Here is a 72,089-nt window from a genome sequence, read left to right as displayed (position 1 = left end):
ATCGGAGCTATATGCAAGGAGTTATGCAACTATGAACAGAGGCACTTGCTGGAAAAATTGAGGACTTGAGAAAAATTAGGGGGGCGAGAAAGTCAACGCGTACAGATCTGGATCGGGCCGAAGTTTGGAGCTCGAGCTTGGCCTCGATGGCGCTCGCCGGCGGGAGGCCGCGGTGAGGAGGAGGAGCGGCCGGAGAGGGGAAGGAGGAGGCGGCGAGGTGGGGCGCCGGGCGACGGCCGGAGGGGCGCGGTCGCCGGCGTCGGTGGTGGCACGCGGCGGCGGCGGGAGCCGCGGCGTCGGTGACGGGCGGCCGGCAGCGGCGTGGGGCAGCGCGCCGGCGGGCACGGCGGAGGGCTGCGGCAGGAGCCGGCGGGCGGCGGAGCTGCGGGCCGGGAGGGCCGGTGTTGGGCCCGCGGGCTCCGGCGGTGGCGGCGACGGGCTTGCCACGTGGCAGCTGCGGGTTGGCGGCGACTTGTCCGGCCGGAGCGGACGCGTCCGGCGCAGCGCGGAGGGATTTTAGGGTTACGTGAGACTGCGAATGTAATTTCGGGATGCCCACATATTTATAGGTAGAGGGAGCTAGGAGGCTCCAAATGAGGTGCGGTTTTCGCCCACACGATCGTGATCGAACGACCTAGAGCATGGAAGAGAGTTTGGTGGTTTTTGGGCTGGTTTTTGAGGGGTTTTTTGCTGTACACTCAAATGGACATTGCGGATGCCCGGTTAACCGTTGGAGTACCAAACGACCTCCAAATGGAACGAAACTTGACCGGTGGTCTCCGGGTGGTGTAATAAGGCCACTTGACAAGCCTCGGTCCATTCTGAGAAAGTTTGACACCCGCACACGAAAGAAAACAAGAGGGATGCGCCGGAGGAGATAGGAGCGCCGGATTGCAAAACGGACAACGGGGAAAATGCTCGGATGCAAGAGACGAACACGTATGCAAATGCAATGCACATGATGACATGATATGAAATGCATGACATGACAAAATAAAAAACGAAAAACAAAACCCGACCATGGAGGAAATAACATAGCGCATAGCCGAAAATGGCAAGAGTCGGAGTTACAAATATGGCAAGTTACAGTATAGGGGGCTTTTCTTTCTTTTGCTATAGCCTTTTCCTTTTTTTATAAATTAAAATAGAGAGAGGAAATGATTTATTTGAGCATCCAAAGGATTTAGGAAAAATATGGGACTTGGCCCATTAATTCCTCCACATTTTTAGGTGTTGCCACAAATAGTTTGGAGGCAAGAAGAATCGTCTAGGAATTTTGGAAATTGGGAATGGCATATTTAAATGCTGCTGAAACACTAATTAATTTCCAGAGGCAATTTGGGAACTCCAAAGATTTTGGTTTTAACATGAAAAATACTTAGAGAATATTTGTCTTATTGTGAACTATTTTGATTGCATGAAAGAAGAAGCAAATATTTGACATGCAATTTGAATTTGAATTTGAAGTAGATTTTGGACAAGTGGCATTTTGGCATGATGATCATGATGACATGACCTTTATTAGGGGGAGATTACTGTAGTGTGATGCTGGGGATGTTACGGAAGTCTTTAATGAACCTCCTATAAAAACTGGCATGACCAAGGAAACTTCTTATACCTTTGATGTCCTTAGGACACGTCATCTTTTCAATAGCTTCAACTTTAGCTTTATCAACTTCAATACCTCTTTCAGAAATTTTATGCCCCAGGACAATACCTTCATTAACCATAAAGTGACACTTCTCCCAATTCAAGACAAGATTAGTTTCTTCACATCTCTGCAAAACTCAATCAAGGTTGCCCAAGCAATCATCAAAAGAAGTTCCATAAACGGACAAATCATCCATGAAAACCTCAACAATCTTTTCACAAAAGTCAGAGAATATAGCAGTCATACATCTTTGAAAGGTAGCAGGTGCATTGCATAAACCAAAAGGCATACGTCTATAAGCAAAGGTACCGAAAGGGCAAGTAAAAGTGGTCTTATCCTGATCCTCTTTTGACACAAGTATTTGAGAGAAACCAGAATAACCATCTAGAAAGCAAAATTGTGTATGTTTAGATAATCTTTCTAGCATTTGATCAATAAAAGGTAAAGGGTAATGATCCTTTCTAGTAGCTTTATTTAATTTGCGGAAGTCAATTGCCATTCTATAACCTGTAACAATTCTTTGTGGAATCAATTCATCTTTATCATTAGGAACGACAGTAATACCTCCCTTCTTAGGGACACAATGGACATGACTTACCCACTGACTATCGGCAACGGGATAAATTATACCTGCCTCCAGAAGCTTTAGTATTTCTTTTCTTACCACTTCTTTCATCTTGGAGTTTAACCGTCGTTGGTGATCAACAACCGGTTTAGCATCTTTCTCCAATTTTATTTTGTGCTGGCATAGAGTGGGACTAATGCCCTTAAGATCATCCAGAGTATATCCAATAGCAGCACGGTGCTCCTTCAGAGTTTTCAATAATTTCTCTTCTTCTTGCTCTGAAAGGTTAGCACTAATAATAACAGTATATATCTTCTTTTCATCAAGATAAGCATATTTAAGAGTATCAGGTAATAATTTAAGCTCAAACATGGGATCACCCTTGGGTGGAGGAGGATCCCCTAGAATTTCAACAGGCAAATTGTGTTTCAAAATAGTTCCTTGTTTAAAGAATACTTCATCTATTTCCCTTCTTTCATTCATGAACATATCATTTTCATGGTCTTGCAAATATTGTTCTAAAGGATCATTAGGAGGCACAACAATAGAATCAAGACCAACAATTTCATCTTTACTAGGCAATTCTTTATCATGGGGTTGTCTATGGAATTTAGCAAAATTAAAATCATGAGACATATCCCCCAAACCAATAGTAACAACATCCTTTTTGCAATCTATCTTAGCATTAACAGTATTCAAGAAGGGTCTAGCAAATATAATGGGGAAAAAGTCATCTTGTGGGGAACCAAGAACAAGAAAATCAGTAGGATATTTAACTTTCCCACACAATACTTCAACATCTCTAACAATCCCAACTGGTGAAATAGTATCTCTATTGGCAAGCTTAATTGTAACATCAATACCTTCTAACTCAGCAGGTGCAATATCATGCATAATTTCTTCGTATAAAGAATGAGGTATTGCACTCGCACTAGCACCCATATCACATAAGCCATGATAGCAATGATCTCCTATTTTAACAGAAATAACAGGCATGCCTACAATAGGTATATGTTTATTTTTAGTATCGGGTCTAGCAATTCTAGCAGCTTCATCACAGAAGTAAATAACATGCCCATCAATATTATCAGCCAAGAGATCTTTAACCATAGCAATACTAGGTTCAACTTTAATTTGCTCAGGGGGTGTACGTGTCCTAGTATTACTCTTACGAACCACAGTTGAAGCTTTAGCATGATCCTTTATTCTAGCAGGGAAAGGTGGTTTCTCAATATAAGCGGCAGGAACAATAGGATCAACATTATAAGTGATAGTCTTTTCTTCAACTTTAATAGGTTCAGCTACTTTTACTTCAATGGGAGGATGATATTTAAACCACTTCTCCTTAGGGAGATCAACATGAGTAGCAAATGATTCACAGAAAGAAGCTACTATCTCAGAGTCATATCCATATTTGGTGCTAAATTCACGAAAAACATCGGTATCCATAAAAGATTTAACACAATCAAACTTAGGTGTTATACCTGACTCCTTACCTTCGTCGAGATCCCAATCTTCAGAGTTGCATTTAATTCTTTCCAATAGATCCCATTTGAATTCAATAGTCTTCATCATAAAAGAACCAGTACAAGAAGTATCGAGCATGGAGCGATTATTGAGAGAAAGCCGAGCATAATTTTTTTGAATAATAATTTCTATCGAGAGCTCATGATTGGGGCATGAATATGACATTGACTTAAGCCTCCCCCAATCTTGAGCGATGCTTTCTCCTTCGCGAGGCCAAAAATTATATATATAATTACGATCACGATGAACCTGATGCATAGGATAAAACTTCTGATGAAATTCCAGTTTCAATCGGTTGTAGTTCCATGATCCAATATCATCGCATAGCCTAAACCATGTCAATGCCTTTCCCTTCAAAGATAAAGGGAAGACCTTCTTCTTGATAACATCCTCGGGCATACCTGCACGCTTAAATAATCCACAAACTTCATCCACATATATTAGGGGCAAATCGGGATGCAATGTTCCATCTCTTGTAAAAGGATTAGCTAGCAGTTGCTCTATCATACCCGAAGGAATTTAAAAATAAACATTTTCAGTAGGTTCAGTAGGTTGAGGAGCAACTCTTTGCTCTACTGGTCGGGGTGAAGATACCCCGAACAAGCCCCTCAAAGGATTACTTTCCATAGTAACAAGTGGCAGTAAATTTCAGCACACTATATAAATTTTTCCTTACCAAATTCCACTTACCAAAGGCGCTTCACTCCCCGGCAACGGCACCAGAAAAGAGTCTTGATGACCCACAAGTATAGGGGATCTATCGTAGTACTTTCAATAAGTAAGAGTGTCGAACCCAACGAGGAGCAGAAGGAGATGATAAGCGGTTTTCAGTAAGGTATTCTCTGCAAGCACTGAAATTATCGGTAACAAATAGTTTTTGTGATAAGGTAATTCGTAACGGGTAACAAGTAATAAAAGTAAACAAGGTGCAGCAAGGTGGCCCAATCCTTTTTGTAGCAAAGGACAAGCCTGGACAAACTCTTATATAAAGGAAAGCGCTCCCGAGGACACATGGGAATTATCGTCAAGCTAGTTTTCATCACGCTCATATGATTCGCGTTCGTTACATTGACAATTTGATATGTGGGTGGACCGGTGCTTGGGTGCGGCCCTTCCTTGGACAAGCATCTTGCAAGCATCCGCAACAACAAAAGAAGTATTAAGGTAAACCTAACCATAGCATGAAACATGTGGATCCAAATCAGCCCCTTACGAAGCAACGCATAAACTAGGGTTTAAGCTTCTGTCACTCTAGCAACCCATCATCTACTTATTACTTCCTAATGCCTTCCTCTAGGCCCAAACAATGGTGAAGTGTCATGTAGTCGACATTCAAATAACACCACTAGAGGAAAGACAACACACATCTCATCAATATATCGAACGAATACCAAATTCACATGACTACTTATAGCAAGACTTCTCCCATGTCCTCAGGAACAAACGTAACTACTCTCAAATCATATTCATGTTCATAATTAGAGGGTCATTAATATGCATAAAGGATCTGAACATATGATCTTCCACCGAATAAACCAACTAGCATCAACTACAAGGAGTAATCAACACTACTAGCAACCCATAGGTACCAATCTGAGGTTTTGAGACAAAGATAGGATACAAGAGATGAACTAGGGTTTGAGAGGAGATGGTGCTGGTGAAGATGTTGATGGAGATTGGCCCCCTCCCGGTGAGAGGATCGATGGTGATGATTTCCCCCTCCCGGAGGGATGTTTCCCTGGCAGAACAGCTCCGCCGGAGCCCTAGATTGGTTCTGCCCAGGTTCCGCCTCGAGACGGCGGCGCTTCGTATCGAAAGCTTCCTTCTGATTTTTTCTAGGGCGAATGACTTCATATAGCAAAATATGGGTACCGGAGGCCTGCCAGGGGGCCCACGAGGCAGGGGCGCGCCCGAGGGCGTAGGGCGCGCCCCCACCCTCGTGGACAGGGTGTGGCCCCCCTCTGGTGCTTTCTTCGCCCAATATTTTTTATATATTCCAAAACCGACTTTCGTGGAGTTTCAGGACTTTTGGAGTTTTGCAGAGTAGGTCTCTAATATTTGCTCCTTTTCCAGCCCAGAAGTCCAGCTGCCGGCATTCCCCCTCTTCGTGTAAACCTTGTAAAATAAGAGAGAATAGGCATAAGTATTGTGACATAATGTGTAATAACAGCCCATAATGCAATAAATATCGATATAAAAGCATGATGCAAAATGGACGTATCAGACCTCTATGTAGAGCATCATTTCGGGGTTAACTCGGGCAGTTCTTAGTGTTGGATGAGTAGATCGAGGACAAAATCGCCCTCATCCCGAATTTTGTTTCGTTTAGGGCTTTCACTTGAGCTGCCACCCCCTTCATCTTCCCCATTTCCTCCCCATTTCAGGTAGGGTTTGTAGTTTAGATCGGATTAATTTGGTTCCCAGTTGTTGCTAGGGTTTCTAGTTGAGATTTTAGAGCTAGGGGGCCAAGATTTCTCAGTTGTGATGCCCTTGTGGGATCGTAGTGCCAAGTCATGTTGCATCCTGCAATGTGATTTAGATCAGGATTTTTACATGAAAGGCAGTGTAGTCAGATGGTTACTATTGTTTTATATTCTATATGGAACTATATTCAGACAAGATTTTCATCTTATGGTACCTTTGTTGCATTCATTTTTGAGCTATCATTTTGCTTCATTATACTTTGTAGATGTTGAGAAAGCTGGAACCCGAATGTCGGCCGCATCTGTAGTAGTAGTGGTTGTTGCATGCTCTAATGGTGGTTTAGAAACTATGTTTTTTTAGTTTATTTAGTAGGCCCTTGCCATTTCCCTGTCATCTTTTGTTTTTGACATACTAGTAGTGGACTAAATGTGGCAGATTTCATATTTTTCATAAGTGGAGTTTTCATTTTGTTTGTTTGTTTTGTAGCATTATATAGTATGCATTTTCTGTGGTGTACCCAAGACATTTATTATATTTTGAATTTTGCAGTTATCCACCAGACAAAGAAGCAATGGAGTATGATGGTGCATTCAGCCAACGTTTCGCAGCAAAATGCTTGCGTGATGTTGCCAACACAAAGGTTAATCCTAGAAAGAGGTGTGACATAAATGAAACTGGATTCAGTGATCTCATGAGCATCTCACCTTCACCGTATCGCATGATCTGATGGAGTGGATAGCTATGAGCATCGATATAGGCAGACATAAGCTCAGGTATTGCACCCACCTTTTCTCTTCTTTTTTAATCTCATGCATCATTTCTGCAACACATACTTTCTTTAGGTCACGTTGACAACACAATATTTTTTCTTTTGTTTCGGGTTGAGTCAGAATAAGGTTATTGTGTTTATGAGAGAGTGTTTATGTGAGACATGGTGAAGAAGGTTTTCAACATTTTGTTAGGCAATATACCAGTTGATATTTTCAAGAGACATGAGCATTGTGACCTCCGTAACATTTATCACAAGAATGGTAGGGCTCCAATTGCGCATAAGTGGATGTGCTTCATCAAGCAAGGAATGACGACAGCGAGACTACCAAGAGGTCATGGGTGTTGTTAGCACTTGCAACAGTTTTAACCCCAGGCACTAGCAACATGGTGCCCCTAGAGTGCCTCAAAAGTCTTGAAGAAATGGACAAGGTTGCTGAATTCGCTTGGATGAGCATGTTTTAAGTGTTGCGAGGAAAGAGGTCAAGAAGTGCCAGGAGAAGATAAAATCACAGTCTACTTCCTCATTCTGGGTTGGGGGCTGCTTTCGTATGCTACCGGTATATGCCTTTCTTTTTTGGGATTTTTCTATCTCTCGTGACTTTGTTTTTTGTGTTTTATTACCACAATTCTTAGTGTGTCTGATAAATTAATTTTTCTCTTTTTATCAGGTTATTTACATGGATCATTTGATCTTCCCTGAAGCTGCCATTGATGCGTCCATTTTGTATCATGTTTTCCTACTTTATTTGCTACTTGTGAGCTGCGTTGGGATTTCCCCGAAGAGGAGGGGATGATGCAGTACAGTAGAGATAAGTATTTGCCTCAGTTACGAAACCAGTGTTATCAATCCAATAGGAGAACCAAGCAACACTATGTAAATAGTAACTGCACACAAGATAACAAATCCTCACAGCCAACGCGAACAAGGGTTTGTCAATCCCTTGACGGTCAATCTCAAGATTAAATTACATGGTGATAGATAAATAGATCACACAAAATATAAAATAAATAAAATAAAGTAAAATTGCAGAAAGTATTTTTAGGATTTTTATATGATAAAAGATAGAACCGGGGGCCGTAGTATTCACTAGAGGCTTCTCTCGAGAAAATAACATACGATGGGTGAACAAATTACTGTTGGGTAATTGATAGAAAAGAAAATAATTAAGATGATATCCAAGGCAATGATCATGTATATAGGCATCACGTCCAAGATTAGTAGACCGAAATGATTCTGCATCTACTACTATTACTCCACTCATCGACCGCTATCCAGCATGCATCTAGTGTATTAAGTTCACAAGAAGCAGAGTAATGCCTTAAGCAAGATGACATGATGTAGACAAGATAAACTCACTCATGAATAAACCCCATCTTTTTACCCTTAATAGCAATGATACATACGTGTCATGTCTCATTCTGTCACTAGGATTGAGCACCGCAAGATCGAACCCATTACAAAGCACCTCTTCCCATGGCAAGATAAATCAATCTAGTTGGCTAAACCAAATCAATAGATCGGAGAAGAAATATGAAGCTATAACAATCATGCAAAAAGGAGTTCAGAGAAACTCAAATAATAGTCATGGATAGATCTGATCATAAACTCACAATTCATCGGATCCAAACAAACACACCGCAAAAAGGAATTACATTGGATAGAACTCCAAGAACATCAAGGAGAACATTGTATTGAAGAACATCGAGAGAGAAAAAGCCATCTAGCTACTAACTACGGCCCTGTACGTCTGTGGTAAACTACTCACGCATCATCGGAGGGGAGGCAAAGTTGATGTAGAGCCCCTCCGTGATTGATTCCCCCTCCGGCAGAGTGCCAAAAAGGGTCCCCAGATGGAATCTCTCGAGAATAGAGGCTTGAAGCGGCGAAAAAAGTATTTCATGGACTCCCTGGTAGGATTTCTTATTTTAGGGAATTTATAGAGGCGGAGTTAGGTCAAACGGAGGCTTATGGGCCCCACTATGTACCAGGGCGCGCCCTAGGCCCCTGGCGCGCCCTGGTGCCTAGTGGGCCACTGCTTCGTCTTCTCATCCCCCTCGAAGCTCCAGGGTCTCTTATTGCCTGGAAAAAAATCTCCAAAAATTTTCGTGGCATTTGGCCTTCGTTTGGTATTGATATTCTGCAAAGTAAAAAACAAGCAAAAAAAACAACTAGCACTAGGCACTGAGTTAGTAGGTTACTCCCAAAAAATGATATAAAATTGCTTGTAAATATATATAAAACATCCAAGACTGATACTACAATAGCATGGAACGATAAAAACATATAGATACATTGGAGACGCATCAAGCATACCCAAACTTAATTCTTGCTCATCCTCAAGTAGGTAAATGATAAAAACAAAAAATGTGATGTGGAATGTTGCCTATCATATTCATCATACAATCTTTTCTTTTATAGCTTGGACATTTGGACTTGAATGATTCAAAGCAATAGTCTATAATTTGACATGAAGACATCAATACTCAAGCATACTAACAAGCAACCATGTCTTTCAAAATATTAACGCGAAAGAAAGTTATTCCTAGCCCATTATGCTCAATCATTGATCCATTCATGAAACACACTCAAATATTAGCTACATCCAATGCACAAGTATGACAATAGTGTTCCCTAGTTGGTGCTTTATAAGAGAAGATGGAGACTCAAAATAAAAATAAAAATTGCGTAAAACTAAGTAGATAGGCCCTTCGCAGAGGGAAGCAGAGATTTGTAGAGGTGCCAGAGCTCATAGCTTAAATTGAGAGATAAAATTATTTTGAGAGGCATGCTTTTCCTGTCAACGAAAACGACCTAGAATTCCCAATATCTTCCACGCTAGATATATCATAGGTGGTTCCCAAACAGAAAATAAAGTTTATTTCCTTTCCACCATTCTTACACAATCCATGGCTAGCCGTATCCACGGGTGCCTTACATACCAACACTTTCTAAGGAATTTATTATTAACATCATATTAAAAAATCATTTCGGGACTGGGAATCCCTATTACCAGCCACACTCTTGTGCAGTGACAAGTGAATAAACACTCATCGTGAGAATAAAATACCTAGCATGGAAAATATTGGCCACTCCCTACCGCTTCATGATCGGTATGGGCACACAAAACAGAAATTTATTTTGAATATTAGATTTGGCACGTACAAATTTACTTGGAATGGTAAGGAAACACCACATATAGGTAGGTATGGTGGACTCATTTGGCACAACTTTAGTTTAAGGAGTTGGATGCACAAGCAGCATTCCCGCTTAGTACAAATGAAGGCTGGCAAATAGATTAAGAAGCGACTCACGGAAAAACAAAAAAGATCATAAACATGCATTGAACATAACTAACACTGAATAATGCACCACAAGTAGGCTGTAACTTCGTTGCATAACTATTGATTTTCGTCCTAGCATAGGGAACCACAAACTTTAACACCAATATTCTTACTAAAGCACAATTACTCACTAACATGACTCACATATTATTATCTCCATATCGCAAAACTATTGCAAGGAATCAAACTTATCATATCCAATGATCTTTCATGAAAGTTTTTATTATATCCCTCTTGGATATTTATCACTTTGGGACCAAATTCATATCTGGTGCAAATTGCCATTGCTATTATTGTTGGGTAACATAGTAATAATTCAAAATTTTCCTACGTGTCACCAAGATCAATCCAGGAGATGCTAGCAAAGAGAGAGAGGGAGTGCATCTTCATACCCTTGAAGATCGCTAAGCGGAAGCGTTACAAGAACGCGGTTGATGGAGTCGTACTTGCCACGATTCAAATCGCGGAAGATCCGATCCAAGCGCCGAACAGACGGCGCCTCCGCGTTCAACACACGTACAGCCCGGGGACATCTCCTCCTTCTTGATCTAGCAAGTGAAGAGGAGAAATTGAGGGAGAGCTCCGGCAGCACGACGACATGGTGGTGGGGCTTGCGGTTCTGCGGCAGGGCTTCGCCAAGCACTACGGAAGAGGAGGAGGAGTTGGGGGAAGGGCTGCGCCAGGGGAAGGGTGCGGCTGCCCTCCCACCCCCACTATTTATAGGGTGAAGGGTAGAGGGGGCCGGCCCCCTAGATGCATCTAGAGGGGGGGGGCAGCCAAAGGGGGAGACTTGGCCCCCAAGTAGGTGGGAGACACCCCCACCCCCTAGGGTTTCCAACCCTAGGCGCCTTGGGCCCTTGGGGGGGGCACCAGCCCACTAAGGGGCTGGTCCCCACCCATATTCAGCCCACTTGGTCCCCCAAGGTAGGTGGCCCCACCCAATGGACCCCGACACCTTTCGGTGGTCCCTGTACAATACCGATAACCCTCGAAACTTTCCGGCGACTGAAACTGGACTTCCCATATATAAATCTTCACCTCTGGACCATTCTGGAACTCCTCGTGACGTCCAAGATCTCATCTGGGACTCCGAACAACATTCGGTAACCACAAAAAAATTCCCATTACAACTCTAGCATCACCGAACCTGAAGTGTGTAGACCATGCAGACATGACCGAGACACCTCTCCGGCCAATAACCAATAGCGGCATCTGGATACCCATATTGGCTCCCACATATTCGATGATGATCTCATCATGATGTAGGGGATTCAATCAATCCCGTATACAATTCCCTTTGTCCATCGGTATGTTAGTTGCCCGAGATTCGATCGTCGTTATCCCATACTGTTGAGGATATAAACCTTAGAGTCACCCGCCAGAAAGGGCCGGGTTACTCATAAGGGTCATCACTTGAAGCCCGGCGCCAAGCTTAAAGACGGTGGGCCAAAGATGGGCTTAAGACCCGGAGACGGCTTAAGGCCCGTAGTGATATACTGCCGTATGGCGAGACTTGTAGTGTAAGACAAGAATAGTTGAGAGTCCGAGCCGGACACTTTTATGAGCCGGCCGGGACTCTAAGAGCTGCTGGGCGTCAACCTCTCTATATAAAGGGACGACCCGGCAGCGGTTTAAGGACAAGAAATATCTCATCGAGAGCCAGGCATAGCAGTTAAGCTCCCTGGTCATCGAAACCCTAATCAATACCACCTCAACTGGACGTAGGCTTTTACCTTCACCGTAAGGGGCCGAACCAGTATAAACCCTCGTGTTCCTTGTCCCGTTAACCCCTTCAAGCTTCCTAGCGGCGATGGCTCCACGACTAAGTCCTAGCTTGAGGACATCTGCCGTGACAATTCCACGACAGTTGGCGCCCACCGTGGGGCCAGCGCACGGTGGATTTGAGTTCTTGAAGGGCAGCTTCGAAGGGCTCAAGGGATACGCTGTGGGCCGGATGACCAAGAGTAGTCGCGGCAAGCTCTACATTGACAATGCAAGCTGGGGCCCCGACGCCCGCTCAATCGAGTATGGATACCGGGTCCCCTTCGACGGAATTCATGTTTTCATTGGCAAGATTGGTGAGCCGGGCCCGGGGCCGGATCTCTGCGCCGATCTCATCGAGACGGCTCAGCGCGCACGACCCGCTCGGGCCCTGCCTACCTTGAGGCATGTTTTTGTGGGATGTGTCCATGGAGGGCACTATGACAGACCTGGATCTGGTGATGAGACGGCCGCCGGCTCTGACGGCGAGTCGTCCACAGATGAGTCAAACTCGTTGTATCAACTTCAAGATGGTAGGCTCATGGGTTGTTCCGATGGTGACAGTATTCCGGACCCGTTTGAGCCGCCGAGCCGGGTCGGAATCTTCATGGCCGGTGCGCAGCTTGTTCAGAACCCTGCTGCTAGGGCAGGAAACCCGGTGCCCTCGCCGGCTCAGGTGCTGATGGATCTCATGGACAAGATGACGTCCCTGTTGACCGCCGCGGTTGACCCGGCGGATGAAGCTCTGCATGACGCGGAGGTGGCACAGTTAAAGTTAGATCTAGTGAAAGCCAAAGAGGATCTGGCAACAGAAGGGATCAGGATGGCGGCGGAGAGGGCGGCTCTCGATGCCCAAACTCAGTTGATTCAGGCACAGTCCTTCCGGCTCATGATGGATCAAAACGCGTCCAATGAGGTCATGAGAAGGAGGCATCAAAAAGCCCAATCTCGACTCCCTCCAGTTTACGATCCTCGAAACCTCTTCAACACGCCAGGTGCAGGGTCTAGTAACCCGCCAGGGATCATAGTGCCCGGGTCCGGAACCCCTGTTCAGCCACAAATGATGGGGCCTCCCCGGGTGAACCCGGCCCCGCCTCAGTATGTGCCAATACCACCGGGTCATTATGCTAACCCGCTGGAGAACATGGTCGCCGCAGCAGCACGACTGGCGGCCCTCCCAATTGACGGCGACTCTCCGACGGCTATTGAAACCCGCCGGGTCAGGGAACTCCTTCAGACAGCACTAGCGCAGCAAGAGGCATACTCTTACAGCCAGGACATGATCCACTCGACCCCTCGTCCAGGCCGGAGCCCGAGTTATAGCAGACACATGGTCTCAGCGACCGGCTCAAGTAACGTCCGACGCCATGACCAGCCCCCTGGCCATGGCCCGGTTCATAACCGAGCCTTTCACGCAGCAGATCAAGACAGAGTGCAGCAAGAGGCGGAGCAGGTGCCTCAGTTGACGGCTTACCATACTCCCCCGGCTTATCCGACGACTTCCATCGACGTGGGTATCCCTACCAGGACTGGAGGTGTACCTTGTTTAGTGCCAGCCCTCCGCAATGAGCGTCTACCCAAGGATTTCAAAGGCCCTAGGAAGGTGCCTAATTACACGGCTGACTTACAACCCGCAGCCTGGATCGAGAGTTACGAGATGGCCAGCGAACTGTTGGAAGTCAGTGAAGCGGCAATGGCAAGTACTTCACCATGATGTTAGATGGGACTGCCCGCACTTGGTTGAAAGGGCTATCACCGAATTCCATCGGGTCTTGGGCTGAGCTAAAAGCCTGGTTCATCCAAAGTTTCAAGGATACCTGTAGGCAGTCTATGTCAATTGTGGATTTGACTAACTGTAAGCAACAGGAGGGTGAGTCTACGACACATTGGGTTCGCCGGGTTAAGGAGATAATACATTCATCTGATAAGATGGATGCCGGCTCTGCAGTCTTAATGTTAGAACAGAATTGTCATTTCGTGCCCCTGAAGATGAAACTCGGGCGGCTTAAGCGCGACTGCAGTGATATGGGTACACTGATGGCGGCTCTCGTCAAGTACGCCGATTCTGATAGTACCAAGGACCCCGCTTCAGATGATGAAAGGACAGGGAAGGGAAAGAAGAACGGCAATGGCAAGGGTTCCCAGCATAACCCGGGGAACCAAGGAAGTGGCAAGCGCAAGGCCGACGGCAGCCTAGAGTTCGTAGCCAACGCCAGCTCACAGGGTACTAACCAGCGACGCAAGGGGAGGCCCCCTCCCCGAGCCGGCGGGTCAGGCCCGACGCTGGAGCAGCTGTTGAATGAGCCTTGTCCAAGGCATGGCTCTAGAGAGAAGCCAGCTACTCATCTATGGAAGGATTGTGCAATCATGAAGGCCTTCAAGAATTCCAATGCCTTTAAACGGCAACAATGGCCCGGGCGGTGGCTCAGGCGCCGACGGTTTTCATGGCCCGGGCGGCGGCTCAAATTCTAATCCTCAGAACGGTCAAGGGGGCTTTAATCAGCAGTCTGGCCAGGGTCATCAGCAGCAGCAGGGGGGTTACCAGACCAATCCAAAGCAGCTTAGCGGTGGACTGTATAATGTGTTTACCACCAGTCTGTGTAAGCGAGATCAGAAGCTTCATAAGAGGGTTGTGAATGCTGTTGAGCCGGCGGTTCCACGCTACTTGCGGTGGTCTGAGCAGCCTATAGTGTGGAGTAGGGAGGATCACCCTCCCCGGGTGGATAATCCGGGTCACTTGTCCTTGGTTGTGGCTCCTCAGGTGGGAGGATATAAGTTCAGTAAGGTGCTCATGGATGGAGGCAGCAGCATCAACATCCTCTATTATGAGACGTTCCGTCGTATGGGGTTGATTGATAAGAACCTCAGCCAGTCAAACACTATTTTCCATGGTGTGGTACCTGGTAAGTCGGCTTATCCAGTCGGCAAGATCAAGTTGGAAGTGGCCTTTGGAGATGAGCACAACTACAGGGTGGAAAAATTGACCTTTGAGGTGGTCAAGATAAGAAGTCCGTACCATGCCATATTTGGGCGGCCGGCTTACGCCAAGTTCATGGCACGACCGTGTTACGTGATTTACAGCTCAAGATGCCGGGTCATAATGGGACCATTACGGTTCACGGCAGCCAGAAGGTGGCCCTAGAGTGTGAGGAAGGCGATGCAGCTTATGCAGAATCTGTTTGCGCAACAGAGGAGTTGAAGTTTTACAAAGACAACGTTGACCCAACAGATATGTCCTCTCTGAAAAAGCCGACTACGGAGCATGAGCCAGCAATGAAATTTAAGTCGGCTGATGAGACTAAACTTGTTGATTTCGTTCCAGGAGATTCATCTCAGCAGTTTAGCATCAGTACCAATCTGGATCCAAAATAGGAAAGCGCGCTCATCGAGTTCATCCGTGAGAATAGGGACATTTTTGCATGGAAGCCGTCTGACATGCCAGGTGTACCTAGAGAACTCGCTGAGCACACTCTCAATGTTGATCCGAAATTTAAGCCGGTCAGGCAATTCCTTCGGCGGTTTAATGAAGAGAGGCGGAAAGCTATTGGTGAAGAGGTGGCCCGACTCTTGGCGGCCGGGTTTATTGTTGAAGTCTTTCACCCAGAATGGTTAGCTAACCCGGTGCTCGTACTCAAGAAGAACGGCACCTGGCGGATGTGTGTGGACTACACGGACTTGAACAAGGCGTGTCCGGCTGATCCTTTCGCCCTTCCCCGTATTGATCAAATCATTGATGCTACGGCGGGTTGTGAGCGCCTAAGTTTCTTGGATGCTTATTCTGGATATTATCAGATTAAAATGGCAGTTAAGGACCAGGAGAAGGCGGCGTTCATCACTCCCTTTGGAGCCTTCTGCTATGTGTCTATGCCCTTTGGACTCAAGAGTGCGCAGGCGACTTATCAGCGCTGCGTGCAGAACAGTCTTCATAACCAGATTGGGCGCAATGTTCATGCTTATGTGGATGATATTGTGGTTAAATCCAGGAAGGAGGAAACCTTGATAGATGATCTGAGGGAAACCTTTGATAATCTCCGGGTCTACAAGATGATGCTTAACCCGGCCAAATGTGTTTTTGGTGTTCCTGCAGGCAAGCTCTTGGGTTTCTTGGTTTCTAACAGAGGCATTGAAGCTAACCCAGAGAAGATCAAGGCCATCACCTCCCTGGCTAAGCCGGCGTGTATAAACGACATCCAGCGCCTGGCGGGTCGTATCGCTGCTTTAAGCCGTTTTATAAGCCGTTTGGGGGAGAAGGCCATGCCATTATATCAGTTGATGAAGAAAACTGATGACTTTGTCTGGAATGATGCAGCTGATACTCTTTTGAGGATTTGAAGAGGCAGCTGGCAGAGCCCCCAGTCCTTGCTGCTCCGGTTGACAAGGAGCCTTTATTGCTGTATGTGGCTGCTAACACACGAGCCGTCAGTGTGGCTGTGGTGGTGGAGCGCAAGGAAGAGGGTAAGGAGCATCCGGTTCAGCGGCCGGTTTATTATGTCAGCGAAGTGCTCATCGAGTCCAAACATCGGTATCCACATTGGGAGAAGCTTGTTTATGGTGTGTTCATGGCAAGCCGGAAGCTTAAGCATTATTTCCAGGGTCACCCCATCACTGTGGTCAGTTCTGCCCCCCTTGGAGATATCATTCAGAACAGGGAGGCCACAGGGAGAGTGGCTAAGTGGGCTATAGAGCTCGGACCTCATGGTCTGAAGTATGTGCCACGCACTGCTGTTAAATCTCAGGCTTTGGTGGATTTCATCAATGATTGGACAGAGCTACAAGTGCCCGAACAAAAGCCGGATAACACATATTGGACTATTCACTTTGATGGGTCCAGGCAGTTGGAGGGCTCGGGGGCTGGAGTCATATTGGCTTCCCCTAAGGGTGACAAGTTCCATTATGTGCTACAATTGATGTTTCCTTGTACCAACAATGCAGCTGAGTACGAGGCCTTGCTCCACGGTCTTCGGATGGCTAAGGAGATGAGCTTGAGCCGGGTAAGGTGCTTCGGCGACTCAGACTTGGTGGCTCAACAAGTATCAGGAAAGTGGGACTCCAAGGACCCTCTCATGGTGGCTTATCGCCACGAAGTTGAGGCCATTGCTGGGCACTTTCAGGGTTACCAAGTAGAGCACATCGATCGCAGGAAGAACGAGGCGGCTGATGCTTTAAGCCGGCTGGGCTCTCAGCGAAAGCCGGTGCCGCCTAATATTTTCCTGGACGTCCTGCATAACCCTTCTGTTAAGTTGCCTACAGAGGAAGACTTGGCCGTCCCTGACCCGGAGGCACGACTGGTGGCGGCTCTCCACATCATACCGGACTGGACAATGCCCTATCTGGCTTACATGACCCGGGGAGATTTGCCTGAGGATGAAACTTTGGCCAGACAAATAACCCGGCGGTCTAAGTCAATGATTGTTATCAATGGTGAGTTGCATCGCCGCAGTGTTACGGGAGCGTTCCAGTGTTGTGTCTCCCCTGCGGAAGGTCAAGAGATCTTGCGTGAGATTCATGAAGGGGATTGTGGCCATCACACCGGCTCAAAGTCTCTTGTGGCCAAGGCTTCCCGTCATGGTTTTTATTGTCTGACGGCTCATGCTGATGCGGAGGACTTGGTCAGTAAATGTGATGGTTGCCAAAGGTACTCACGACAGGCTCATGTGCCGGCTCAGGAGCTGAGGATGATCCCAATTACTTGGCCCTTTGCGGTCTGGGGGCTTGATATGGTTGGGCCTTTTAAAAGGTCCAAGGATAAGAAGACCCACCTCTTGGTGGCAGTTGACAAGTTTACCAAGTGGGTTTAAGCAGAGCCAGTTAGCAAGTGTGATGCAGCCACGGCAGTTCAGTTTATGAAAAAGGTGATCTTTCGCTTTGGCTTTCCACACAGCATTATAACTGACAATGGTACCAATTTATCCAAAGGCGCCATGGATGAGTTTTGTCAACGAGAGCATATTAGACTTGATGTTTCATCAGTGGCTCACCCTCAGTCCAATGGTCAAGCTGAGAGGGCTAATCAGGAGATTTTGAAAGGCATCAAACCCCGACTTTTGGTCCCTTTACAATGGACGTCGGGTTGTTGGGTGGAGGAGTTACCCTCCGTGTTATGGAGCATCAACACTACTCCTAACAGGTCTACAGGTTTCACGCCTTTCTTCATGGTTTATGGAGCGGAAGCAGTCCTCCCCAGTGACATCCGTCATGACTCGCCTCGAGTGGCGGCTTATGTTGAGATGGATAATGAACAGGCGCGCCAAGATGCTCTTGACTTGTTGGACGAACAGCGTGATGTGGCAGCAGCTCGCTCATCGATTAACCAACAGGACCAGCGCCATTATCATAGTCGCCGGGTTAAATCCCGAGTCTTCCAGGAAGGCGATCTGGTGCTCCGGCTCATCCAGGATCAAACAGATGCGCACAAGCTATCCCCGCCTTGGGAAGGGCCCTTTGTGGTCAGCAAGAATTTGCACAACGGGTCATATTACCTCATTGACATTCGGGAGCACAAAGATTCACGTAAGTCGGAGGAAGAGACCCCTCGGCCGTGGAACATAGCTCAGCTTCGGCCTTATTACACTTGAGCCACCGGCTCTCATAATGTACATATTTCTCTAAGCCATGTATATATTATGATAAGCAATAAAGCAGGACCTCTGTCCTTTTTTATCCTCCAAAGATGAATGTGTTGTTTTCATTACAAGATCATGTGATAACTTGAAGGAGGATCCGGCTTATGATCGTATTCGAATCTAGCCATACACAATATAGTCATTTGGGGGCTTCCTGTTCAAACATAGGTCGTATTCGAACCAAAGAGAACATAGCTGTCGATACCCATTTGATTGGCAAAGTGCCGAGCTCATTGGGGAGTTTTCTTTGATCATATTTGAATCATAGTTTAACCCCTTTGGGTACTGACGTGGATCGTATTCGAATCAGCGTCGTTAAACAATTCTTAAGGTCATTTGGGGGCTTCCTGTTCAAACATGGGTCGTATTCGAACCAAAGAGAACATAGCTGTCGGTACCCTCTTGATTGGCATCGCCACACCCACTGGGGGCTATATGATCGCATTCGAATCCTAGCATAACCCCTTTGGGACGGGTTTCTGGTCATATTTGAACCGGAAGCCCCTAAGTTCTTCGGATTTATAGTGAGTTCTTCTGATTATTTCAGGTGTGCACGGCGGGTCTCACTTTGCCGGCTTAACTTTGATTTATAGTACTAGTTGAATATAATCGGTGTTATTAAGACTGGTAAACCGGAATTGAGGTACCAACCTTATTACCCGGGTTATCTAAGCCGGAAGTGTGCTTGCAGGCCGATAAGTCTGTTATTACGGCTATATTAAGGACATAATTGAGGACCAGTCTTTTTTGATTCATATTCCGGGTTATATATCTAAAACTATGATTCTCAGTGCGGTAAGCCGCCTAGAGACTTGTGATTTGTCCTTCTATGCAGGATAGTTAAAGGCAACTATTTGAGCTTAAGGAAAATGAATGATCGAGTATGACCCGGGGAAATATAAAGGAGACAACTTCAATGGACTTCAGCATTCAACGCGTGCACGATGGCATGGCAAAGTTGAAGTGTTGGTCCTACTCTATTACAAGACTCGTCGAGTCCAAAAGGGTGAAGCATTGTTTAATAAGCCGCCTGCAGAGTTACGATGCTTGCTGAGTTGAAGTCTCCGGCTCATCCCTCTCCTCTCCTCCGGCTGTTCCCAAGACCTGGAAAGTTGACGACTTCCAGTCAATGCCGCTCAGAGCTTCAAATTGAGCTTCCTCGTCAATTAACCCGGCCGGGTCAATCTCCGGGGCGAAGGTGTGCTTACGAGCTGGCGGGACTAAGCTGATAGCTTCATAACGCGGAGTGGGGATCCTCTGATTTTCTGCATTGTAACCCGGCTGGTACTTGGTCAGATTTGTGTCGTTTCCAATGAGGGTGGCCACCGGGCGCACGATCTTCACGCAGGCTGCAAAGTCCCTTTGGTCGAAGCGTGTGCCGTCTTCCTTCAAACTGGGATAGCCGAGGGCAATGTCCGCCGGGTCTAACTCTGGAAGGAACGCCTTGGCCCGGCTCAGAGCGGCGATAGCTCCGGCTCTTGCAGAGGCCCGCCGCAGCTCTTGGACACGTTGGGGAAGAACGGCAAGCCGGCGAAGAACTTCCGCCAGATGAGTCGGCACCTCATTGGATAGGGCCACCACGGCCAAGGCGCGCTGTGACCCGGTGTAGAGTTGCTCCACCAGGGTGTACACGGCCTTCAACTTGGTCACCACGCTTTGGTTGAGGTTGGCGCTTCTGGGACCTGTGTAACAGAGTAAGATAAGCCGCCGGCAATGATGGGTTATGAGACATAAATTTTTTAAACTGGACGAAAGCCGGTGGAATGACTTACCGAAGATTGCGGCAACCATCTGGGACACTTGGCGTTTTAAGCCGGAGAGTTCGGCGGTCTTCTCTGTCAGAGCCTTCTCCGCCTGTTCGGCCCGGTTCACCAGAGTAGCCTTCTCTTCGGCCCAAGCTTTCCGTTCAGCATCAAAGTCCGTCTTCAGCTTTTCTTGCGCAGCAATAGTGGACACAAATTTGGCATTGGCCTTCCGGGTCTCAGTTTCTTGCGTCCTCAGCCGGGTCTCTAGATCGGAGATGTCAGCTTCAAACTTCTTGCAAGCAGCCTGCATAATTTCCGGGTTATAGGATGAACAGTTATTATGCAATTTTAAAGTCCCAAGTACTTTCCAAGCAAAGACACTTGGCACTTGGGGGCTAATGCATATCGAACGTTTCTATTTACAAATTGCCGGTTCAAGCGAGTAAGCCGGAACTTAAGTCTACAACATATTCTATCATAAGTCGTAGACTTGGGGGCTAGAGTATGGTAAGAATAACAGGATAACTATGCAGTAAGCAAGAAGAAAGAAGAGTAGTACCTCAGACTTCTGCTGAATCTGGTTCACCATGCCGATCTCTACATCCCGGCTCTTGTGCACTTGGCTGACATAGCCGGAGACAATCTCTCCGATGTTCAGATTGGCGTAGTCGGTGAGGTCCAGATTAACCCGGCGGTGCTGTAGCAACTCCTCCTTGGCGGAGCACTTGGCCAATACAGTAGGTCTCCCCGGCTCAACAAACTCCGTCCGGGTGATTACCACGTCCGGGTCATTGACCGGCTGAGCCGAGCTGGAGGTCTCCGGGTTAGCAGAAGCTTCTGCAGTTGCCTTGTCGGTTGGAGCGGTGGCTTCGGGAGCGGAGGCAGCTGGCGGTTCTTGAGCTGCTACCTCCGGTTCAGGCAAGTCCGGCTCTTCGACGGGCTTGGTCTTCTTCGCCCTCTTGGTGAGCTTTGCCTGGGCACTGAAAGGACAAAAAAGGTTAGTACAAAGGTATGAGCAAAGATGAGCACAACAAGATATGATCATTATTACCCGGGTACGGTCTTGAAGGCCGGCAGGCTTGATTGCATCGAGTCACCAGAGGAGGGTGAGGTTTCCTGATAGTTTGAATCAGAAGAGTTGAGCGGTTGACGTATAACACCCGCCAAAGGATGAAAAGGGTACAAGTTGGAGAGAACCTCGGTTCGGCGTTTCCTCGATGCGTCGGGTAAGCCGGAGGAGAGGTCAGCATCCTTGTTGGTCCGGGTGTGCCGCCGGCTCTCATGAGTCTGTTGCTTCAAAAGAAATTGAGGATCTTGATAAGCTAAAGGATGAGAAAATCTTACTTTCCGGGTTACCCTTCGGACTTTCAGCCTTGGCAAGGGCTCCGAGTCGGAGGAAAGTATCATTACCTCTTCAACCACCGGGTTACTTGCTCCGGTGTCATCCTGTTGATGAACAGTATTGATAAGGTGGACAGAAATAAACAATAAATACAACAAGAGATTACAGGTTCAGGGGTTACCTCTGACTCGGAGCTGTCGCTCAGTTGCAGCAGCTCTGAAGGAGTAGGCCTACTTCCCTTCTTGCGGGGAGCGGCTCTCTTGGCGGCTTTGTTAGCCTTCCTGGCCTTCTTGGCCGCCTCATGGTCATATTTGACCTTCCAGAATTTGTCATCAGCCTGAAAAATACAATGATGATTTTTTTAAAAATTCAGGTGAAGGATATCTACAGAAGAAGATAAAATGTTCAGATCAGCGGCTTACCGCTGGGGCTGGGTTGGTCTTGCAGAAGGGGGCTAGCCCGGTCCTCCCGTAGTCTGCCAAGCTCTCATTTAAAAGGGCCTTGGTCATGTCTTCAGCAACGTCTTCAGGAAGATCGTTGCGACTGTGTCGCAGGGGGTCATCTTTCCGGCCTGTGTATTCACACATTAAGCCGGGGCGACGGCTCAAGGGGATCACCCGCCACGAGATCCAGACCCAGACCAGATCAATTCCGTTGAGACCATTGCCCAGGAGAGCCTTGATCTTGTTGATGGTGGGGAGCAGAGGTTGGCGCTCCGCTTGAGTTAACTTGTCAGACAGAGAATGAGTTGGTTCCAGACGTGAAGGGCAAAAGCCGGGCAGCGGGCTCTCGTCAGCCGGCGACGTGTCTTGGCAGTAGAACCACGTCTGGTTCCAGTCCTTTGGGTGACTTGGCGGCTCGGCGTAAGGGAAAAGGCAGTCTCTCCGTCGCTGAATAGAGATGCCGCCAAGTTCCAAGCTTGGCCCGTTGGCACACTCGTTCTGATGGTTCAGGTAGAAGAGCTGTCTGAGGAGCAGCAAGCTGGGCTCCTCTCCAAGGTAGACTTCGCAGAACACTTGGAAGTTGCATATATTGGACACAGAATTGGGTCCTATGTCTTGTGGCCACAGGTCAAAGAAATTCAGTACGTCTCTAAAGAACTTTGAGCCGGGCGGTGCGAAGCCCCGGCTCATATGATCCGCAAAAACTACCACCTCCCCGTCCTTTGGCTGTGGTCTCTCCTCTGATGGGTCGGGGGCACGGTAGGACATGACGTCCTTCTTGGGCAGATAACCCAACTTCACAAAGTCCGCTAAGGTCTCGTCAGTGACGTTGGACCTCATCCAATTGCAAGTGATGGGAGCTTTGGGAGCTTTGGGAGGCATGGTGAAAGTCGGAAGCCTATGATAAAAGGAAACATGCCCGGTTTAATTATAAGCCGGAGGAAATTTACAGTTCAATGTTAAAGTGGCGGCTTATGGAGGGGACTAATGACATATATCTAGGTGCATCGGGTTATCTAAGCCGCTGGAGGTATTAAGAGTAATTCGATTGTCTACGACCTTGTCACAGATAAGCCGGAAAGTTTTATGGCACATGGCCTCCTTTGAGCCGGAAGGTTCTACGGTGCGTGGTTTCTTTAAACCGGAAATGTAAACCGCCATGGCTTAACGGGTGCAGTTTTTTACTAAGTGTGGTGAAAACAGGTTTCACACGTTGCAGTAAATAATTTGGATCAAAACGGTCGGGAAAAAGGAAAGTTTCTAGACCTAAAAACAGATACAAGGAAGTTCTTGCGCTCGAACGGAGCCTTTATGCAGTGAAAAGGGATCTATTTGCATTTGAAATGGGTGATAAACAGCCGCCGCGTTGGTTCTATACTGTCTTAAGATTAAGGCGAGGCAGTAAAAATGAAAACTACCAGGAACTCGTGGGCGACGACGAAGAACGGGAAGAACAGCAGGAGCTTAACGTAGATCTATCCTACGAGGAGGAAGGAACTTACGGATGCAGGGGTTCGCCGCGGTTCTCTGGACGGTTCAGGGTGATGCAGGGCCAAGGACGACGAGGATGCAGAGCTCTGTTGTGGCGGCGGCGGCGGCGGAGCTCGAGCAGCACGGAGCAGCGAGAGGAAGGAGACGACAAAAGGGGGAGAATGAGAAAGACCCGAGGGTCGGGCTATTTATAAGGCCAGACTCATAAGTGGGCGCGAGAAACGAGGAGGCCACGGCGCGGTTATCTCGCCCGAGAGGCGCCTCGATTTTCGGGATGGCAGTAAAGATAAGATCCGTTGCGGATCTGGTGGAATAAAAAATGGGCTTAATGGAAGATGACGTCACGGCGGATTACCCGGAGTCCAGAGGATGACGTCACGCCGGGTTATGGCCTTCACACAATTGTAAGCCGGAGATTTTCTGTCGAAAGAATTGAAGATTGACACGAGCCGGCTCAAATCAATCTGGGGCCTAATGTTGAGGATATAAACCTTAGAGTCACCCGCCAGAAAGGGCCGGGTTACTCATAAGGGTCATCACTTGAAGCCCGGCGCCAAGCTTAAAGACGGTGGGCCAAAGATGGGCTTAAGACCCGGAGACGGCTTAAGGCCCGTAGTGATAAACCGCCGTATGGCGAGACTTGTAGTGTAAGACAAGAATAGTTGAGAGTCTGAGCCGGACACTTTTATGAGCCAGCCGGGACTCTGAGAGCTGCTGGGCGTCAACCTCTCTATGTAAAGGGACGACCCGGCAGCGGTTTAAGGACAAGAAAGATCTCATCGAGAGCCAGGCATAGCAGTTAAGCTCCCTGGTCATCGAAACCCTAATCAATACCACCTCAACTGGACGTAGGCTTTTACCTTCACCGTAAGGGGCCGAACCAGTATAAACCCTCGTGTTCCTTGTCCTGTTAACCCCTTCAAGCTTCCTAGCGGCGATGGCTCCACGACTAAGTCCTAGCTTGAGGACATCTGCCGTGACAATTCCACGACACATACCTTGTTCAATCTCGTTACCGGCAAGTCTCTTTACTCGTTCCGTAACACATGATCCCGTGACTAACTCCTTAGTTACATTGAGCTCATTAAGATGATGCACTACCGAGTGGGCCCAGAGATACCTCTCCGTCATACGGAGTGACAAATCCCTGTCTCGATTCGTGCCAACCCAACAGACACTTTCAAAGATACCTATAGTGCACCTTTATAGTCACCAAGTTACGTTGTGACGTTTGATACACCCAAAGCATTCCTACGGCATCTGGGAGTTACACAATCTCATGGTCTAAGGAAATGATAGTTGACATTAGAAAAGCTCTAGCAAATGAACTACACGATCTTGTGCTATGCTTAGTGTTGGGTCTTGTCCATCGCATCATTCTCCTAATGATGTGATCCCATTATCAACGACATCCAATCTCCATGGTCAGGAAACCACAACCATCTATTGATCAATGAGCTAGTCAACTAGAGGCTCACTAGGGACATGTTGTGGTCTATGTATTCACACATGTATTATGGTTTCCGGTTAATACAATTATAGCATGAACAATAGACGATTATCATGAACAAGGAAATAGAATAATAACCATTTTATTATTGCCTCTAGGGCATATTTCCAACAATTATCAACACTCAAAAATATTTAAATGAAGCATGAGAGCACAAATATTTCTTAAAAAAATTCATATCAACTCTCAAAAGAATATAAGGCAAGCATGAGAGTGCATTTCTTTAAAAGATAATGTATATCAACTCTCAAAATAATATAAGTGAAGCATAAGAGTTCAAGTATTTCTTCAAAATTTAATCATCACCGTGCTCTAAAAGATTTAAGTGAATCACTAGAGCAATTGCATAGCTCAATTTTTTTGAAGTGAAGCACATAGAGCAATTCTAACAAATAATGATAACATATGGCTCTCTCAAATAGGTGTGTTCAGTAAGGATGATTGTGACAAACTAAAAAGAAAATAAAGCAAAGACTCATATCATACAAGACGCTGTGATGCCGCCGCTTTAATCGTGCACTAATCATACTCGCAAATGTGCATGATCAAGATCAGGGACTCACGGGAAGATATCACAACACGACTCTAGACACAAATCAAAGTCATGCAAGCTTTATATTAAAAGCCAGGGGCCTCGAGGGCTCAAATACAGAAGCTAAAATACAAACGAGTCACCGAAAGCAACAATATCTGAGTATAGACATAAGTTAAACAAGTCTGCCTTAAGAAGGCTAGAGCAAAAGTAGCATCGACCGAAAAGGCAAGGCCTCCTGCCTAGGAGCCTCCTAACAACTCCTGTTCGTCGGCGGCCTCCACGTAGTAGTAGGCACCCTCGGGGTAGTAGTCGTTGGTGGTGGCATTTGGCTCCTGAACTCTGCCATCTGGTCGCAGCAATCGGGTATGGGAGCAAAGAGGTAGCAAAGCAACCGTGAGTACTTATCCAAAGTACTCCCAAGACTTACATCATATCTATACTGCATATGCATCAATATCAAATGAATGGGCTTTATATGTGGACTGAACTGCAGAATGCCAGAAGAGAAGGGAAATGCCGAGCCTATCAAAGACTAGCATCTTCAAGCATCTTGCAGCATTTAGAAGAGTAAAGAATAACATATTATATTTAGAAGAGTAAAGCCATGGCTCCCGGAGGGTAGGCGCCCCTCCGAGATTGGATCTCTCTCTCTCTCTCTCTCTCTCTCTCTCTCTCTATTTCTCTTCTGTTTCGCGTTCCTGTTTTCTGGCCGAAAACCGTTATATAAATTCCTGGAGATTCGTAACTCCGATTGGGCTTAAATTTTGAGCGAACTTTATTCCAGATATTAACTTTCTTGCGGCAGAACAAGGGTCACAACCACCTTGCCAGGCGCGCCCTGGGTAGGGGCGCACCCCTTGAGCTTGTGGGCCCCTCGGGCATCATCTTGCGTTGATTCTTTTCTCCCAAAAATCACATATATTCCAAAATAAGTCTGCATAAATTTTTATCGTGTTTGGACTTCGTTTGATATGGATATTTTGCAAAACAAAAACACGCAACAAACAGGAACTGGTACTGGACACTGGATCAATATGTTAGTCCAAAAAAGAATATAAAATGTTGCCAAAGTGTGTGAAAGTTGTAGAATATTGGCAAGGAACAATAAAAAATTATAGATACGACGGAGACGTATCAGCATCCCCAAGCTTAATCCCTGCTTGTCCCCGAGTAGTGAAATGATAAAAAGATAATTTTTTCTGTGGAATGCTACCTAGCATAATCTTGATCAAATAATCTAGTCATGGCATAAATATTAAGATACGATTGATTCAAAGCAACAGTCTATAATTTGATATAAAGACATCAATACTCAAGCGTACCAAAAAAAATCATGCCTTTCATAGTAAAAATGCTAAAGAATAATATCCCTAGCCCGTCATGCTCAATCATTGATCCAGTCATGATGCACATAACATTAACGATACTCAATGCATAAGAATGACAATAGCGCTCACAGGATTGGTGCTTTAATTGAGAAGTTGATGACTCAACAATAAAAGTAAATAACATAAAAGTAAATAGATAGGCCCTTCGCAGAGGGAAGCATGGATTTGCAGAGGCGCGAGAGCTCGAAGCTTAAATCAGAGATGAATACATTTTGAGAGGTGTACTTTTCCTGTCAACGTCACGACCGAGGATTCTCAATATCTTCCATGCCAAACACATTAATGGCGGTTCCCAAGCGGAAAGGCAAAGTTTACTCCCCCTCAACCATTCAAACACAAGCCATGGCTAGCTGAATCCTCGGGTTCCCTCCATACAATAAACTTTCTAAGGGAGTTTGTTTCATTATATTTTTCTCATTTTGATTATAGGACTGGGTATCCAAATTACCAACCTCTCTCGTGCAATGTCAAGTCAATAAACACCCATCTAAGAATAACCCGCTTAGTATGGAAGATACTGACTACCCACTGTTGCTCCATGAGCGGCATGGGCACACAAAACATATGCTTTTTTGAATGATGAGAGGTGGCACATGCAAATTTACTTGGAAAGGGAGAGTAATACCGCATACAGGTAGATATGGTGGACTCATCTAGAACAACTTTGGTTTAAGTGTTTGGGTGCACAAGCAGCATTCGCGCTTAGTACAGGCGAAGGCTAGCAAATAGATTGAGAAGCGACCAACTAGAGAGTGACAACGGTCATAATCATGCATTGCAAATAATTAACATTGGATACTAGCATGAGTAGGATATAACTTCGTCGCATAACTAGAGACTATCGTGCATGCTTCGGGAATCACAAACCTTAACATCAATATTCTTACTAAACAACAATCATTCACTAGTACCCCCACATATCACCATCTTAATATTGCAAAACTATTGCAAGGAATCAAACATATCATATTCAATGATCTACAAGTTTTGTGTAGGATTTTATGACTAACCATGTGAATGACCAATTCTTGTTGACTCTCTAAATAGATATACGTGAAGCATGAGAGTTTAATTCTTTCTACAAAAGACTTGCCCACGCTCTAACAAATATAAGTGAAGCAAAAGAGCATTCTACAAATAATGGTTTTCTATATGTAGAGAAACGGGCATCCAAACTTCAAATGATATAAGTGAAGCACACGAAGCATTCTATGAAGCCATACTCAAAAGATATAAGTGAAGTGCAAATAGCATTCTATAAATCAACCAAGGACTATCTCATACCATCATGGTGCATTACTAAAAAAATAATAAGGCACATGACGCTCCAAGAATTTACGCATATCATGTGAACAAAACAAAAATAGAGACATACCGATAATTATCGGAGAAGAAAGATGGGATGCCTTCCGGGGCATCCCCAAGCTTAGACGCTTGAGTCTCCTTGAATATTTACTTGGGGTGCCTCGGGCATCCCCAAGCTTGAACTCTTGCCTCTCCTTATTCTTCTCATATCGATACCTCCTCGATCTTCGAACACTTCATCCACACAAAACTTGACCAAACTTTTATTAGAGGGGTTAGTACAGATAACATCAAATCCCATCATGTCCTGCTATAACATTATTGTATAATTATAATCAACATTACCCATTGTATGCCATCACAATTCTATTACTCCCAAGTCAATGGGGCTCAACAAGATTTCAAACATAACCAAATAAAGAAACTATAACAGAAATATGTGAAAACAGGACAGTCTGTAAATATGCTGATGGTACATATACTTTTATAACTCAAAATATGCTGAAACATTATGAAAAAATAAACAATTTGCATAGCAGTACCGTGTAAAAATTTCAGAAACTTTTGACGATCCAATAAAAATTTAAATTCACGCACTATAGCCATAGTTTCTGTTTTTGCACTGTACATACCAAACAAGCGATTTAAATATCCTAAAGGTAAATCTTGACATATTATTTTTATAATACAATGGATTTGTACAAGGGGATAATTATTTTTGTGAGAAACTTCCATGAAATATTCTGCATTGTTTCCATGAGCATGAACACAAGTGTTCAATGTCGACACTCACTTCTCCAATGCACAACCTTCCAATAGCTTCTCGTTTTGAAAAAGCTTTTAGGTCCCATCTATATAGTTTTTATTTTTAAAACTTTTTAAAGCACACAACAGAAATAAATGACTCTCTAAAATTTCCGGGTTGTCTCCCAGGAGGCGTTTTCTTTAAAGCCATTAAGCTAGGCATAAAGTGCTCAAGTAATTGATCCACCCGGATCCCAAGGTATATCAAAGCCACTTTTAATTAACAATGATTTGTAATTTAGTAGTGAGCACAAAGCAACATATATCATATAACAACGAAGTCTAACTCTCTTCCTATGCATTGACATGTCATAAAAGAACAATTGATGTACATATAGTAAAGGCCGATACATAGGATAAATAGTTTCTTGCAATTTATCCTATTGGAAACATAGAGGTGGAGATGTAGTTCCTATCTCATAATAATTGCAATTAGGAGCAGCAAGCACATGCATATTATATCCATCAAAATTTTCATGTGTAGTTGTAAAACGCAATCCATCAATATAATCCTTAATAAGAGCAAACTTCACCGGTATAGTGTAGTTGGGAGAATTCAAAAAGATAATAGGACTATCATGTTTGGATGCAATAGTAACAATTTCATGTTTAACATAAGGAACTACAGAAAGTTCATCTTCATAAGCATAATTCAAATTAGCATCATGGCCACAAGCATAGAAGGCATCAATTTCAAAAAAAGGGATATTTGAAACGAGTCTAAGGGGTCATAGCAATTATCATAGCATTCATCGTTTGGTAAGCACAAAGGGAAATTAAATAATGTATGAGTTGAAGAGTTACTCTCGTTAGAACATGGGCACAGATAGCTAATCCGCTCTTCCTCCTTTTGTTCTTCGCTCTCCTCCTCATCTTTTCATCCTATGAGAACACAATTTCAGCAATTTCTTGTTCCATAGATTCCTGCAAAATATTAGTCTCTTCTTGGATAGCAGAGACTTACTCAATAAATTCATTAATATAGGCTGTATTCATAATTCTCATAGCAATATTTCAGTATAGCATAATTTCAGATCTGTAAAGAGCATCATCACAATCTTCATACTTTTCAAGCAAAGATTCAATTTCATAACCAGCCTTAAAATCAACAAATTCTTCTATTTTTTCCACATCATAGTAATCATATACACCATTAGCATAAGAAGCTCAGGTTTCATTATCATTAAACTCACATTGAAAGGGGAGGTGTGGAGCCTCCATCTTAGAGCAACAAGTATATCATACATTATGTAGAATTTCCAAGCATACCAACGCAACATTGTAATTTGATCCATAAGTGTTTCCATTTTTGAGACAAACCATAACCCCTAAAGTATTCCCGATGATCCGAAGTATCTCCCATTATCAAGTTGAATGGAGAATTATCAGGATTATCAAAGTAGTATTTAATGTTTTCCACATAATTAACTAGCTTCGCGGGATTTAAGAGGTTTCCCATATCCATGAGTAGCAAGTACAACTAATTTTTTGGTATTTCGTGTTTCATATCCATAAGTAAAGATAGATAACAACTTAGAACAGAAAATAAAAACTACTTAGTGATAAAGCAAACAAACACACACAAGAATATTCGCCCCACGCCATTGCTCCCCGACAATGGCGCTAGAAAAGGGTCTTGATAACCCACAAGTATAGGGGATCAATTGTAGCCTCTCTCGACAAGTAAGAGTGTCGAACCCAACGGGGACCTAAAGGTAGAATTTATATTCCCTTCAAGTTCTATCGACCACCGATACAACTCTACGCACACTTAACATTCGCCTTACCTAGAACAAGAATAAACTACTTTCTAGGTGATAAGTTTGCAAGAATAAAATTAGAAGTACTTAGTGACACTACTGGAATCAGCTTCTTTGCCATCCGCCATGGCGGACAGCAAAGGCCTGGATCACGGACGGCAAACTTCTTTGTCGTCCGCTAGCAGACGACAAACTGTTCGTCCGAACACGTGCTAGCAAAGGCCTTCTTTGCCGTCCGCTTCCTGCAAACGGATGGCAAAGGATTGTGCCGTCCGCCGTTGGTGGCCAGCAGATGGCAAAGATCGTGGACGGCAGTGAGGTGGGGTGAGAGCCGTTAGGGGTGAACGGCGTGCTTTGCCTTCAGCCAGTGGACGACAAAGAGGCTAAGGTCTTTGCCGTCCGCTGGCAGACGGCAAAGTGCTCAAACATGCCAGTCCCAGGAATCACAGGTAGCTGCCACGTGGTATGTTTGCCGTCAGCTAGCTGACGCCAAAGAGCTTGTACAACCCTATTTTTAATTTAACTCATTCAATTTGACAGCAATTCACAGATATACTACACAACAAGCATATCCAACACACAAGTTTCATCATATATACATACATAACCGACACATATATAGTTCCATCCTTACATATTACAAAAGTTTCACATTGTTCATCCAACACCGTTATCCATCCACTACTAGGAAAAGGGCTATAGATAATATTGAAATTAATGGCGCACCACACATGTGGTGAGCCACTACTATATACTAATGGCGCACCATGTGTTGGTGCGCCATTAGTGTCCAAATACTAATGGCGCACCACATCCACGGTGCGCCACTAGTAACAATTTTTTTTTTCAAAACTAGTAATGGCGCACCAGGGGATAGTGCGCCATTACTAGTTAAACTAGTAATGGCGCACCACATCCACGGTGCACCACTAGTAAATTTTTTTTTTCAAAACTAGTAATGGCGCACCACATCCACGGTGCGCCACTAGTAATTTTTTTCAAATTTTTTATCAAATTTGTTTTATTATTTTCGAAACTAGTAATGGCGCACCGTGTGTGTGGTGCGCCATTACTAGTTGAACTAGTAATGGCGCACCACTCCCATGGTGCGCCATTACTAACTTGGCCCAAAAAATCCACCGAATGCACCTTTTTTTTTCAAAACTAGTAATGGTGCACCGTGTGTGTGGTGCGCCATTACTAGTTGAACTAGTAATGGCTAGTAATGGCGCACCACTCCCACGGTGCACCATTACTAACTTGGCCCAAAAAATCCACCGAATGCACCCCCCACCGTGGACCGCCTTTTCAGTTTTCTTTTTAAAAAAGAAAATGATGGAAATGTCAAAAAAATAAAAGAAAATAAGTTTCCCATGTGATATGTGGTCTACTTGTTGGGAAAATTTACAAATATGAATTTCGACTTTATTTGCAAAATCTATCTGGAATTTGTAAAATCGGCATAACTTTTGCATATGAACTCGGATTAAAAAGTTTTTTATATGAAAAATCATCTACTCGAAAAGTTACATCCGAATTTAACTAGGGGGAACCCCGTTAAAAATTTTCAAAAATCTAACAGAAAAAAAGTTACGGGGCTTTTAAGATCTAGAGGGGAAAAAATGGAAAAAATTTCAAACTTATTAGTGGCGCACCATTTGGTAGGTGCGCCACTAGTAACAGAAAATTTTTTTGGTTTCAAACTTTATTTTTTGGAATTTTTTTTCAAAAAATGATACGTAATATGACTGGGAAGTTTGAAATATTTTTCAAAATTTCATCATACTCATGAACGTGAACAAAGTCCTAGACATCAACAAGGTTTAATAGGATTGATATGATAGATATATCAACAAGTGCCTGTTAAGTGAGGTGGTGCTGGGGTTGGATAGAACTGCGAAGTTAAGCGTGCTCGGGCTGGAGTAGTGTGAGGATAGGTGACCTTCCGAGAAGTTTGACCACTTAGTGCGATTTGACTTGAGATTAAGCATATTGACCCAAGATTAAGCCATAGTGACCCGAGATTAAGAAAAAAAATAAAAAAAATGAAAAAAAAATTGAAATTTTTTTTTTTGAAAAAAATTTGAAAAAAAATGTTAGTAATGGAGCACTTCTATGTGGTGCGCCATTACTAAGTCAGATAGTAATGGCGCACCATGGGATATACTAATGGCGCACTCCTTGGTGCGCCATTAGTATTAAATTCTAATGGCGTGATGCTAGTGGTGCACCTGTAGTGCGCCATTAGTAGCCAAAACAGGTGCGCCACTAGCAGGCCTTTTCCTAGTAGTGATCCATCCATATAACAAGTTCCAACCATGCAAGTTCATTGATACAAAATAAAAGCGCAAATGGAAAAGAAGCACTCCATCCATGCAAGCTTCCGTGAATTAAATCAAATCTGCAAAATGATAAACAAGATGTTAGAAAAAGAAGAACAAAATGAAGAAGAAGAAGACTATAAGAAGTAAGCATACTTAAGTAAAATGGAGCTAACCTAGAAGAAAATGAAGAAGAAGAAGAAGACTAGAAGAATACTAGAAGAAGACTAGAAGAAGAAGAAGAAGAAGAAGAAGAAGAAGACTATAAACTTATTATGTAAACTTGGTCATTTTGTCCTAACATAAGTAATTTTGGAGTTAACCTATAGGAAACTAAGCATATTAGAGATAACTTAGCATATAGAGCTAACATAGATTTAACTTATGTCATTTTGGAGGAAACAAAGCTAAGTATATATAGATCATTTTGGAGACCTGACATACCTGACATAGTTCAGTTCTCATTGTTCTTCTCCTTCTCCTTCCTCAGCCTGATGCGCCAAGAGCGGCGAGGCGGTGGAGGCAGTGGGATGTAGTCTTCTACCACAATTGGCATGGTGATGTCACCCAGCTGTGGGATCGCCGGCGCCACCACCGGTGCGAGGTCATTGTCACGCACCACCACCATCGCGAGGCCATCTTCAGGCAGGACAGGCACGACCATTGCTAGGTCATCCTCAGCCACCACCATCTCTTGCCCATGGTCAGCCACCACCATCTCTTGCCCTTGGTTAGCCACCACCATCCTAGGTCATCCTCAGCCTGATGCCCACTCTGCTCCTCTTCTTCCCCACTCCAGTCCGGATCATCCTCCTTGCTGTCTTTGCTGCAGCCAGAATCGCTGCTGCTTTTGCTACAACCAGAATCGCTGTTGCTTTTGCTACAGCCAGAATCGTTGCTGCTTTGGCTGTAGCCAGCGTCGCTGCTGCTACTCCCATTGCCTGTCCAAATGCAACAATTAATGACCATTAACAATCGATGCGAGACAAATCCAAATGTAGAGGAATAAGAAGAGGCAGAACGTACTGGCATCATCGTCGTCAGCATAGCGCATGCGACACATAGTTGCGTTGAACACCTTCACGATGAGCATGGTGGCATCGTCGTCGTACCTGAAGAGAAGGAAGTACCCCAGCCGCAGGTCGTAGGCACAGTATAACTTCTCCCAGCCACGACACAGGTACATGTGGCCCTCCTTGGTCACCAACTCCACGTCCCACAGCCTGCGAAACCCGTTGCCGGCCTGTCGCAGCTTCACATTATTTGGCGGATCTTCACCCAGCATGTTCATAAAAGTGTTAGGCAGCCTCTGCAGTTTGGGACAAGGAGTGATGTAGCAAACAGCAGAGTTATCATAATGAGATGGGTGAAGGGGAGATCTCTCCTTTTATATACCTGCCTCTTGGAGGAAGTCCCAAGTATGATACTAAAGAACTCGAAAGCATCCAACTCGTACTCCGGTGTTGCAGAGCGGAGCCTGCGGTGACGGCCTCCCCCCATCTCTAATAAGCAGAAGAAGAGACCAATTAGTATCTAGCTAAAAGCATATCTATAAACATAGAGCCAAGTTTCTAGACATGAAAGAAAACTGAGGAAAAAAATCAATGCACTTGTGCTCAACAACATCAACAACACTTAGTTAATTTGGTAGGTTAGTTGGCAATGGTAATTGGCACCCTTCAAAACTAGGGCTTTCTTTAGACGTGAAAGAAAACTGAAAATGTTGAAAAAAAAACAGCATAGTAATCTAAAAATAGGGGAAAATACACTTCTTCTTTCTCCTCTTTATCTTTTTTTAATCTTTCATCTTTCTTCTTAACCAAAACAAAACCTAAAGTTCCTTCTGGTGTGATCACATTGGAATACTTGTGGGAACAAATCATAGTTGCACCATATTTTAGGTGGCTCTAGGTGCCACACACCAAGCAAGCAAACAAACCTCAAATCAGAAACTAAGGGTGTAGTGTCGTAAAATCAATTTACTTTGTATGCAAATCAGAACAAGTACCACATCACATTACCATAGGATCCTTGTCAGTGAGGAACGACACCTATGGGATCACAAGAATCCCTACTATGATTGCCGGGGCGCAGGGTTGCGAGAAGAGCAGGATTAGTAATCAGCACAAGGATCGTTTACCCAGGTTCAGGCCGCAAGGATGCGTAAAAGCCTAGTCCTGCTTTGGTGGATGTATTGAGTGTTCTTGAGCCCTCGAACTAGCTACGGTGGCAGAGTAGTTCCAAAGAGCCGAATCCTTCTCCAGTACGCCATGGGCCTCCTTTTATAGTCGAAAGGGGCTGCCGCAGTGGCACACAGGAGGTGGAAAGGCATACAGTGCTATGAGCTTATCGCTCGTATTACAGGACAGGACACATTTAATGCATCGCTTAGGTGTCCCCTTGCTTTATTGGGGACGGGAACGAGGCCCGTCCCGTCCGTCGCCGCTCCTCCTTGCTTCGACACGCGCCCTGGTCAGCGATGCATGCGGCGCCATGTAGGCAGGCAGGCAGCTGAGGTGGCGCGGTGGCAAAGTCTTCACGGAGATCTGCATGCCGCCATGCAGGTGCTTGATGACTTGGCCTGGGAGCTGCATGTTGCCACACAGGTGCCTGCCCAGCTGGTTGGGCTGGCAGCTGCATGCGAACAGCGATGGAGGCTTGGCTGGCGCGGGCCTGGAGGTGGCCCCGCTGGCGCCCTTGGCGAGGGCCTTGCCAGGTGGCCCGGCAAGGGCGTCGCCGTGGCGTGCTGTTGTCCCCGGCAAGGATCTTGCCGGGGGTCTTGTGGCTCCCCTCGGCAAGGATCTTGCCGAGGATCGTTGTCTTTTAATCCTCATTTGATCTTGAATATTCCTTGTCTTCACAAAGATCTGCATGCCACCATGGAGGTGTTGGGGAACGTAGTAATTTAAAAAAAATTCCTACGCACATGCAAGATCATGGTGATGCATAGCAACGAGAGGGGAGAGTGTTGTCCACGTACCCTCGTAGACCGAAAGCGGAAGCGTTAACACAACGCGGTTGATGTAGTCGTACGTCTTCACGATCCGACCGATCAAGTACCGAACGCACGGCACCTCCGAGTTCAGCACACGTTCAGCTCGATGACGTCCCTCGAACTCCGATCCAGCCGAGTGCTGAGGGAGAGTTTTGTCAGCACGACGGCGTGGTGACGATGATGATGTTCTACCGACGCAGGGCTTCGCCTAAGCACCGCTACGATATTATCGAGGTGTAATATGGTGGAGGGGGGCACCACGCACGGCTAAGAGATCAATAGACCAATTGTTGTGTCTATGGGGTGCCCCCCTGCCCCCGTATATAAAGGAGCAAGGGGGGAGGCGGCCGGCCTAGGAGGAGGGCGCGCCAAGGGGGGAGTCCTACTCCCACCGGGAGTAGGACTCCTCCTTTCCTTGTTGGAGTAGGAGAAGGGAAGGGAGAAGGAGAAGGAATGAAGGGGGCGCCGCCCTCCCTAGTCCAATTCGGAATAGTCCATGGGGAGGGGTGCGGCCACCCTTTGGGGCCTTTCTCTCCTTTCCCGTATGGCCCATTAAGGCCCAATACGAATTCCCGTAACTCTCCGGTACTCCGAAAAATACCCGAATCACTCGGAACCTTTCCGATGTCCGAATATAGTCGTCCAATATATCGATCTTTACGTCTCGACCATTTCGAGACTCCTCGTCATGTCCCCGATCTCATCCGGGACTCCGAACTCCTTCGGTACATCAAAACTCATAAACTCATAATAAAACTGTCATCGCAACGTTAAGCGTGCGGACCCTACGGGTTCGAGAACTATGTAGACATGACCGAGACACGTCTCCGGTCAATAACCAATAGCGGGACCTGGATGCCCATATTGGCTCCCACATATTCTACGAAGATCTTTATCGGTCAAACCGCATAACAACATACGTTGTTCCCTTTGTCATCGGTATGTTACTTGCCCGAGTTTCGATCGTCGGTATCTTAATACCTAGTTCAATCTCGTTACCGGCAAGTCTCTTTACTCGTTCCGTAATACATCATCTCGCAACAAACTCATTAGTTGCAATGCTTGCAAGGCTTAAGTGGTGTGCATTACCGAGAGGGCCCAGAGATACCTCTTCGACAATCGGAGTGACAAATCCTAATCTCGAAATACGCCAACCCAACAAGTACCTTCGGAGACACCTGTAGAGCACCTTTATAATCACCCAGTTACGTTGTGACGTTTGGTAGCACACAAAGTGTTCCTCCGGTAAACGGGAGTTGCATAATCTCATAGTCATAGGAACATGTATAAGTCATGAATAAAGCAATAGCAACATACTAACCGATCGAGTGCTAAGCTAACGGAATGGGTCAAGTCAATCACATCATTCTCCTAATGATGTGATCCCGTTAATAAAATGACAACTCATGTCTATGGCTAGAAAACATCACCATCTTTGATCAACGAGCTAGTCAAGTAGAGGCATACTAGTGACACTCTGTTTGTCTATGTATTCACACAAGTATTATGTTTCCGGTTAATACAATTCTAGCATGAATAATAAACATTTATCATGATATAAGGAAATAAATAATAACTTTATTATTGCCTCTAGGGCATATTTCCTTCAGTCTCCCGCTTGCACTAGAATCAATAATCTAGTTCACATCGCCATGTGATTTAACACCAATAGTTCACATCACCATGTGATTAACACCCATAGTTCACATCATCATGTGACCAATACCCAAAGGGTTTACTAGAGTCAATAATCTAGTTCACATCGCTATGTGATTAACACCCAAAGAGTACTAAGGTGTGATCATGTTTTTGCTTGTGAGAGAAGTTTAGTCTATGGGTCTGTCACATTCAGATCCGTATGTATTTTGCAAATTTCTATGTCAACAATGCTCTGCACGGAGCTACTCTAGCTAATTGCTCCCACTTTCAATATGTATCTAGACTGAGACTTAGAGTCATCTAGATTAGTGTCAAAACTTGCTTCGACGTAACCCTTTACGACGAACCTTTTGTCACTTCCATAATCGAGAAACATATCCTCATTCCAGTAAGGATAATTTTGACCGCTGTCCAGTGATCTACTCCCAGATCACTATTGTACTCCCTTGCCAAAATCAGTGTAGGGTATATAATAGATCTGGTACAGAGCATGGCATACTTTATAGAACCTATGGCCGAGGCATAGGGAATGACTTTCATTCTTTTTCTATCTTCTGCCGTGGTCGGGTTTTGAGTCTTACTCAAATTTCACACCTTGTAACACAGGGAAGAAACTCTTTCTTTGACTGTTCCATTTTGAACCACTTCAAAATCTTGTTAAGGTATGTACTCATTGAAAAAACTTATCAAGCGTCTTGATCTATCTCTATAGATCTTGATGCTCAATATGTAAGCAGCTTCACCAAGGTCTTTCTTTGAAAAACTCCTTTCAAACACTCCTTTATGCTTTGCAGAATAATTCTACATTATTTCCAATCAACAATATGTCATTCACATATACTTATCAGAAATGCTATAGTGCTCCCACTCACTTTCTTGTAAATAAAGGCTTCACCGCAAGTCTGTGTAAAACTATATCCTTTGATCAACTTATCAAAGCGTATATTCCAACTCCGAGATGCTTGCACCAGTCCATAGATGGATCGCTGGAGCTTGCATATTTTGTTAGCACCTTTACGATTGACAAAACCTTCTGGTTGCATCATATACAACTCTTCTTTAATAAATCCATTAAGGAATGCAGTTTTGTTTATCCATTTGCCAGATTTCATAAAATGCGGCAATTGCTAACATGATTTGGACAGACTTAAGCATAGATACGAGTGAGAAACTCTCATCGTAGTCAACACCTTAAACTTGTCGAAAAACTTTTGCGACAATTCTAGCTTTGTAGATAGTAACACTACTATCAGCGCCCGTCTTCCTCTTGAAGAACCATTTAATCTCAATGGCTCGCCAATCATTGGGCAAGTCAATCAAAGTCCATACTTTGTTCTCATACATGGATCTCATCTCAGATTTCATGGCCTCAAGCCATTTTGCAGAATCTGGGCTCACCATCGCTTCTTCATAGTTCGTAGGTTCGTCATGGTCTAGTAACATAACGTCCAGAACAGGATTACCGTACCACTCTGGTGCGGATCTTACTCTGGTTGACCTACGAGATTCAGTGATAACTTGATCTGAAGTTTCATGATCAACATCATTAACTTCCTCACTAATTGGTGTAGGCGTCGCAGAAACCGGTTTCTGTGATGAACTACTTTCCAATAAAGGAGCAGGTACAGTTACCTCATCAAGTTCTACTTTCCTCCCACTCACTTCTTTCGAGAGAAAATCTTTCTCCAGAAAAATTCCGAATTTAGCAACAAAAGTTTTTTCCTTTGGATATGTGATAGAAGGTGTACCCAACAGTTTCCTTTGGGTATCCTATGAAGACACATTTCTCCGATTTGGGTTTGAGCTTATCAGGATGAAACTTTTTCACATAAGCATCGCAACCCCAAACTTTAAGAAATGACAACTTTGGTTTCTTGCCAAACCACAGTTCATATTGTGTCGTCTCAACGGACTTAGATGGTGCCCTTTTTAACGTGGATGCAGCTGTCTTTAATGCATAACCCCAAAACGATAGTGGTAAATCGGTAAGAGACATCATAGATTGCACCATATCTAATAAAGTACGGTTACGATGTTCGGACACACCATTACACTGTGGTGTTCCAGGTGGCATGAGCAGTGAAACTATTTCATATTGTTTTAACTGAAGACCAAACTCGTAACTCAAATACTCTTCTCCACGATCAGATCGTAGAAACTTTATTTTCTTGTTACGATGATTTTCCACTTCACTCTGAAATTATATGAACTTTTCAAATGTTTCAGACTTCTGTTTCATTAAGTAGATATACCCATATCTGCTCAAATCATCTGTGAAGGTCAGAAAATAATGATACCCGCTACGAGCCTCAATATTCATCGGACCACATACATCAATATGTATGATTTCCAATAAATCTGTTGCTTGCTCCATTTGTTCCGGAGAACGGCGTTTTAGTCATCTTGCCCAAGAGGCATGGTTCGCAAGCATCAAGTGATTCATAATCAAGTGATTCCAAAATCCCATCAGTATGGAGTTTCTTCATGCGCTTTACACCAATATGACCTAAACGGCAGTGCCATAAATAAGTTGCACTATCATTATTAACTTTGCATCTTTTGGCTTCAATATTATGAATATGTGTATCACTACGATCGAGATCCAATGAAACATTTTCATTGGGTGTGTAACCATATAAGATTTTATTCATGTACACAGAACAACAATTATTCTCTAACTTAAATGAATAACTGTATTTCAATAAACATGATCAAATCATATTGATGCTCAACGCAAACACCAAATAACACTTATTTAGGTTCAACACTAATCCCGAAAGTATAGGGAGTGTGCGATGATGGTCATATCAATTTTGGAACCACTTCCAACACACATCGTCACTTCTCCCTTAACTAGTCTCTGTTCATTTTGTAACTCCCGTTTCAAGTTACTACTCTTAGCAACTGAACCAGTATCAAATACCGAGGGGTTGCTACGAACACTAGTAAAATACACATCAATAATCTGTATATCAAACATACCTTTGTTCACTTTGCCATCCTTCTTATCCACCAAATACTTGGGGCAGTTCCGCTTCTAGTGACCAGTCCCTTTGCAGTAGAAGCACTTAGTCTCAGGCTTAGGTCCAGACTTGGGCTTCTTCACTTGAGCAGCAACTTGCTTGCCATTCTTCTTGAAGTTCCCCTTCTTCCCTTTGCCCTTTTCTTGAAACTAGTGGTCTCGTCAACCATCAACACTTGATGTTTTTCTTGATTTCTACCTTCGCCGATTTTAGCATCGCGAAGAGCTCGGGAATTACTTTCGTCATCCCTTGCATACTATAGTTCATCATGAAGTTCTACTAACTTGGTGATGGTGACTAGAGAATTCTGTCAATCACTATTTTATCTGGAAGATGAACTCCCACTTGATTCAAGCGATTGTAGTACCCAGACAATCTGAGCACATGCTCACTGCTTGAGCTATTCTCCTCCATCTTTTAGCTATAGAACTTGTTGGAGACTTCATGTCTCTCAACTCGGATATTTGCTTGAAATATTAACTTCAACTCCTGGTACATCTCATATGGTCCATGATGTTCAAAAACGTCTTTGAAGTCCTGATTCTAAGCCGTTAAGCATGGTGCACTAAACTATCAAGTAGTCATCATATTGAGCTAGCCAAACGTTCATAACGTTTGCATCTGCTCCTGCAATAGGTCTGTCACCTAGCGGTGCATCAAGGACATAATTCTTCTGTGCAGCAATGAGGATAATCCTCAGATCATGGGTCCAATCCGCATCATTGCTACTAACATCTTTCAACATAATTTTTCTCTAGGAATATATCAAAATAAACATAGGGAAGCAACAACGCGAGCTATTGATCTACAACATAATTTGCAAAATACTATCAGGACTAAGTTCATGATAAATTTAAGTTCAATTAATCATATTACTTAAGAACTCCCACTTAGATAGACATCCCTCTAATCCTCTAAGTGATCACGTGATCCATATCAACTAAACCATGTCCGATCATCACGTGAGATGGAGTAGTTTCAACGGTGAACATCACTATGTTGATCATATCCACTATATGATTCACGCTCGACCTTTTGGTCTCCATGCTCCGAGACCATATCTGTTATATGCTAGGCTCGTCAAGCTTAACCAGAGTATTCCGCGTGTGCAACTGTTTTGCACCCGTTGTATTTGAACGTAGAGCCTATCACAACTGATCATCACGTGGTGTCGCAGCACGAAGAACTTCCACAACGGTGCATACTTAGGGAGAACACTTATACTTTGATAATTTAGTGAGGGATCATCTTATAATGCTACCATCAACCAAAGCAAGATAAGATGCATAAAAGATAAACATCACATGCAATCAATAGAAGTGATATGATATGGCCATCATCATCTTGTGATTGTGATCTCCATCTCCGAAGCACCGTCATGATCACCATCGTCACCGGCGCGACACCTTGATCTCCAACGTAGTATCGTTGTCGTCTCGCCAATCTTATGCGTCTACGACTATCGCTACCGCTTAGTGATAAAGTAAAGCATTACAGGGCGATTGCATTGCATACAATAAAGGGACAACCATATGGCTCCTGCCAGTTGCCGATAACTTGGTTACAAAACATGATCATCTCATACAATAAAATTTAGCATCATGTCTTGACCATATCACATCACAACATGCCCTGCAAAAACAAGTTAGACGTCCTCTACTTTGTTGTTGCAAGTTTTACGTGGCTGCTACTGGGCTTAGCAAGAACCGTTCTTACCTGCGCATCAAAACCACAACGATAGTTTGTCAAGTTGGTGCTGTTTTAACCTTCGCAAGGACCGGGCGTAGCCACACTCGGTTCAACTAAAGTTGGAGAAACTGACATCCGCCAGCCACCTCTGTGCAGAGCACGTCGGAAGAACCAGTCTCCCGTAAGCGTACGCGTAATGTCGGTCCGGGCCGCTTCATCCAACAATACCGCCGAACCAAAGTATGACATGCTGGTAAGCAGTATGACTTGTATCGCCCACAACTCACTTGTGTTCTACTCGTGCATATAACATCAACGCATAAAACCAGGCTCTGATACCACTGTTGGGGAACATAGTAATTTAAAAAAAATCCTACGCACACGCAAGATCATGGTGATGCATAGCAACGAGAGGGGAGAGTGTTGTCCACGTACCCTCGTAGACCAAAAGCGGAAGCGTTAACACAACGCGGTTGATGTAGTCGTACGTCTTCACGATCCGACCGATCAAGTACCAAACGCATGGCACCTCCGAGTTCAGCACACGTTCAGCTCGATGACGTCCCTCGAACTCCCATCCAGCCGAGTGTTGAGGGAGAGTTTTGTCAGCAGGACGGCGTGGTGACGATGATGATGTTCTACCGACGCAGGGCTTCGCCTAAGCACAGCTATGATATTATCGAGGTGTAATATGATGGACGGGGCACCGCACACGGCTAAGAGATCAATAGATCAATTGTTGTGTCTATGGGGTGCCCCCTGCCCCCGTATATAAAGGAGCAAGGGGGGAGGCGGCCGGCCCAGGAGGAGGGCGCGCCAAGGGGGAGTCCTACTCCCACCGGGAGTAGGACTCCTCCTTTCCTTGTTGGAGTAGGAGAAGGGAAGGGAGAAGGAGAAGGAAGGAAGGGGGCGCCCCCCTCCCTAGTCAAATTCGGACTAGTCCATGGGGAGGGGTGCGGCCACCCTTTGGGGCCTTTCTCTCCTTTCCCGTATGGCCCATTAAGGCCTAATACGAATTCCCGTAACTCTCCGGTACTCCGAAAAATACCCGAATCACTCGGAACCTTTACGATGTCCGAATATAGTCGGCCAATATATCGATCTTTACGTCTCGACCATTTCGAGACTCCTCGTCATGTCCCCGATCTCATCCGGGACTCCGAACTCCTTCGGTACATCAAAACTCATAAACTCATAATAAAGCTGTCATCGTTACGTTAAGCGTGCGGACCCTACGGGTTCGAGAACTAGTAGACATGACTGAGACACGTCTCCGGTCAATAACCAATAGCGGGACCTGGATGCCCATATTGGCTCCCACATATTCTACGAAGATCTTTATCGGTCAAACCGCATAACAACATACATTGTTCCCTTTGTCATCGGTATGTTACTTGCCCGAGATTCGATCGTCGGTATCTTAATACCTAGTTCAATCTCGTTACCGGCAAGTCTCTTTACTCGTTCCGTAATACATCATCTCGCAACAAACTCATTAGTTGCAATGCTTGCAAGGCTTAAGTGATGTGCATTACCGAGAGGGCCCAGAGATACCTCTTCGACAATCGGAGTGACAAATCCTTATCTCGAAATACGCCAACCCAACACGTACCTTCGGAGACACCTGTAGAGCACCTTTATAATCACCCAGTTACGTTGTGACGTTTGGTAGCACACAAAGTGTTCCTCCGGTAAACGGGAGTTGCATAATCTCATAGTCATAGGAACATGTATAAGTCATGAAGAAAGCAATAGCAACATACTGAACGATCGAGTGCTAAGCTAACGGAATGGGTCAAGTCAATCACATCATTCTCCTAATGATGTGATCCCATTAGTCAAATGACAACTCATGTCTATGGCTAGGAAAAATAACCATCTTTGATCAACGAGCTAGTCAAGTAGAGGCATAATAGTGACACTCTGTTTGTCTATGTATTCACACAAGTATTATGTTTCCGGTTAATACAATTCTAGCATGAATAATAAAAATTTATCATGATATAAGGAAATAAATAATAACTTTATTATTGCCTCTAGGGCATATTTCCTTCAGGAGGTGCCTCCCGAGCCCTGGCCCAACGTGGTTGATTGTGTTGGAGACCGTGGGCTCAAGGGTGGTGCGCTCCGCTGGTGTTGAACGAACCGCCCCGACAAGGGCCTTGCCGGGGGAGCCTTCTTCGTCCTTCTGCTTCTTTGTGTTCTTGGCCTTGGCGTTGCCTTGAGTGTCTTGTACTTCGGCTTCTCTCCGGCTCCCCTCCTCTGCCCTGCTTAGTGTGGCTGTGGCGCGTGGTTCCGACTGCCCGTGCACAAGTAAAGGGGTACAGTGGTGTGCCCCTACTTTTGTACACCGACAGGAGCCCCTAGGCCTGGGCCACAGATAAGTGCGATACGTTGTTGGGCCAGGCCCAAAATGGTGCGCGGGTAGGCGGGGCGGATTTTACCGCAGTATTTGCTCATCCGCTGCGCTTCCCCACGACCCGCGTGCGACGTGGAGGGTCGTGCGTGACGTGCGGGTCACCTTTGACTTTGGGTCCCTAAGACAAAGGAGGAAGAGGAAGGCAACAGAGGAGGAGATGAATGTCGAATAAGCAACTTGCCCCTCTTCGCTATCTCTGTTTCCTCAGTCTGTGCCACATGTCTTGACTTATTTTCATTCTTGCAGGGACACGGAGACGCTGGCCCAAAGGGTAAAGAGGGCCAAGGCCTCGGCGGGCGGCCAACCCCCGGCTGGTGCATCAAGGGCGCCGCTGGTGGTGTTGAGTAGCCCGGACAGCAGCCCCCAGCGTAAGTTCACCGCTCACTCCTTGTTGACATGTGTCAGGGGTATGATACTTTGGTGCTGACCTTGTCGCGTATGCAGGAGGAGAGCAGCAGCGGGAGGAGCCACAGAGGGTTACTCCCACCATGCCGCCCCATCAACCACACCACCCCGAGGGGCGTCCCCGGCAAAGGTGCCAAGCACCAAGCCCACGCACATGGAGGAGGAGGAGGAGAACTTGGGCGCTGGTGGCTTCGCCTCAGCGCCAGATGTTGGCGGGGAGGGGATTTCTGCTTCCCAGCCTGGCACTGGTAAGTCTCTGGCCTTTCGTCCCTGCTTTTTCTCTTCTTTTTGAATCTTTGATCTTGGCTCTACCCCACCGTCTTCTTGATATCCAGATCCTCTCTCGGCGGGCCGGGAGGACCTGGACACCGTCATCGAGGACGTGGCCAAGGACGCCGCGGCGGAGGCCGAGAAGATCACCGCCGAGGAGGCCGCCAGGGGTGCCGCGGAGGACGCTGCCAAAGGGCCTGCCGGGGAGCCCGGCAAGGCTACCGCCGAGGAGGCCGGCAAGGGGCCTGCCGGGGAGCCCGGCAAGGCCACCGCCGAGGAGGAGGTGGTCGATGACCAGCCTTCCTCCTCCGCTGCCTCTGGCTCCGGCAAGTATCTGAAGGTGAGCGACGACCTCTTCGTCCACCTCCCCGACCCGTCGAGTACCAGGGGCCCCGTTGAGGGAGAGCCGTTCGATGACGAAGTGCTCGCCTCCACCGGTTTCGAGGTCGTCGACGAGCCGAGCGTTGGTGATGACGGCTCCCAGGAGGAGCGGCTGCTCCAGGCCATGGGTGCCAACTTCCGGAGGCTCCGTGCACTCCACCGTGCCCGCCTGGACAAAGCTAGGTCCAGGACGGCGGTGGTGGAGAAAGCAGAGGCGGACCTCCAGAAGCGCGTCGCCGAGACGCAGGACTGGTTCCGCCAGGCTTGAGACGAGCTGAAAGCCGCCCAGGGCGAGCTAAGCGTGACGTGGAGCTCACCATGAAGCTGGCCGACATCAAGAAGGCCCAAGAGACGGTGGAGGGCTTGGCCGCGGCAGCCGAGGCCGCCCGGACCCAGCACCAGGCCGCGCTGAACACCCAGGAGGAGGACCTCGCTAGGCGCGAGGCGGACCTCGACGCCAAACTCCGTGCCAAGGACAAAGAGGTGGAGAAACTTGCCGCGCAGCGGACCCAAGAGCTGGAGCAAAGGCACAAAGAGACAATCGACGCCCAGGCTCTGGTTCACGCCGGCAAAGGTGAAGGAGCTAGAGGTGGAGCGGGACGAGCTGAAGGAGCAGGCCCTGAAGCTGTCCCAGGAGAAGGACACGCTCAACAGTGCCTTGACGAAGGCGCAGGGCGCGGCCGTCAGCAGGGCCGGGGAGCTCTTCGAGGCCAACAACTCCATCAAAGACCTCAAGCCGAAGCTGGAGGGTCTCGAGAAGATGCTGTCGGAGGCCAGGGCCTGGGAAGGGACCCTGACCAAAAACCTGGAGACCGAGAAGCAGCTGCGGAAGAACGAGGCCCTCAACTTCAAGGAGCACGTGGAGGGCGAGAACCGCTGGCTCGATCGCCTCGCCACCGTTGCCAACCAGGCCGCCGTGCAGCTGGCCACCATGGGGATGCCGAACATGAGGTACGCCCCAGAGCGGAGTGGGAGTGCCAACTGCAGCCTGACCCTGTTCTTTGAGAAGGTTGTCGGTGCTTTGGAGCGGCTTCGCGCCAACCGGGCGGCCTTGCTGGCCGACGAGGCCCGGAGGCTTTGCCAGGGCGCCATGACCAAGGTTCTCACCAAGGTGGCGTACTGGTACCCCGACCTCGACTTCGAAGCCGCACTGGAGAGCTTGCCAGAGGATACTGACCTCGCGCCGCTCAGGGAGCGCATCAAGCCCGTCATCAGCGGTGTCGGCGGAATTCTGAGGGTGGAGGGCCAGCGCCGGGATTAGGCACCCCGTTTCTTTTCGTTGCTACAAGTTCACAACCAAGACGATTTTTATCTTTAGTTAGAACTGCGGCAACAAGCGATGTAATATAACTCCTGCAGTACTTTGATATTATGCATGTTATTTTCCTATTCGATTTTCCTTTGTATGTCCACCCTACATAACTGGGTAGGCCTGCCGGTGCGTAAACCCAGCGCGGCGTCTTGGGGACGGATGCCCATTGGCCTGCCGGGTGTGCTTGCTGCCGGGCAAACCACCTTACCGCCCTTAACGCGGCCGCCCGAACTGTCGAGTTTAACTCGAGTCAGAATCGAGAGCGTTGCCAGGTGCGGAAGGCTACCCCGCCACTCTCGACGCGGCCGCTTGAGCTGTTGAGCGGACTCGAAACAGAACAAGGGCGTTGCCAATCGCGGGAGGGCTGAGGGAGTCCTGGACTAAGGGGTCCTCAGGCGTCCGACCTGTTATCCATGGGCCGGACTGGTGGGCTGCGAAGACATGAAGGCCGAAGACTGCACCGTTCCGGATTGGACTCTACTTGGCGTGGAGGGCAAGCTTGGCGAACGACTATGAAGATTCTTTCTTATGTAACCGACTCCATGTAACCCTAAATCTCTCCGGTGTCTATATAAACCGGAGAGCATAGTCCGGATAGGACAGATTCATTACCATATACACATAGGCTAGGCTTCTAGGGTTTAGCCATTACGATCTCGTGGTAGATCAACTCTTGTAACACTCATATTCATCAAGATCAATCAAGAAGGAAGTAGGGTATTACCTCCATAGAGAGGGCCCGAACCTGGGTAAACATCGTGTCCCCTGTCTCCTGTTACCATCGATCCTAGACGCACAGTTCGGGACCCCCTACCCGAGATCCGCCGGTTTTGACACCGACATTGGTGCTTTCATTGAGAGTTCCGCTGTGCCGTCGCCAAGAGGATTGATGGCTCGCCTTGTCCTCAAGGATAATGTCATCTCCGGAGGAACCCTGGCCCCAGGCCAAACCCTTCGGCTGGGCGGCTTCATCATGACCGCCGGGTCGGCCCTTAAGCCGATGATGACCTCTCAAGTCATCGAAAATCGCCTCCGTGTTAATCCCAAATACTCCGCCCGGATGGATCCAATGGAGTTATCGTCGTTGAATGAACTCCTGGATCGCATGGCCGCCTTGGGGGTCGCTACAGACTACGATCGGGTTGGGCTTAAACCCGACCAGAGAGAAATTAAAACTCCACCGATCACCCACCAAATAGTGGTAGTTGAGGAGCGGAGCAACTCTTCTACTATATTGAAGACGAACTATGTTCGGATCTCCGATCTTGAAGGGCCGGATATTCTCCGGCAAAAAGGCACGTTCCGTCCCCCGAACATGGAGTTGGACGATGAGCCTACAAAATCAGTCGATATCTCGGAGCCCGAACTGCCAGGGCCGATAGATCTTCAAACTCCGGATCCAAAATCGGGTCAGGGTTCGGATTTCGTTCCACCCACCCACCCGGACATAGACGCCCTCATGATCATCAAACGACAGCCTCATGAAACGGTCCACCACTTCTGGGCCAGATTCCTCCTTGTCAAAGATAAGGTAAAAGATTGCCGTGAAAAAGACGCGATAGCAGCATTCTGCAACAACAGCGCGGACGAAGGTATCCTAAATGCCATCAATCGCCGCCGCATACTAAAGTTCGCTGACTTAACAACTATCGTGCAAAAGTACAACGCGATGGAAAGCGCTTGGAAAATTCAGGCAGCTCGTTGGGAACCTTCGGCACCAACCCAACTCATCCTACGGGCGAAAAGGACGCACCCCCACGGTGCGCCCGGCCGAACAGTCAAAAAACATAAACCCATTATGCTGCACGGCCCCATTCTGGAGGGATGGCTCAATGGCCCATGCAAAATACACACAACGCCGGATACCGTGGCAACACACAGCCTTAGAGCATGTTGGATCCTCCGGCAGGTAGCCAAGAGCGACGAGGACATCCTTATCAAGGACACCCCAGAACAGCACCCTCCAACAAACGACGATGCTAGAGTATTGACAGTCTTCGAGACATTTGCTTCAAACAATAAACGTAAAAGGGCACCGCGCGATCTCGCCGAAGTTTGCCAGGTCGCCGCAATTGACCCCTAGAACGACATGGCCATAACCTTTAACGCCAGTGACGAACCTAAACACAGAACAGTCCGAGCGCCAGCTGCATTAGTCCTCAGTCCCATCATGGACGGTTTCCGACTCACGAAAGTCCTCATGGACGGCGGCAGCGGACTAAACCTCATTTACGAGGACACGCTCCACAAGATGGAAATAGACATGAGCCGCATCGAGAAAAGCGGCACAACCTTTCGAGGCATCATTCCCAGTCGGGAAGCGCGGTGTACGGGAAAAATTACCCTTGATGTGGTATTCGGCACGCCGGAGAATTATAGGTCCGAGGAAATAACTTTCCAGGTGGCCCCTTTCAACAGCGGATACCACGCCCTGTTAGGGCGAGAGGCCTTCATGCGCTTCCAAGCCATACCCCATTATGGATATATGAAGCTAAAAATGCCCGGGCATAATGGAATAATCACCCTCGTCAGCAATCGGATATAGCACTCCGCGCCGAGAACAAAACAACATCCTTGGCCCTCGAGGCATTATCCGAGTCCCTTGCGGCTGAAGAACTAACCGCACTACGCTCCACTGTGCATAGAGACGATATCATCCTGGACAAACGACCCAAATCTACTTCTTTCAAGCCAGCAGAAGAAATGGTCAAATTTCAGGTCCATCCAACAGACCCGAAGAAGATAGCCTCTATCAGAGCGCAACTCAGCCCCACAGTCGATGCTGCACTGCGGGACTTCTTGCGCAAAAGCTGGGATATATTCGCCTAGCACCCCTCAGATATGCCAAGAATCCCGCGTGAGTTGGCCGAAGACAACCTCAATATACTAAAGGGATATAAGCCGGTCAAACAAACACTGCGGCGCTTTTCTGAACCCAAACTATCGGCGTTCTGGGAACGGGGGTCCCCAGACTTGCCTGCCTGCGGCCCACGGCGTGGCTACGCTAGCGGGCCAGTACGGCCCATCTTCACCAACAAAGCATTCAAGACCCCCGCGAGAGGCCAAGCCTCGCGAGGCGGACGGCACGAGACCTCATCGGGAGCGGCCTCACTAGGCTACCTCGCAAGGAGCGGAGATATCAAGGCGGGGCAAACCTCACGAGGCTCTCGTGATGTGAGCCATGACGACCGGCACCAGGCGGGCGCCAGCGCGCGCAGCGTCCTTGTTTCCTCTTTGGTGCTAAGGAGGCAGGCGCAGGCGTGGAGTACCGAGGCATCAGGCAAAGGTTGTCATATCGGTGCAACGAGACCAAGACCAGCAGGACGGCAAGACGGAGGTCACCGTGGAGCCCATGACGGCGTCACAACCAAAGCCTTTTGCAGGCGAAGACCGCTTTTGTCAGGATAGCTTGTACTAGCTGTCGCCTTTCAAATTTGCCCGCCGTTGTTGGCTCCCTTCCCGCTCAATATTTGGGGAGAGGACCAGGGCTTATATAAGTAGAGCTAGCCACCACAGAAAGGGAGGACGGATCGAGTTCTCATCCACAAGCCCACAGAGCACAAGAACACCTCAACCTCAGGAGGCTGTTCTTCCCCTTGTACTGTTCTTCATCAGCCCAAGAGGCAATCCACCACCACACATTTGAGTAGGGTATTATGCCACAACGGTGGCCCGAACCAGTATAAATCTCATGTCTTTCCATGTTGTGAATTCGTCGAGTTCGTCCGCGAGATCTTAGCGAGCTAGGGCGTATATCGGTAGGAGGGAAAGAACTTCGCACGCACCCCAGAGTTCGAACCTTAAGGGTTTTGCCGGATCCCCACATCCGACATTTGGTGCGCCAGGTAGGGGTGCGCCGTCGCTTCCCTTCCGTCGATTCGTTGCTCCGTCGCTCCGTCGTCTCCATGGCGGACGCTCGCCGCGCTCAAGCTGAGGGCCGGGCTGCCCTCACCGCCCGCGTGGCTCAGACGGCTCCCGTCGGTGGGCCACCTCGTCGTTCTCCATCTCCTGCCGCCAATGCCGCCACCGGCCCGGCGGGGAACAAGCAGCAAGCGTCCTCGTTGCACCCATCGGTGCGGCAGGACGGCCACACCGCCACTCCATCATTGACCCCGGCCGGTTCCTCGTCCCACGCACGTCGGACACCCATGTACGCGCAGGCCACACTCCTCATGGCGAACGAGCTCCTGCGCTATCGCCCGGTCGACGACCTCTATGAGGACTGGATCGACCGCGTCGCCGAACTCGTCCGCCCCGCAGGGGGCTCCCCGGCGCCGTCCCACTCTCTGCCACGCCCTCCGCCAGCCACGGGCGACATGGCTCATGGAGCGCCTCCACCACCTCTGCCCCAAGACGGTTCCTTGGCGCCAAGGCGCGCGGCCCCACGGCATGATCCACCACGCCCGGTGCCTGCGCGCGAAGAGAGAAGCTACCAAGAAATTCCTCGGCCGTGGGAAGCTGCACCTGCGCTCCCTGCGCCACCTTGCCAAGGCCGCGCGCTACCTGGGCACGCGGGCCTCACCAAGACCAAGCTCCACCTTCGAAACGGGCGCCGGCGACCACGGCTGGTTGCCGCGCCTTCACCCCCGAGCTGCGTAGTGTCGCCTGGCCAGGCAAGTTCAAGCTGGACCTGCCTCCTCGCTATGACGGCACCGCCGACCCCGCGGAGTTCCTGCAGCTCTACGAGCTGAGCGTCGAAGCAGCCAACGGTGACGAGAAAGTCATGGCAAACTGGTTTCCCATGGCTCTCAAGGATGGTGCCCGCTCCTGGCTCCTGAACCTGCAGCATGGCTGGATCTCCTCCTGGGATGAGATGCGTGACCGCTTTATCGCCAACTTCCAGGGCACCCGCGACCGCCCGCCGACCGCGGGTGACCTGCGCCGCATCAAGCAACAACTAGGAGAGACCATCCAGAAGTACATCCAGTGCTTCAACAACACTCGCCTCAAGATCACCAAGGTCACGGATGAGGCCATCATCTCCGCGTTCTCTGACGGCGTCCACGACATCAAGATGAAGGAGGAGCTCGCTATCCATGAGGAGCTGTGCACATCTCAGGAGCTGTTCAACCTGGCAACCCAGTGCGCAAGAGCTGAGGAGGGGCGCCTTTCCGTCCTCGAGCTGCCAGCCACGGGTGCAGAGGAGAAGAAGGCCAAGGCCAAGGACGTGAAGCGCAAGGAAGCAGCTGTTCTCACAGCGGAGCCGGACACCAAGCGGGGCAGAGACCAGCCCGACTCATCCAAGGGCAGCCGACTGTTCTGCGCCTTCCACAACCTGAACACCCGCAACACCCAGCGACTGTCAAGAGCTCAGAGCCATTAGCGAAGGACGCTTCGGTCGACGCCCCGAGCACAGCGACCGGGGCTACGGCCGAGGAGGAGGACGTGGAGGCGGACGGTGGGACGACCGTGGCCCACGCCAGGAGTGGCGCGACAGGCCTCGTGAGGACTGCTGGCAGGACCATCCTCGCGAGGGCGCCTGGAGGGACCAGCCTCGTGAGGACCGTCCTCAGGGCAACGCCGGTCTTCCCCCGCTGCCGCCACCACCAAGAAGGAACGACGATCACCATCAGGACGAGGGGGCTGGGGGCTTCCAGGAGCCACGTGCTATTGCCTGCATCTTGGGCAGCGCTCAGGCCCCAGCCTCTCACCGCATCTTCAAACAGTTCGCTCGTGAGGTGAATGCAGTCCTCCCCAAGCTCGAGGCCACGCGCCCGCTCAGGTGGTCCCAGTGCGCCATCACCTTCAACTCGGCAGATCAGCTCAAGTGCGCAGCCACCGCTGGCACCCTCCCGATGCTTTGTTTCCCAGTCATCAGCAATGTGCAAGTTACCAATACCCTCATCGACGGCGGCGCAGGGCTGAACGTCCTATATATCAACACATTCGACAACCTCCAAGTCTCGTATGAACAGCTTCAGCCTACCAAGCCTTCCTCAGGAGTGACCGACGGTTCCACCACACCGATAGGGCAGGACCGCCTGCCTGTCACCTTCGGGGAGCGCAAGAACTACCGCACCGAGCTCATCGACTTTGATATCGCGCACATCTGCCTGCCATACAATGCCATCCTCGGGTATCCGGCCCTGGCCAAGTTCATGGCGGTCAACCACCACGGCTACAACGTCTCCAAGATGTCGGGAAGTGGCGGAATCATCATGGTCCCATGTGAAGAGAGACATGCGGTGTGCTCCCTCGAGCGCGCCTTCCAAGCTACAGCAATCGACGACCCCGACAGCAAAGGCGAGGGCCCTCCTGAGGCCCTCCCCAAGAAGAAGAAGCAACTGCGCCATGCAGGATCTCAGGAGGGTGACGACGCAGCTGGAGCCTCGTCAAGATCAGCGCCCGCTCCAGGGGCTCCTCCCTCCATCGCATAGGAAGGCGTGCCCGGCGCCCTCCTCGGGCAGGGCTCGGGGGCTCTCTTCTGGAGGGCCTCGGACCTTGCCAACCTCACGAGGGAGGCGCTTGGGCACCACTTGGAGGCATGCTTCGCGCCACGTTTCCCTCAGGAGAACACAGGGCAAGGAGTGCCCACCACTCAGGAGTTCATGACCAAGACCACTCAGGAACTACAAGACACAAGGGCCATGCACGGCGACCGCCGCTCACGAGGCGTAGCTCCCCATCCAGGCGAGGATGCTGGGCTGCGCGTCTGCATCGACGTTCCAGGGCTCAACAAGGCCGCATCTCAGGAGCTTTTCTGGCCTTCGCGTGTGGGCCGTTGCGAGGGCCCACCAAACAGCTACGTTCGCATGCCCTTCGGCTTGCCGAGTGTGGCGTCAGCCTATCAGCGCAACATGCGGCATGTCCTGGCAGCTCAGGAGGCCAGGTACCACGTCGTCCTGACAGAGATGGAGACGGTCTTCAGGGAACCACCCGAGCCCCTAGAGCCTCCCGAGGCTCAGGGGCCCGGTGGCTCGTGAGGAGCCATTCCTTCGCCGCGTGCCTTCAGCTGCCCCAACTCTCCTTCGTCAACAGAACCAGGTGACATTTTCCAAGTTCATTTAGCTGGGAGCGCCCCTCGGGCTGCATTATTCCCAGGCCGCGTGTGTCTGTCCCTGTGGCATGTATCCCTTTTGCTTACGTCTTTAGCTTACCTTGTCGGGTTGCATCATCCCCAAGCCGCTCGGGCTGCATCATCCCCAAGCCGCTCGGGCCTGACCCAGTGGCATGTGCTTTATGCATTTACCCAAGTTGATTAGTCTTCCGTGCTTAATCTGCCTATGATTACCGCCTGCTCGGTTGCCACCCGCCACGGGTCCACCCCTCTATGATGCAATCCTCTTGCGCGTTAAAAGGGGGGCTCCTAAGTATCGCGACTCAGGAGATCTTACTGGCTCTCCAGTCCTCACCCCCTGGCCTTGACCACGGCATCGCGACCTGGCATACCAGTGGCGGCTGAGCTCGCTCGAGGGCTGGGACCTGAGGACGTAGAGCACTTGCACCTAACCGTCTCGCAGGAACACATAGCAATCGAAGACCCAAGACCAGGCGCAACCCGCCTTGAGGTAGGGCCTCGTGAGTCCCGCGCTGGCTCACGAGTGCCCAGATACACCTCGCAGCCCTGCCGTGCAAGCCACGTGTCAGGGCGGGGCTGTACACGCCCCAGGGGCTCCTCCCGGAGGGGGGCCCCCTCCCACGCACAAGTGGAAGCACCATGCTCCGCGTTGGCCGTCGACACTGCCGAGGAGCGGCTATGCCCGTGCACAAGCGGAAGCACTATGCTCCGCGCTGGTGATAAACAACTAAGGGCGGCTCCACGGTCGTATCAACCTCAGGGAGCCCCAGAGCTCAGCGTCCGGCCTCACCGCAATGCCTTCCCTCAGGAGAGCCGCGCGAGGGGGCTGGACACCGGGGCTGCGCTTGGGTCACGCCCAAGCGTACGCCACCCAACCAGGCCTCCTGGGCCTGGGGGCTGCTCTCGGGTCACGCCCAAGCGCACGCCGCCCAAACAGGTCCCCCGGACCTGGTCGTCGCACGCCCCTCCCGAGGCCTCGGTGAGGGAAGGTATGGAGATTGTTTGCACGTCAAGGGGGACTCCTGAGCATCGCGACTCAGGAGCCTAACTGGTCACGTAGCCCCTCACTCCTTGGTCCGTCCGGGTCTCCGGTCGGCCCAATGGCGGTTGAGGTATGCGCGGGGCCGGGCTCTGCCGACGTAGAACATTAGTCTATTCTCGCGTACTCTCCTTATAAGCTGTTTGCGCGTCAAGGGGGACTCCTGAGCATCGCAACTCAAGAGCCTAACTAGTCACATAGCCCCTCACTCCTTGGTCCGTCCTGGTCTCCGGTCGGCCCAACGGCGGTCGAGGTATGCGCGGGGCTGGGCTCTGCCGACGCAGAACACAGAGCGGATAGGAAGGAAATCGCAAAATCTCGAAGCAAATATTACAAAACATATTGTCCTCACAATATCAAATGAAAGTTTAACGCCTCCACGAGGCCTGATGCATGTTACAGGGACGGAACCGGAGATCAGCTGCAGCTCACTCCTGGACACCGCCATCGCCTGCCGAAGGTGCTCCTCCCCGGGAAGCGACGTCTTCACCTACACCACCAGCCGCGGGATCGGCGGCATCGCCGGACAAGGGTGCGGAGGCAAAGCCGCGGAACCTCTTCAGAAGGGCCTCTACCTGACCTTGCACGACTGCGACGGCGGCTTCGCAGTGATCTTCAGCAACAGGCTCCAGCAGCTCGTCAAGACAAGCGTTGGGGTCACGAAGGTGCAGGTGGCTGAAGGCGCGAGTCAATGCAGCTGAAGACAGGACGTGAGCTTCTGCCTCTGCCATGGGGCCGATACCATCCACAACCTCCTCAAGTGCCTTCACCAAGGGAGGAAGCAGCGGGGCGGGACCGTCCTCGTCGGTGGACAGTGGCCTCTCCAAGTCGTGCTCGTAGAGCGTCTTTAGTGCCTTGCGAGACCTCTCCTCGAGATCGTCAAAGGCCACGCAGTCTTTGGCCAAGACTCGCGCCTTGGCATCAAGATTGCCTTCCCTCGCCTTCACCTTCCGGTCCAGCTCCTCTAGCCGGCTGCGCTCGGTGACCTGCGTCTTCCCCAACTCCTCCAGCTCAGCATCATGGTTCTTGACGGCGTCCTCCTGGGCCTTCATCTCCACCCCCTTCACCAGGCGGACGCATGCTTCTTCAGCATGCTTGTCGCGCAGGTCCTTCAGCTCGTCCTCCCGCTCTTGGCAGCGGTCAGGGGCGGCCTTGGCGTCTTTCAGCACCGCCTCACGATCGGCTGCAGCGTTGGCGGTGCTCTGCTTCTCCTTCTCGGAAGACGCCGCGGCCTAGCTCAGCGTTGCGCGGACCTCCAGTTCGGAATGGAGCCAGCCAGAGGCCAGCTCCAGGCGCCCAGCCACCAGGCGCGGGTCCGCGCTCAGGAGATCTGCCTGCAACTGGGTCATCTCCAAAAGAGCGCGCTCCAGAACAGCAGCAGGAGCAGAAGAACCTGGGAGTGGAGGTGCAGCAGTGGGAGGAGACGACGCCGTCACCAAGGCCTGGGAGACTGCGGTCTCCGGAGCAGCTGGGACCTCTTCAACCGGGCCAGACGCCGGCACTATCGGAGCCAGCGGGGCCATGGGGGCTGACTCCTCCCGGCGATGTTCCTCCTGGTCTCGCAAAGACGACCGGGCTGGGGAGGTGTGGGCGGTGGTGCCTCCTTTCTTAGTAGAAGAGGGCGCGGTCACCGTACCCTCTTTCCTCTTCTTCGTCGCGGGCAGCGGCCTGGACAGCCAAAGACGAAAGTCAGGAAGCAGCGACATGAGGGAAAACAAGATGGAAGTCGAACACTTACTGATCCACCACGACATAGTTCCGCTTGGGGAGCTTGAAGCCTGAAAGCCTCGGAGCCTGGGAAGTGGGCGTGCGGGCCCCGACGGCAGAAGGCGGTGCAGCAGGAGAGCTGGAGACAGCCCCAGGCGGCGCCAAGGCGGGGGCGGCATCCCGAGGGATCAGTGACGACCTAGTCCTCATCGGGACGACAGGCGGTTCTCCCTCCTCTTGGCGGACCTCAACTTCGGCGTCGTCAGGAAGGGCGCGGAGGATTTCAGCTTTGCTCAAGGGGGAGTTCTCCCCCATCTCTTCGAGGGTCGCCTTCGAGTCCCCCTCCTCTTCCTTTTCCCTGCCGGACTCGTGAGAGGACACCTCCACCAGCTTCGGTGCTGCTCGGGCTCGGGAGAGCGCAGGTGGCACCAGCCCGCGTGCGTCGAAGGTCGGCCTGGAAAGCACAAGCGGCTCCCAATCCTTGCGGAGGAACAAAGGAGCGAAGGCGCTCGACGGGTACTCCTGGTTGTCCCCGACCAGGAGGCGCAGGACAGTAGCCAGTTCGTCGCCAGGCAGGCCCCCTGGCCTCAGGTGGGTCTTGTCCTCTTCATCCCCGAGCTCCCACAAGGGGCGCGACTGCGCCTGGAGCGGGGCGACGCGCAGCATCAAGAATTCCCTTAGGAGCATGGCCCCTGTGACCTTCGCCGCCTTCGCGTTGCCTGGCTTCAGGTCGGTCTGCATCTGCCCCAGCACAGACGACGCCCGCTCATCATTGAGCTTCTCGCAGGGCCACCCCTTGTTAAACTGGGGCGCCTCCGTTGGCAAGGCGAAACACGGATGGGCGCGCTTGGCGTCCATCATGACCCATTTGGCCCGGATATTGTCGGCCCTCTTCCCGGTGCTCGAGATTGAGTTGGCCTTGCCAGATGCGATGAAATTGGCGCACCCGGAGATGTGTCCCTCGCTAACGTGAAGGAAGAAGAAGTGGCATAGAAGCGCCACGGATGGCATCACGCCCAGGTACGCCTCACAGTAGTAGGCGAAGATGGACAGGAGGATGATAGAGTTGGGGTGGAGGTGCAACGCCTTCAACCCGTAGTGGTCAAGGACCTCAAAAAAGAAATCGGAGAAGGGGGGAACCAACACGACGACGATGCTTCTTGAGAAGAAGGGGAAGAAGGTGTTTCCCTCAGGCTCCGGCACATCGGAGGCAAGCAGGAGCTCCGTCCTCCCCCCTTCGTTGCTCTCCCCCGCCGTCAGCAGGCGCATGGAGGCGAGGCTCTTTTCCGTGATGGTGGGCTCTTCAAGAGCTGGCTCATACCAAGACGGCGCCGAGGAGGTCTTGGTCTTGCGCGGCGCCATGGGTCGCAGATGCGGAGCAAGATTGGAGCAGATCCGGAGGTACCGGTGGCAGGGAGCGAGAAAGGGGATCTGGAGCAAGGCGAGGAAGAAACAATGAAAGCAAAAACTATCTGCGCCAGCCTTTTGTCAGGACGGGCAGTTTCCGAGGCCGCGTGGGGAAGTGGAGACGCCCACGCCCAATCAACCGCCACGCGTCGACCAAGGCCGCAGGCTTTGGGGGCCCGCGGCGCTCCGTACTTGACCCTTGGCTTCGCCGCGAAGCCAAGCCCGAGCGCACCTTGGGCCCGGGAGCTACTGTCGGCGTTCTGGGAACGGGGTTCCCCAGACTTGCCTGCCTGCGGCCCATGGTGTGGCTACGCTAGCGGGGCTGTACGGCCCATCTTCACCAACAAAGCATTCAAGACCCTCGCGAGGGGCCAAGCCTCGCGAGGCGGACGGCGCAAGATCTCCTCGGGAGCGGCCTCACTAGGCTACCTCGCGAGGAGCGGAGATATCAAGGCGGGGTAAACCTCACAAGGCTCTCATGACGTGAGCCATGACGATTGGCACCAGGCGGGTGCCAGCGCGCGCAACGTCCTTGTTTCCTCTTTGGTGCTAAGGAGGCAGGCGCAGGCGCGGAGTACCGAGGCATCAGGAAAAGGTTGCTATATCGGTGCAACGAGACCAAGACCAGCAGGACGGCAAGACAGAGGTCATCGTGGAGCCCAAGACGGCGTCACCACCAGAGCCTTTTGCAGGCGAAGACTGCTTTTGTCAGGATAGCTTGTACTAGCTGTCCCCTTTCAAATTTGCCCGCCGTTGTTGGCTCCCTTCCCACTCAATATTTGGGGAGAGGACCAGGGCTTATATAAGTAGAGCTAGCCACCACACAAAGGGAGGTCGGATCGAGTTCTCATCCATAAGTCCACAGAGCACAAGAACACCTCAACCTCAGGAGGTTGTTCTTCCCCTTGTACTGTTCTTCATCAGCCCAAGAGGCAATCCACCACCACACACTGGAGTAGGGTATTACACCACAATGGTGGCCCGAACCAGTATAAATCTCGTGTCTTTCCGTGTTGTGAGTTCGTCGAGTTTGTCCGCGAGATCTTAGCGAGCTAGGGCGTAGATCGGTAGGAGGGAAAGAACTTCGCACGCACCCTAGAGTACGAACCTTAAGGGTTTTGTCGGAACCTCACATCCGACACAAATGACAAGCTATGGGGGAGGAGCTAGCCAAACTCATCGAGGCCGGATTCATCAAAGATATTAAACATCCGGACTGGCTGGCAAACTTGGTAATGGTACCAAAGAAGGATAAATCCTGGCGACTATGCGTCGACTTCAAAGACCTCAACAAGGCTTGCCCTAAGGATCCCTTCCCCCTTCCTCGCATTGATCAAGTCATTGACGCTACCGCAGGACACGACTCACTGTGCTTCCTTGATGCATATTCCGGATACCATCAAATCAAAATGAAGGAGTCCGATCAAGCCGCAACAGCATTCATTACACCATACAGGCCGTTTTGCTTCAACACCATGCCTTTCGGGCTCAAGAACGCCGGCGTCACCTATCAGCACATGATTCAAACATGCCCCGAGAAATAGATCGGCAGGACAGTGGAGGCCTATGTGGACGACGTCGTCATCAAAACTAGACACGTCGAAACACTAATAGACGACTTGCGTCTCACATTCCACAACCTCCGCACATACGACATCAAGCTTAACCCGGAAAAGCGTGTCTTCGGCGTCCCCACCGATAAACTACTGGGCTTCATCGTTTCCAATAGAGGAATTGAAGCAAATCCAGCCAAAATCCGAGCACTGTCACAATTGGCCACGCCAACCGAACTCAAACAGGTCCAAAAACTCGCTGGGTGTGTGGCAGCTTTAAGCCGCTTTATCTCCAGGTTGGGGGAAAAGGCGCTGCCCCTTTATCGTCTCCTACGGCGCACCAATAACTTCGAGTGGACAGACGCGGCGACAGCTGGACTGGAGGAAATAAAAGCCCTTTTGGTAAGCAGCCAATCCTGGCCGCGCCAAACGTCGGCGAACCAATGCTCCTATATATATGAGCAACACACCAGGTGATGAGCGCCGTACTCGTCGTCGAGAGAGAATAGGACGGACACAAATTTCCACTCCAAAAGCCGGTATACTACGTATCCACCGTCCTCACTCCATGCAAATCCCGGTACCCTCACTATCAAAAGATAGCATATGCAGTCTTCATGGCATCTCAAAAATTACGACACTACTTTCAGGAGTGCTTGATCACGGTGGCTTCTGAAGTGCCCCTCAATGATATAATTAACAACCGGGATGCAATAGGCCGGATTGCGAAATGGGCCATTGAGCTCCTGCCATTCGACATCACGTACAAACCACGTCGAGCCATCAAATCCCAGGTACTGGCTGACTTCGTTGCTGAATGGACGGAGGCCGAACTCCCTAAAGAGTACGGCGCGTATTCCAACTGGGTCATGCATTTTGACGGCTCCAAAATGTTGGCAGGGCTAGGGGCGGGCATCGTATTAACGTCCCCCACAAAAGATATCGTCCAGTACGTACTCCAAATATTATACACAGACTCCAACAACGCAGCTGAATACGAGGCCTTGCTACATGGCCTTCGGATGGCCGTATCAATGGGCATACAACGCCTGGAGGTGTGCGGGGACTCAAACCTCGCAATATCCCAAATTAATGGAGACTTTGATGCCAAAGATCCAAAGATGGCAGCTTATCGCAATGCCGTCTTAAAGATGTCGGCTCGGTTTGAGGGGCTCGAATTTCATCACGTCGCCCGAGAAAGTAATCAGGCGGCAGACGTCCTTGCTCGCATCGGCGGTAAGCGCGACCCCGTCCCACCTAACATCTTCCTCGAAAGGCTCTTTAAGCCATCCGTGGTGTGGCAAGAGGGAGACAGCAACGACAGTCTCGTTCCGAACACAAACATAGACAGCGAACACGCCGATATCATCGGAGGCCCAGCCACCGAAACAACACCATCGGCCCACCTCATCATGGCAGTAATTGCCCCATGGACCGAACCATTCTTGGCCTACTTTAATAGGAAGGAGCTCCCAGAATATCAGAATGAGGCTCACCGCATTGTCCGGCGTTCGAAGGCCTATAAAGTTCATGAAGGAGAGCTCTGCAAGAAAAGCACTACCGGAGTACTTCAAAGGTGTATCTCCGAGGAAGAGGGGCGGAAACTCTTGGCAGAAATTCACGCCGGCCTCGGTGGGCACCACGCCGCAGCCCGGGCACTTGTCAACAAGGCCTTCCGGACAAGATTCTATTGGCCTACGGCCCGAGCAGACGCAGAGGACCTCGTCCAGCGCTGCGTCGGATGCCAACTCTTCGCCTACCAAAGCCATATGCCCCCAACCGCCCTCCAAATAATCCCCATTACATGGCCCTTTGCGGTCTGGGGCTTGGACATGGTTGGACCGCTTAAAGGGGGAAGCCATAAGAAAAAATATCTGCTAGTTATGGTGGACAAATTCACCAAGTGGACAAAGGCTAGACCAGTTAAAACGGCCGAGTCCGGACCGGTGATCCCATTTATATCCGATGTGGTGCACCGTTATGGTGTACCACACAACATCATCACTGATAACGGTTCCAATTTCACAGCTGATGAGGTGAAAACCTGGTGTGCTAATCTGGGCATTAAGCTCGATTATGCCTCTGTCTACCACCCGCAAACAAACGGTCAAGTCGAGCGAGCTAATGCTCTTATTATGAGCGGCATCAAACCTAGGCTAGTGCGGTCTTTGAAAGAATCAGACAAACAATGGGTCGAGGAGCTTGACTCCGTACTCTGGGGGCTGTAGACCATGCCCAACCGTACTACCGGATACACACCTTTCTTCATGGTGTACGGTGCAGAGGCTGTATTGCCCTACGATATTATACATGACTCACCTCGAGTGCGTATGTACGAGGACAAAGAGGCCGAGTTGGATCGGCAGGACAGCCTAGACGCCCTGGAGGAGGAGCGCAACGTCCCCAAAGCCCGTTCAGCATTTTATCAGCAGCAGGCTCAAAGATATCAAAGCAGAGAAGTACGGGCCAAGATTTACAATGTTGGCGAACTCGTTCTACGCTTGCCGGAGAAGAAAAAGGACAAACTCAAGCCAAAATGGGAGGGTCCCTTCATAATTGACGAAGTTCTTACCGGAGGAGCGTACCATCTTCGTGACGCATCAGACAATCGCCTAGAGCCGAACCCCTGGAACGCAGCCAGACTCCCAAGGTTCTATGCCTAGCACCGAACTCTTTGTTAGTCTCCTTCTCCCCTATAGTTTCCATTACTTTTTCTCCCTTTTACACAATTCCTTTTTCCGCTTTAAAGTTCTCATTCGGCTTGAACGAACACTGCTGATGTACACATTTTTACATATGTACGCCCATCATACCTGGGGGCTTCTTTAACAGAAGTTTGTTAATACTATTTTCCAAGCATCAAGCTCACCATACATACACGTTCTTCTTGTATGTCTTTTCTTCACCATTATATGCATCGATATGACTTAAGTTTTGGCCAAGCTAGGTTGCCTGGCTCCTGTGTTTACCCCTACGTTCCCGATTGTTCGGCTAGGTGGTAAAGGGAGCACCTCTGCGATTGTTACTGCTGGGTTATCCGGATGTGTACCTCAGACTGGGTGAAGCCAAAATCTAGCGTTCTTAAGGGAATATTCGGTCGGTGGATGAAAAATACTCGTTGCATTCACTCTATTGTGAACCCCCAGAAGCTATACGCACTGTGATTTTTACATCACAATTCGGACATGTCTACTAATGCATGCACACCCAGGGAAAGGAACCCTTAACGGAACTATTCTCCCTGGAACATGTTTCTTACAACCTCAATGTAATATAACATAACTAGCCGGATACAACTTGTCAGTTCAAGCAACTATGACCCCTACGCCTAGTTTTCCAAGCATACCCCGGTCTATTCGGCTGCGAGGGTATTCGGAAACACTCTGCACCATCGAGTCTGGAGGTTGAAGCGAAAAGGTCTGCCATGACAAATGCTATACAATTCAGCTAGAATTACATAGGGTAAGGAAAGTACATAGTCACTGGCACTCAAACACTTCCTTCTCTATACCGTCCAACAAGCGGTCTAACTTACAATCCCGTTGGGAATATTTGGCGGCCACCTCTACTTGGTCATAAACTCAACTAACGGGAATTTCTTCCCCATTCGACCCTAGCGGTCCGACCCGACCATGTGATTAGGATCAAGCTTGGTATACTGAGTTTTCACCATGGCCCAAGCTTCTCGCGCGCCCTCTCGACAGGCCGATATCTTCCATAATCGGATACGCCGCCGCGCTCCTTTGAACAGCTCTACAAGCTCCTCCATACTTCCTGGAGGGGAGGCGGATGGCCATAAGGCCTTGGCAACACTCCGCATGGCCAGCCGAGCATGCACGTGCACCTGCGACAGCCTTTGCAGTAGATCACCAGCTGATCCGGACACCTGCTCTTCAGGACGGCCCATCAGTATACCTGCAATCATAATTATATCAGTTCTATCTATATCCGAACTACTTTAACAATAGTTTGGACACATACCGAATATGCCGCCCCGCAGCTTCTTGTTCTCCTTCACGGAATCTTGGCTCGCACATCCTTCAACGCCGCGCCTAGCTGGGTTTTGCAATCATGGAGCTGGTTTTTCTCAACAATGGCCTGCTTTAGCACACGTTCGCCCTCAGCATGTAGCCTCTTGGCTTCTTGTTCATTCGCTTGCGCGACTTCCCGCGCCTCTTTGAGTTCCTCTGACAATCATGTCATGATATAGGCAGAACTGTTAGAATTAATGGCTTATGATTATATTTTCTCGATGGAGGGGAAAATTGCCAGGCGATGCCTTTTTGGACTTTTCCAGTTCAGTGGTTGCAGCATTTAGCTGCGCCCAACATTGTTCTGGCTCTTGGGTCAGCAGGTTGTTCTTCTCCGTAAGAACCTGGTCATACAATGGTCCTTAAATAAGTTGTACCAACTACTTTCAGTCCCGGGGGAAAAGGTTATATGGCTATCCTTTTTTGACAAAGAAAACTTACCTGCACATTTGTCAGATATTGCATCGTGGCCTTTCTAAGCCCGTCTCGAGCAGCTCGGATGTATACGTCGCCCGAGCTAAGGGCATTAAGTGCCTCGTCCGAGAACTTCGGGTCTCGTAAAACAGCTCTGCAGCGCCGATGATTCATGGCGCTCTCTACTTCCGAGTTGGTAACAGACATATTGTCCGAACCCTCGGCCGAAGGGCAGTCCGGCTTTGTTCCTACATTGGCTCCCGTCTCCCCAACTGGATCTAAATCTTGGCCGTTTGGAGCACGGCCGGCTGGACCCCCGGACACAGTTCGGCGAACCTTTTTCTTGTAATCAAACAGGCGCATAGGTCACAGTTGGACACAACCGCTGAAAAATATATTTATCCGTACCTCCTCAATGAGGGCCCAGCGGTGCCTTCACAGGCCCTCCTCTTCGAAGGCCTGCCCGACGCAGGAACCGATTTCCTCGGTATCGTCAAACGCCTCCCCTGTAGAACGCGCGACAATGCGGTGGGTGAGGCAGAGTACGAGCACCCTTTCAAAGGAGGTGTTTCTTGATTACTTACCTGTGAAGCGGGAAGAAGACCAGGGAGTCGGCGATAATGGCCACTTCTGTGCCATCATAGCTCGTCTGGTAAAACACCCCCTCCGCGATCACCACAAATATATCCGGATCGTCTTCAAACCCGGGATCAAGCTCCCAGTTGTGGTCCTCCGGCTGTGGGGCGGGACTATAAAATCCCTCGGTGACCTTTCGCCAGTGTTGTCAAAGCAAACAAACTAGAAATTTATCAAAGGCAATTCGGAGATGGAAGGAGTAAAAACAGAGGGGTCGGGCCTTACCCAACTGGAAGGGTTATACATAGAGTACCTGTCTCTGAGTTTGATGCGAAGAAATTCCTTTTCCTCCCCTTTGAACAGTTCAGCTAATATCTTAGCCAAAGTGGCAGGGGTATCCGGACCTTTCCGGCCGCAGTGAGAGGCGTCGTCCTCCCCATTGTAGTGCCACATTGGAAGCCGTCTGTATTGGAGCGGCTGAACCCCTCGCGCTATGGAGATCGCCATAACCTCGATTACTGTGAGTCCGGACTGAGTGAGCTCTTTTATCTTGCTCATCAGCTGACGAACCTCCGCACCATCTTCCTCTTCAAGGCTTCGGGGACGCCAACTGTGGCGTTTCTTCAGCGGGACGTGCGCATATTCAGGAAGACCCTTTCGAACCGGGTCGGGAAGCGCGACTTCCTCTATATAAAACCATTGAGAGGGCGATTCATCAGGTGCCTTCCTTGGTGTGCCGGATGGATATCCGGTATCGGCGACGCGCCATACTTCGGCTTCGCCCACTTAAAATATTGACCCTTCGTGATTGCGCGGGACGAGACAGAACAATTTTCTCCACAGTTCAAAGTGGGCTTCAACACCCAAAAATAACTCGCATAGAGCGACGTAACCTGCGATGTGCAGGACAGAGGCGGGAGTGAGGTTGTGCAGCTGGAGGCCATAATATTCCAGAAGCCCTCGGAGGAATGGATGGACTGGAAATCCGACGCCTCTTAGCAGATAGGGGACGAAGCACACTCGCTCCCCCCGGAGGGATTGGGGAAGTCGTCCGCCTGAGTCACGTCATTGAAGGAGGCCGACCCTGCTCGAACAGGAACCAGATCCGCGTGAAGAAGAAATCCCTGCGTTTGCAACTTTGCTAGTTGACTATGAGTCACAGAGCACTTCTCCCACTCGCTTCTCTTAGGATTGGAGCGGGAGGAGGAGCTAGGAATGCTAGCCTTGATGGAATGGTTTCTCCTGGCAGTCTCTGGGGATTTTCTCGGTGCAGTGTATCCTGGATCTAATATCCAGTATCTTTAAATAGGCGCTCTGCCTTGCGTGGGTGGGGTGTAATTCGCAAAAATACCATGACTCCCCGCATTCGCTCGACACGTGGAAGACAAAGTTATTAGTGCACAGAAGCCGAGGGGAGTGATATTGGATCAATGGCCGAATATACTACTTGGAGAAGGAACCTTCCTTGCAATGCCGAAGACAATATGAGTGCCGAGCACCTCGCTATTGAAGACTGGTTCGGGGCTACTGAGGGAGTCCTGGACTAAGGGGTCCTCAGGCGTCCGACCTGTTATCCATGGGCCGGAATGATGGGCTATGAAGACATGAAGGCCGAAGACTGCACCGTGTCTGGATTGGTCTCTACTTGGCGTGGAGGGAAAGCTTGGCGACCGACTATGAAGATTCCTTCTTATGTACCCAACTCCATGTAACCCTAGATCTCTCCGGTGTCTATATAAACCAGAGAGCATAGTCCGGATAGGACAGATTCATTACCATATACACATAGGCTAGGCTTCTAGGGTTTAGCCATTATGATCTCGTGGTAGATCAACTCTTGTAACACTCATATTCATCAAGATCAGTCAAGCAGGAAGTAGGGTATTACCTCCATAGAGAGGGCCCGAACCTGGGTAAACATCGTGTCCATCGTCTCCTGTTACCATCGATCCTAGACACACAGTTCGGGACCCCCTACCCGAGATCCGCCGGTTTTGACACCGACAAGGGCCCCTTTGCGTGCAGGTTTCCCATATATAGGCAGGATCTCTGAGGACGATAACCTTAATACAAAAGGAAATGGCTCAAGGCCCTGAATGACTTGGCTTTCTTGCTTGATTGCCGCGCTGGCGTCCTTCGCGCTCGCAGGCGGCGCCGTTTTCTCCCGGCCATCTTCTTCTTTTAGAAGCCATGGCGATGAAGAACCGCTAGGCTAACTGCTAGACCAGATTCTCACAATTGCGCCCCCTACCTGGCGCGCCAAAGATTTCGGTGAGGAACGACACATATGGGATCACAAGAATCCCTACTACGGTTGCCGGAGCGTAGGGTTGCGAGAAGAGCAGGATTAGTAATCAGCACAAGGATCATTTACCCAGGTTTGGGCCGCAAGGATGCGTAAAACCCTAGTCCTGCTTTGGTGGATGTACTGAGTGTTCTTGAGCCCTCGAACTAGCTACGGTGGCTGAGTAGTTCCAAAGAGCCGAATCCTTCTCCAGTACGCCATGGGCCTCCTTTTATAGTCGAAAGGGGCTGCCATAGTGGCACACAGGAGGTGGAAGGCGTACAGTGCTATGAGCTTATCGCTCGTATGCCAGGACAAGACACTTTTAATACATCGCTTAGGTGTCCCCTTGCTTTATTGGGGACGGGAACGAGGCCCGTCCCGTCCGTCACCGCTCCTCCTTGCTCCGACACGCGCCCTGGTCAGCGATGCATGCGGCGCCATGTAGGCAGGCAGGCAGGTGAGGTGGCGTGGTGGCAAAGCCTTCACGAAGATCTGCATGCCGCCATGCAGGTGCTTGATGAGTTGGCCTGGGAGTTGCATGTTGCCACGCAGGTGCCTGCCCAGCTGGGTGGGCTGGCAGGTGCATGCGAACGGCGGTGGAGGCTTGGCTGGTGCGGGCCTGGAGGTGGCCCCGCTGGCGCCCTTGGCGAGGTCCTTCTTGGGTGGCCCGGCAAGGGCCTCGCCGTGGCGTGCTGTTGTCCCCAGCAAGGATCTTGCTGGGGGTCTTGTGGCTCCCCTCGGCAAGGATCTTGTCGAGGATCGTTGTCTTTTAATCATCATCTGATCTTGAATATTCCTTGTCTTCACAAAGATCTGCATGCCACCATGGAGGTGCCTCCCGAGCCCTGGCCCGACGTGGTTGATGGTGTTGGAGCCCATGGGCTCAAGGGTGGTGCGCTCCGCTGGTGTTGGACGAGCCGCCCCGACAAGGGCCTTGCCGGGGCCGCGGAGGCTGCCCCGACAAGGGTCTTGCCGGGGGAGCCTGCTTCGTCCTTCTGCTTCTTTGTGTTCTTGGCCTTGGCATTGCCTTGGCTGTCTTGTACTTAGGCTTCTCTCCGGCTCCCCTCCTCTGCCCTTCTTAGTGTGGATGTGGCGCGTGGCTCCGTCTGCCCGTGCACAAGTAAAGGGGTACAAAGGTGTGCCCCTACTTTTGTACACGGACAATCCTATTACAGAAAAGGTATGTAAATGCATGCTGGGGTAAGACATTATAACCATAATCAAGCTGCAGTCACTCCGATCAACACGGCCTCCTGTTTAGATTGAGATTATGCTTTCATGCCTATGCTAGTGAGAAAGGCACGCTATACTTTCCTTCGGCTTGCTGAATGTATAGTTTGCCTTTCCGCAAAAAAGAAAAGAGAAAGACGGGTATAGTTTGCCTCTTATGACAGATTCCAGAAGCAATATGCATGCCTTGTTGTTTTCTCAAATTAAACTAATTCGAGTGTTGCTGATTGATGAATTTGAATATATGCAAAGGAATTTGGGGAAAGCTTTTGCTCTTCTCACTATTAGTTTCATAATCTTTTATACAACCCCTTCAAGGAGTCTGTGGATAACTTTCGTTTACAGTTCACTAGATATGTGTATTACATTCTCTATTGGAAATGCATTTGAATTCATTTATCACAAATACTAATTCTAAAGTTTAACTCTGATGATACGGTTGCCACGTACCTACCAAGACATGCCAATTTTTTTTCTTGTATACAAAAGAACTCGTGCACTAATATTTACTTCACTGAAAGATTTTTCACTTTGAAGGGAAATAGTTTTTGTTCCATCATCTATTAATAATATAACAATAATAATTCATTATATGCCAATGAGTTGAGAAATCTGGCACTACATTATTTAAATGACACATAAAGCATAATGTACAAAAAATTGATCATGCATAACTAAACACTGTGGATCAATAATAGTATAGAAGATGATCTAACTAATAAGACTACTAGTGAGAACTAAGATTATACACAATTATAGTAGAGAAGATGCTATCTATGCTCTAAACCTAAACTAAACCAAACCTAAAATGAACCTAAACTAAACTTAAAATACAGAAACAAAAACAGAAAAAATACAAGAGGTCTCACCGGGTGGAGGAGGGGGCGCCGGAGGGGTGGGGCGGCCGCGGTGGTGGAGGAGAGGGGCGCCGGGGCGGCCGGGTGGAGGAGGGGGCGCCGGAGCGGCGGAGAGGCCGCGGTGGTGGACCAGAGGGGCGCCGGGGCCGTCGGGTGGAGGAGGGAGCGGCGGGGCAGCCGCGGTGTTGGAGCAGAGGGGCGCCGGGGCTGCCGGGGTGGAGGAGGGGGTGCCGCGGTGACGTGGGTGGCGTGGGGCGGCGGCGGCTCGGGCACGGGGTGGCGCGGGGCGACGACGGGTATGGCGCGGGGCGGGGAAGGGGGTCACCGGGGCTGCTCGGGCGGCGCGGCAACGGGGGTGGCGCGGGGTGGCGGCGGCACGGGGGCGGGATGGTGCGGGACGGCGGCGGCTCGGGCGCGGGCGGAGAGAGAGAGGGGACAGATGTGGGGCGCGGGCGGGCGTCGATATGGATTTTAGTTAGGGCACGGTTCTTTGCCGTCCGCCAGCAGACGGCAAAGATCCTAGCTAACGGACGTTAGCTTGGCCACTTTCTTTGCCGTCTTCTAGCGGACGGCAAAGACAGTGTCCGTTAGGTGGTTCTCGGTAGTGGGCCACCCTCATTCTTTGCCGTCCGCTAGCGGACGGCAAAGACTATATGCCATCTGCTGGCGGAGGGCAAAGACTTGGTTGACGGCAAACATGGTCTTTGCCGTCAACCAAATCTTTGCCGTTAGCTTGTATTGAGCTGACGGCAAAGAAGGTCTTTGCCATCAGCTAGCGGACGGCAAAGACCTAGCTGATGGCAAAGATCCTGATTCCAGTAGTGTGATGATAAAACTAGGAGTAATTTTATATGAGGGAGAGACATGAGCTAAAATACTTTCCATACTTGGATCATATGCACTTATGATTGGAACTGTAGCAAGCATCTACAACTACTAAAGATCATTAAGGTAAAACCTAACCATAGCATTAAGTAACAAGTCCTCTTTAGTCCCATACGCAACAACCCCCTCACTCGGATATAAGCTTCTGTCACTCTCGGTACCCACTATAAGCGAATCATGAACATATTGCAAAACCCTACATCGGTAATCCCACATGCTTGCGTGACATAGAGGGCACCATAGGACAACACCAAAATAAAACATACAACTCAAACCAATCATGATCATCAATCAACCCATAGGAGTAAATGAATCTACTCAAACAACGTAGGATGGCAACACATCATTGGGTAATAATATCTAGCATTAAGCACCATGTTTAAGTAGAGATTACAACAGGTAGAAGAGGTGTTACACCGCTGCATAGAGGGGGACAAATTTGGTGATGACAGCGGCGTTAGTGTAGATCGTTGTCATGATGGTTCCCCTGGCGGTGCTCCGGCGCCACCGGAAGAGAGGGGGAGACCCCCTTCTTCTTCTTCTTCTTCTTCTTCTTCTTCTTCTTACTTGGTCTCCCCCCTAAATGGAAGGAGAGTTTCCCCTCTGGTCCATGGCCGCCATGGCTCCCAGAGGGTAGGAGCCCCTTCGAGATTGGATCTCTCTTTGTTTCTCTTCTATTCGCGTTCAAGTTTTCTGGCAAAAAACAATTTCTGAAATTCCAGGAGATCCGTAACTCCGATTGGGCTGAAATTTTGAGGGGATTTTCTTCAGGATATTATCTTTCGTGCGGTGGAAGAAGGGCCCCAACCACCCAACACGGGCTCCACAAGCTTTCCAGGCGCCCCTTAGGTAGGGGTGCGCCCCTTGAGCTTGTGGGCCCCTCGGGCATCGTCTCGCGTTAATTCTTTTTTTCACCAAAAATCACATATATTCGAAAATAAATCTCTGTATATTTTTATCACGCTTGAACTTCGTTTGATATGGATATTATGTGAATAAAAAAAGCAACAAACATGAACTGACACTGGGCACTGGATCAATATGTTAGTCCCAAAAATTATATAAAATGTTGCCAAAAGTATGTGAAAGTTGTAGAATATTGGCATGAAACAATCAACGATTATAGATACGACAGAGACATATCAATCAACGAAAGTATTGTACTTCTGAGATGAAGCAGTTAAGTTGGGGTTGACAAACAACTAGTTGTTTCTGGTCATATGCCTAGTGCATCCACTATCCATGATTCATTCGGTACACCCGGAGACATAGTCATGCAGAAGAAGTAGGATTTCTTACCCATGAGAATTGATCCTCCAAGAAGATCGAGCATAATCCAACGAATAAGCATTGAAATTATTCCCAGACATATGAGCATAATGGTTTGAGGAAGTATGCATATATTCATTCTGTCAAGCCTTCTCGAGTATGTATCAAGAATTTTATGCCCTCGTGGTTAGTAGCACAGTTTAAGTAAAGACTCGATAGTTTTCTTTGGTACCCACTGTTGCAAATATGCACTAGAGGCAATAATAAAATGTTATTATTCTATTTCCTTGTTCATGATAATTGTCTATTATTCATGCTATAATTGTATTAATCGAAAACCGTAATACATGTGTGA

The 72,089-nt window shown here is 48.9% G+C and overlaps 1 protein-coding gene across 1 annotated transcript; it reads right to left on the bottom strand.

The window, feature by feature from the left end:
* Positions 1–19,561: 19,561 nt before the first annotated feature.
* LOC141042693 (uncharacterized) lies at positions 19,562–58,083 on the bottom strand. Its single transcript, XM_073511570.1, has 10 exons — positions 57,257–58,083; positions 56,955–57,186; positions 56,229–56,750; positions 21,933–22,088; positions 21,820–21,855; positions 21,607–21,696; positions 21,461–21,525; positions 20,969–21,389; positions 20,437–20,713; positions 19,562–20,346 (listed from the first exon to the last, which is right to left on the bottom strand). The coding sequence occupies exons 1-10, from the start codon at positions 58,081–58,083 to the stop codon at positions 19,703–19,705; spliced, it is 3,270 nt and encodes a 1,089-aa protein (XP_073367671.1). The 3' UTR covers positions 19,562–19,702.
* Between the last annotated feature and the right edge of the window lie 14,006 nt (positions 58,084–72,089).

This window comes from Aegilops tauschii, chromosome 3 (assembly GCF_002575655.3).
Source record: "Aegilops tauschii subsp. strangulata cultivar AL8/78 chromosome 3, Aet v6.0, whole genome shotgun sequence".
Lineage (NCBI taxonomy): Eukaryota > Viridiplantae > Streptophyta > Magnoliopsida > Poales > Poaceae > Aegilops > Aegilops tauschii.
This window is presented reverse-complemented; position numbering and strand designations above follow the sequence as displayed.

Bases quoted from the DNA above. Each gene is read 5' to 3' on its own strand.
- LOC141042693 (XM_073511570.1), bottom strand. From the start codon at position 58,083: ATGGACGCCAAGCGCGCCCATCCGTGTTTCGCCTTGCCAACGGAGGCG. The intron at 56,751-56,954 runs GTGACGGCGTCG...ACGCTGAGCTAG, and splicing joins CCGCAGTCTCCCAGGCCTTG to GCCGCGGCGTCTTCCGAGAA. The intron at 20,714-20,968 runs GTACTACTCTTC...GAAATTATGCAG, and splicing joins AGATTCAGCAGAAGTCTGAG to GCTGCTTGCAAGAAGTTTGA.